The 72,089-nt window shown below is 38.4% G+C and overlaps 3 protein-coding genes and 2 long non-coding RNA genes across 5 annotated transcripts in view; 3 read left to right on the forward strand and 2 right to left on the reverse strand.

The window, feature by feature from the left end:
* Window positions 1–12,681: 12,681 nt before the first annotated feature.
* Window positions 12,682–16,593, forward strand: LOC137074184 (uncharacterized). Its single transcript, XR_010904940.1, has 3 exons — window positions 12,682–12,716; window positions 12,804–12,953; window positions 13,172–16,593. It is a non-coding gene; the product is annotated as an uncharacterized lncRNA (long non-coding RNA).
* Window positions 16,594–24,690: 8,097 nt separating this feature from the next.
* LOC137073823 (CD48 antigen-like) lies at window positions 24,691–39,060 on the forward strand. Its single transcript, XM_067442524.1, has 5 exons — window positions 24,691–24,903; window positions 26,181–26,480; window positions 28,038–28,295; window positions 38,817–38,933; window positions 39,050–39,060. Exons 1-5 carry the CDS (start codon window positions 24,831–24,833, stop codon window positions 39,058–39,060), a joined length of 759 nt encoding a protein of 252 aa, XP_067298625.1. The 5' UTR covers window positions 24,691–24,830.
* A 788-nt stretch (window positions 39,061–39,848) lies between these two features.
* On the forward strand, window positions 39,849–46,126 carry LOC137073601 (uncharacterized). Its single transcript, XR_010904791.1, has 4 exons — window positions 39,849–39,918; window positions 40,731–40,763; window positions 41,961–42,024; window positions 42,240–46,126. It is a non-coding gene; the product is annotated as an uncharacterized lncRNA (long non-coding RNA).
* A 3,537-nt stretch (window positions 46,127–49,663) lies between these two features.
* On the reverse strand, window positions 49,664–56,169 carry LOC137073602 (sodium/potassium-transporting ATPase subunit alpha-1-like). The gene is made up of 22 exons (XM_067442270.1): window positions 56,051–56,169; window positions 55,808–55,921; window positions 55,141–55,200; window positions 54,631–54,834; window positions 54,304–54,417; window positions 54,095–54,229; window positions 53,887–54,004; window positions 53,523–53,791; window positions 53,139–53,447; window positions 52,881–53,015; window positions 52,609–52,801; window positions 52,325–52,500; window positions 52,105–52,241; window positions 51,857–52,007; window positions 51,596–51,764; window positions 51,362–51,516; window positions 51,157–51,280; window positions 50,927–51,072; window positions 50,693–50,823; window positions 50,422–50,523; window positions 50,224–50,315; window positions 49,664–50,093 (listed from the first exon to the last, which is right to left on the reverse strand). The coding sequence occupies exons 1-22, from the start codon at window positions 56,060–56,062 to the stop codon at window positions 50,065–50,067; spliced, it is 3,075 nt and encodes a 1,024-aa protein (XP_067298371.1). The 5' UTR covers window positions 56,063–56,169; the 3' UTR covers window positions 49,664–50,064.
* A 15,573-nt stretch (window positions 56,170–71,742) lies between these two features.
* The window catches only part of atp1a1a.2 (ATPase Na+/K+ transporting subunit alpha 1a, tandem duplicate 2), a 7,248-nt gene continuing 6,901 nt past the window's right edge, over window positions 71,743–72,089 (reverse strand). The window contains exons 21-22 of the mRNA XM_067442271.1: window positions 72,035–72,089; window positions 71,743–71,913 (exon numbers count right to left, since the gene is read on the reverse strand). The exon at window positions 72,035–72,089 is cut by the window's right edge and continues 37 nt beyond it. Coding sequence (XP_067298372.1) covers window positions 71,885–71,913; window positions 72,035–72,089 — 84 coding nt within the window. The 3' untranslated portion in view covers window positions 71,743–71,884. The remainder of the gene's footprint in view (window positions 71,914–72,034) is intronic.

The raw sequence follows: 72,089 nt of genomic DNA on the forward strand, positions 1-72,089 counted from the left end.
GTTTCATTTATGCTTCCTTTTTGCAGCCTCCGCTAGTTCACTCAGACATGAGGCTAACTATTTTATGAGTAAATTCTAGAAGAAAAGCACATTAAGGTATAATTTGTATAAAGATGTTTCTTCTAAGATACTTGAAGACCGTCCTCCTCGTTGTGTTCGTCGCCTCAGGAGCCGCTTCAGGTAAAGTTACCCGATCCGTTACTTGGCTAACATCGTTCTTGGCTACTCTAAGCCATTAAGCTTTAAAATATAAAATAATGCAGTGTATTTTAGATAATTATATTCACGAAAATATCTGTCTCGGTCTGGTTTTGTTTATATTATTTTAAATGAATAGCTACAGAGTAAAACGTGTAGGGTTCAGATGATTATAACATAATATATCATATTATATGATATAATGTATCATTAAAATAATCATATTTATATATTGTGTTCTTTACATGCATTTCATACATAATTTGATAACATACTATGTCCAAATACAGGCTTCCTCTTCTTCTTTTTTTTACATTATAGGGACTTTTAGGTACTTTTGTGTTGCTTTTGACGTGTTCGCCGAAAACTAGTCAGTGAGGAACGAGACTATATGAAGAAATTGGCGGGAAATGCTTTTACTTTGCAATCCAACTTTGAAATTAGTTAGATTCAAGTTAGATGAAGTAATTTCATTTAAATATTTCTCCAAACAGATGTATAATTTGGAATAACAGGTATATAATGTTTAGACATAAAACTGATGTTGTTGTTTTTATGTGCTGGGGCCTATTGCACAAAACCAGGATAAGAGATTAAGCCGGGATATCTTGTTGATCCTGGCTCAATTTATCCACTGATATACAGTTATCTTTCATTATCAGTGTACTACATTTTGCATACAGATGACAAGCTCACCAAGATATCCTGGCCTAATCCCTTATCCTAGTTTAGTGCAATAGGCCCCTGTTAACGTCACATGTCTGTCTTGTCTTGTTGAGCACATGTGATGTTTTGTTATCTTCTAGCCATGTGCTTTGGGTGGTCATGTTTTGGTTACATGTCTCCTGTCTATTGTCCTGACTCCGTCCCTCTTGTCATCTCATCATTGATGATTTGCCCCATCTGTCTTCCTTCATTACCTGTACCTTCAATAAATCATCCTCTCCTGCAATTGAGTCCTCAATCCAGTTTGTCCTTGGTTTAACATGACAGATAATATTGGTTAAACAGTTGTTTAATGAAAATGACCTAGAATGGGGTGAGAAAAGTAGCCTACATTTGCATCTGGTGTACACTCTTTTTGATTTTGTACTGTATATTTTTATTTTAATAGACAAAGATTACCACCAAATGTGGCCTTTATTGTTCATCTTTGTTGGATTTGGGGCAAATACAGAAACAGAAACAGGCTGAAGAAAAGCCTGCATATTGTCTAATTCTACTTTTTGTCATTTATATTTGTTCAACAGTTGTATACCATATTTGGAAATAAACTATTGTCATGTTCATTGTTTGTAATGTGACTGGCATTTAAGTAAAAAATAAAAATAATGTGCTTGTTGAATGTTGACTAACACACTCTCATATTTTATTCATCAGGTGAAGATGTGATGAAAGCAGTGGGTGATAAAGTTTCTTTTCGTCCAGAAACACCTCTTCCTCCTTCTGTCAGCAGCTTTATCTGGAAACAAAGAAAAGGCGGTGATGTTATCAAGGCGATTGAATGGGATGTAGATGACGGTTCTAGCACCCCAAATCCGAGATTTCAGGGCATCACAGCTCTTGATAAGGAGACTGGACAAATCACTATTATTAAATTAAAAGTCGAACACAGTGGAGTTTATACCATTGACATCAACAGTAAAGAGCAGGAGCAAAGATTCACTTTGACTGTTAAGGGTGAGTAAATATTGCTAATTGAAATACTTTAAAAGTCTAATTTTATCAACATGTTATTATAAATATTATATTTTTTTATTGAATAGGTAGTTAAACTTGGTTCCATAGTTTTATCAGTATTTATTTGTATAAAAGCTAAATTTAATTTAAATGTAACAATAATTATTACGCTGACAAAGAGTCTGTGCAGCAGTGCCGTGGTATTCTGGGATGTTTCTTGGCAGAAATACCATGATAAATTGCTAGTAACATACTTGCAATGTTCCACTACTGCTAATGAGGTTATTGATGTGAGTTTAGCTACTTCATTGAAACGGGAAAAGTAGTCTATCACCAATAGATACTGGTTATCGTTCCACTGAAACAAGTCAGCACTCACCTTTGCCCATGGTCTATCAGGGAATTCTGTAGGCAGCAGTGGCTCTTTGGGGTTGATTCTTTCTTTTGCACGTGTCACAGCTCTCGACCACTTTCTGAAGCTGTGTACACAATCCCAGCCACCAGACAGATTTTTTTGCTCTTTCCCGACACTTTGCTATACCTTGGTGTCCTGAATGTAGTTTTTGAAGGATGTCTGTCTGTAGCAGCTTGGGAATGACTAACCTACATCCTTTCAGTAATAAGCCGTCCTCCACTGATACCTCTTCCTTGACATGCGCGTATGGCAGGTAAGCCCTCAGTACAGTACCTTTTCACTTGGCTCAGTATTCCATCAGGTTCTTGGTGTTCCCTTATTTCTTGTAGCCACTTTTCTGTAGCTGGGAGAGTTGACAGGATCATGTTTACATACAGGTTGACTTCCTCTTCCTGCTCCGGCTGCCCTGTCTCTCAATGGCACCCTTGATAGCACATCTGCCGTGGCCAATTTCTTGCCGGCCACATGGGAGATGAAGAAGCTGTAAGCCCTCAGTCTCATTCTGACTCTCTGAATGCGTGGCGGGAGCTCATCCAAGCTCTTGGACCCTAGTAACGTAACCAGAGGCTTGTGGTCCGTTTCCACGTGGAACGTGATGCCCACCAGGAAGTCTGAGAAATGCTTCCATGCCCATGTGTCTGCCAAAGCCTCTTTTTTAATCTGTGCGTATCTTTTCTCAGTGTCTGTGAGTGCTCTGGAACTATACGCGACTGGCTTGAGGTGACCATCCTCCTGTCTCTGGAGTAGGATGGCTCCCAGTCCAAATGATGACGTGTCAGCTGAGACGACCGTCTCTGCTTTCGCATTGTAGAGTGCCAGCCCTGGTGGTGTGCTCAGCTCCTTGTTGATGCTGTTGAATGCTCTTTGTTGATCATGCCCCCACTGAAACATATTTTGTTTTTTTAATAGGTCCCGGAGTGGCTGGGTCTTTTCTGCCAGGTGAGGTAAGTACTTTCCCAGGTGATTCACCATTACGAGGAATCATCTCACACTGGTCGCATCCTCGGGTTCCTCCATGTCTGTCACTGTCCTCACTTTATTAGGATCTGCTCTCACACCGGCTGCATCTATGATCTGTCCGAGAAATTTTATATGGCTTTTTGAGAATCTCACCTCTCAGCGTGACGCCTGCCTCCTGCAGCCTCCCCAGCACCGCAAGCAGTCGTTTGTCATGCTGAGCCTGTGTATCCCCGTACACAAGCACATCGTCCATTTGGCACAGGGTGCCATTAAGTCCCTCCAGTATCTGAGACATTCTCTTCGGGTGTTCGGGTACTGAGGATATGCTGAAGCAGAGGCGGTTAAAGCAAAACCTCCCAAAGGGAGTGAGGAATGTTGTGAGGAGAGCAGACTCCTTGGCAAGTGGAATTTGCCAAAACCCTGAGTTTGTGTTGATTTTTGAGAATACTTTGGCGCCTTTTAGCTGTCCAAGAGTGTGTTCGACCGACGAGAGCAGGTGTCTCTCCTTCTTGACTGACTCGTTCAATTTGGTCAGATCCACGCAAATGCGCACCTCCTCTTTGCCTGGCTTTGGTACAGTGACCATTCCGACGCACCTATCTGTGGGTTGTTGAACCCTTGAGATCACCCCCATCTCTTCCATCACAAGTAATTTTTTTACTTCAGACATGAGAGGCAGTGGAATCCTTTGTGGGGTTGATATGTAGAATGGTTTGGCATCTGCTTTAAGCTCTATCTTGTATTCACCCTCCATTTTGTCTAGCCGTTTAAACAGTGTGGGGAATTGTTCCTTGACTCTCTCAACTGAATTCAGTGCCACTCTACTCTAGCCACTAATGCCTGGATAGCTGGACGACCCAGTAGGACCCGGGACTACAGACCCGGGACTACATACACTTCCTGTGTGGTGCTTTTACTGTCAGTTCCTGTGGTAGCTGTGAACTTCCCCTTCACCGTGATGGGTGTTAAACCTGGACCCTGCAGCACTTTCTTTGCTCTCTCTAGCTCTGGAAACTGCCCTTTCTGAAATACATCTTCAGATAGCACTGTTACGTCTGCTCCGGTATCTATTTTGAATACAGCTGTGTGCTCATTCACTTTAAGGTTGATTAGCCAGGGTTCACCATCTGAACTGACTGTGCCTAGGAAAGCTATTCCCTCCTCATCTGACTCTGCTGTGTTAACTTCGCTGAGAGCCCCTGACCTGCACACTCTTGCTTAGTGACCCTTTCTCTGACACTGGTTACATGCTACTTCTCTAGCTGGACAGTGGTTTTTGCTGTGTGCTGGCATTCTACCACACCACATGCATCGTGTCTGGTTGCCTGGCTGTGTCTGATAACTGCTTTTATCGTTTGTTCTAACCTGCATTTTCTGTTGTCCTCCTTTTCCTTTGTCAAACTTGTTTTTTGTTTGAATGCTGTCCACATCTGTGGCCTCTGCCTTAAAGTTACTCTTCAACAGGTCCTGCTGTTTTTTCACACTTTTGCTCTGACGTGCGCGCGTCACCACTCTCTCCAGCATTAACTCGGAGTCCATCTGCAGTTGCTCTGACAGCTTTTTATCGTGCAAACCTACAAAAAGTCTGTCACGGACCATTTCATCATGCAGCTTTCCATAGGCGCAGTGCTCTGACAAGCAATGGAGTGCAGTGATAAAACTCTCCACAGTCTCTCCTTGTTCCTGCTGTCTCTGATTGAATTTGGCTCGCTCAAAAATAACTTCTCCTCACCACGAAATGTCCCTCTAGCTTCTCTTTGACAGTGTTGTACACGCTTGCCTCCTCCATACGAAGTGAGGTCACGATATCTTCTGCCTTGTCCCCCATAGTATAGATTAAAGTGTTCACCTGGTTTTCATCCGGCTGTAGCTCTAGACCCGATGCGATCCGAAATCTCTCAAACCTTCGGATCCACTTGGGCAACTCTTCTGGCTTTGTGAAGTCAAACTTCGATGGTGGGCGGGATCTGGAATCGCTCCATTTTATTTCCTTCTCGTCTGCTGCGAACATTTACTAAGATTCACGTTCGCTTTGCCAGCTAGCTAAACTTCCGACTTACTGACTAAAACTTTCACAAGTTCTCTCCAATTAAATTGGCAAAACCACCTCTCATGTTTACCCGATTGAAGTCTTCTGACACCATGTAGAGTTAAGTGGTTGTAACTTAACAAATAAGTACGGGAGAGATTTCGGATGTGTGCTTTCAAAACATGACTTTATTACAGTGCCTCTTTTACCAATCCCCCAGTCTCACCACAAGGGTGCGACATCGCATCATGTGTCCTATAGAATCCCTTAACACTACAACTACCATAACTATACTTGCTTGGAGATTATCGAAATATCTAGAATTTTAGATATGTGTTATCTGATTTCTATATGAAAGAAGGGGGAACTTAGCCTGACAAGCCAGACCCACATCATGATGTTTGGTCTGTAAACTCACAATTGACAGCTCAATCCGAGGGGCGGATAAACAGTTGTCTTTCAAACTCCCTCTGCATGGCGTGCACGCAATAGAATATCGCTACAACCATCTAGAGCAATGAAGGTGAAGCAGAGCTAGTTGACAGATTAAACTTTTGCTGTTACCGGTCGGCAAAACTCTGAACATATCTTCCCTACTTAAGAATGACTTCAGTGCCGTTCTTTGTTCTTTTCTCAGAGAAAAGCTTAACTCCAAGTCCTCCAGAGTCGCGGTCAAAGCTGATTCGAAAGACCGCCACCGTTCGCCAGTTTCTGTGTTTACTAGAAGCACGCAACTGCAACTCGGCCGTCATTGTGTTAAGCCCCGCCCACCGACTCTATACACGATGTGATTGGCCCGACCAGAGTTTGGCGATTACAGCTTAGAAGTGTATTAAGAGTTGCTAGACGACACTCGCGGGCAGATTAGATTTGCTGCCGCTAGGGTGTGTCTAGATTTCTAGGCTAGGGGGAACAAAGAGTCTCCCCGGGAAATTCTATGCCAGGGTACTGGAGTGAAGAATTTGGACGATAGTGTAACCTCAGATTCAGGAGGAACAGTGTGGTTTCGTCCCAGTCGTAGAACACAGATCCAGCTCTTTACTCTCTCCAGGGTGATGGAGGATTAATGGGAGTTTACCCAACTAATCCACATGTGCTTTTTGGAGAGTGTGCCATGGGAATACGTGCTTAAGCCGGGTGCACACTGTGCGATATTGCCCACGATTTGGCCGTCTGAGACAATTTTTGCAAATCCTAAAAGATTCCTCTGATCCTAGGATAAAATGAAAAAGTTGTATGTAAAAATAAGATACTAATACTATGGTAAACATCCAAATGAACAATTTAGTACAATAGTACATTGTTTAAGTGATAGTTTGTATTGGGAGAATTTTTTTTTCCCCAAGGCTAGTGTAGTAGTTTTTGATTGTACTTTGTTTTCTCTGTGGACTGAATATTTTCATTGTTTCTTTCACAGAGCGGGTCCCCAAACCTGAGATCAAGATAGAGGAGAGTAGTGACCCTAATGTTGTGTATTTGAGATGCGAGTACAGAGAACCAATCACCTGGAAGAATTCTGCGGGATATATACTGAAGGGCAATCCAATCTCTCCGAAAGGAGAGTCCCTCACAGTTACAAAAAATGGAGATCCAGAAAACTTCTACACCTGCACACTCGATAACGGCGCGAGTCAAGAGACCAGTGATCCGGTCAAAGAGGAAGATCTGTTTAAAGGTGAGACGCTGTGATTTACTTCAACATTACTTACTCTAGAGGAAAGTCACTGAGAGGCAGATTCATTTATATGTTTAGGTGGTGCGGAAATGTTCATATATTGTCTTCACATTCACCCACATTGGACACCCACATCACACTTAAACGTATCTGAATGTTGTTGCATTAGAATTAGATTAATTTAAAAAAATACACTTGCTTTTATATTTTAAGGACGACATTTCACAAAAAGAAGTTGTTCGATTTACTTGCAGTTCATTTTCTGGTAAACCTAAGAATGAGATTATATGTTATTTATATCTTTTTATTCAACCGTTTTTTTCTGGTTCTCGATTCTGATTGACTGAGAGCCTTTTCCAGCCGTGAGATATTCCCCCAGTATCAGCACTGGGGCCGTTTCACTGTTTGTATCCCTCCACTTGCGGTGACTCCAATATGTGACTCATAAATAAACATGGCACCATTTGTTGTTTATCTGCCTAGCCTTAGAGCATGATATAGGTATAGGTGATTAGCTATAGAAGATATAGGTGATTTGCTTCTTCATTAGAAAACAATTTAAGATTTTTAACTCCAACCATTGCACTTAGTCGTATAATCCATGTAAATGATAGCAAAACTATGAGAGTAAAAAAAAAAAAAGAGAGAGAGCAAGAGAGAGATCACTTCTGGCGCTTGTGTAAACTATGCCAGATTGTGTATATTGACTTACCAGACTCACTTACCAGAAGTGACCAATCTGTCTGGCAATCCCATGGACGGTTTTGGCGGTTGCCCATAGAATGGGACTTGCCTGACTGGATTGTGCCAAATGTAAAGTTTGGTGGAGGGGGGATTATGGTTTGGGGTTGTTTTTAAGGGGTTAGGCTTGGCCCCTTAGTTCCAGTGAAAGGAACTCTTAATGCTTCAGTATACCAAAACATTTTGGACAATTTCATGCTCCCAACTTTACGGGAAGAGTTTGGCCCCTTCCCTTTTCCAACATGACGCGTCGGTCCATAAAAACAGGGATTACCGAGTTTGCTGTGGAGGAACTTGACTGGCCTGCACAGAGTCCTGAGCTCAACCCGATAGAACAGCTTTGGGATGAATTAGAGCGGAGACTGAGAGCCAGGCCTTCTCGTCCAACATCAGTGCCTGACCTCACAAATGAGCTTCTAGAAGAATGGGCAAAAATCCCCATAAACACACTCCTAAACCTTGAGGAAAGCCTTCCCAGAAGAGCTGAAGCTGTTAGAGCTGCAAAGGGTGGACCGACTCCATATTAAACCCTACGGATTAACAATGGGATGGCATTAAAGTTCATGTGCATGTAGAGGCAGGCATCATTCCATATTGAATCAAAATCAGATTTTAAATTAATCTTGGTCTTGTGAATCGAAACATAAAATTGAATCGTGAAATGTGTGCTAATACTCATCCCCAGAATTAGCACAAAACCTCATAGTTCTGTCATATCTTCATCACACCTTTTGATCACACACTGAATAAACACTGTTACAAACATTATGGATTTCATGTAAATTAAATGAGTTTAGGTCATGTTACTGTTTTGTAATGTGCCAGCTGTAGTCTTCATGACAGTACTATAACATCTTTCATTCAGTGACTGAAACTATTGTTCTGTTTCTTCAGATGAACCAGACCTGGACCTCAGACCTGAGGTGCTAGCAGGTATTGTCATTGGAATCATCTTACTCATCATCGTCATCATCAGAGGCATCCTTTATAAACGCAACAGAAATGGTAGGTTTCCGATTGTGTTTTATCTATTATAATATGTGTATTTTGCCTATAAACTTGAGTCATTAGATTCCCCTACTTTTCTCCAACCGCTACACAGAAGTGCCTTTACTTATGTTTTAGGATTATTTAAAAAAATTAAGTTTAAGACATTATTTTAAGTTTATTTTGAAAGGTAAATTAAAGGAAGTGTATGTAAGATTGTGGCCAAAACTGGTACTGCAGGTTTATCCCCTCTCCCCCTCCCCCTGACTCGAGGTTGCCAGATAGTCTGCAGGAACGTTTGCGGTGGTAACTAAAGCAGATCTGGCAACCCGTATGCCGAAACACTACTGACTTCATGATTGGTTGATAGGTGGAGGGCGGAGGTTCAGGCCAAAACACAACATGTCAACATCAACATCAGTTGAGGGCTGCAACAACAACTTTATAATGATGACAATATCCTGGCCGGACTACTGTTGTCAGTGATATAAGGGCCATTTCATGATTAATTGAAATACATTTCTTACATACAGTTCCTTTAAGCATACCTTTTGCACAAATATTGGTATTAATGCAGGAAAAAAACATAGAAGAGCAAGTGTGTGTCTTTAATTTTATCCCTGTTTGGCATTCTTGTGCAATAATTTAAAATGTAATTATTGTAATTTAAAGTTTACAGTCAACAACACTTTTATTTTTAGTGCCAGATTTACTAGTAAACAAAAGGAAATCCTGCACACTATCAATAATTGCAAAAAATACTTTTTTTTTCAATCAACATTTTGATTTTTTTTTTCAAGTATTGATAGTGTGCAGGATTTCCTTTTGTTTGTTGAGTGCCAGATTTACTAACAGCTTTCTCCAGAGTAAAACCTCTTTTGCCAATTAAAAACTACTGTCAAGACATGCGGTGATAAATTAGCTCAATAGCTAAAAAGGTTATTTTTGCATGAAGCTGATCTTATTGCATATGCATTTGTTGGAGTTTCCCTTTTAGATGCAAGATTTATGGGAGAAGAGAATTTAAATTAATCAGGTATATCATTTAATTGTTCATGAAATGTATAAACTCATGGCTCTTCTTTCTTTCTCACAAATACTGAAGGACAATATTCTGTAGCAGCATCAAACAACGGTAAGATGTAATAAACTGTCATCTCTTAAATATTCAACAAAAAACACAACAAAAATCTACATAATATGGTTGGTAAAGCTAATGTGATTACAGTTTGTCTTTTAATACATTCATTTCATAAATATAACTAAGCAGTATCCGGTGCACTATTGAGTAAATTCGGGTGGTTTAAAGTGCCTCTATTATGGTATTTTAAAGTTTCCTAATTTAGTTTTGGAGTCTCCAAAACAGGTTTACATGCATCAGAAGTCAAAAAAAAAAACGTTTAATTTTCTCATAATATACATTACACATCACCCCAATGTTCAATAAATAATGACTCAATGGATGAATCAGTCACTCTTAACCCCTCCTTTACACAAGCTAATCTGCTCTGATTGGTCAGATGGCCCAGTCTGTTGTGATTGGTCTACCATTTATAGCGCACATCTCAAAACATGCTCATTACCATAACTGCTTCAGCTCCATTCAGAGGTTTTCTAAAGCTCAGCGATTGTACACACTATAAAGACAATAACGGTGAACTACAGGTCCTTCTCAAAAAATGTGCATATTGTGATAAAGTTCATTGTTTTCCATAATGTAATGATAAAAATTAAACTTTCATATATTTTAGATTCATTGCACACCAACTGAAATATTTCAGGTCTTTTATTGTTTTAATACTGATGATTTTGGCACACAGCTCATGAAAACCCAAAATTCCTATCTCAAAAAATTAGCATATTTCATCCGACCAATAAAAGAAAAGTGTTTTTAATACAAAAAAAGTCAACCTTCAAATAATTATGTTCAGTTATGCACTCAATACTTGGTGGGGAATCCTTTTGCAGAAATGACTGCTTCAGTGCGGCGTGGCATGGAGGCGATCAGCCTGTGGCACTGCTGAGGTGTTCTGGAGGCCCAGGATGCTTCGATAGCGGCCGTAAGCTCATCCAGAGTGTTGGGTCTCGCGTCTCTCAACTTTCTCTTCACAATATCCCACAGATTCTCTTTGGGGTTCAGGTCAGGAGAGTTGGCAGGCCAATTGAGCACAGTAATACCATGGTCAGTAAACCATTTACCAGTGGTTTTGGCACTGTGAGCAGGTGTCAGGTCGTGCTGAAAAACCAAATCTTCATCTCCATAAAGCTTTTCAGCAGATGGAAGCATGAAGTGCTCCAAAATCTCCTGATAGCGAGCTGCATTGACCCTGCCCTTGATAAAACACAGTGGACCAACACCAGCAGCTGACATGGCACCCCAGACCATCACTGACTGTGGGGACTTGACACTGGACTTCAGGCATTTTGGCATTTCCTTCTCCCCAGTCTTCCTCCAGACTCTGGCACCTTGATTTCCGAATGACATGTAAAATTTGCTTTCGTCTGAAAAAAGTACTTTGGACCACTGAGCAACAGTCCAGTGCTGCTTCTCTGTAGCCCAAACTGTCTTGACCTGGGGAATGCGGCACCTGTAGCCCATTTCCTGCTCACGCCTGTGCACGGTGGCTCTGGATGTTTCTACTCCAGACTCAGTCCACTGCTTCCGCAGGTCCCCCAAGGTCTGGAATCGGTCCTTCTCCACAATCTTCCTCAGGGTCCGCTCACCTCTTCTCGTTGTGCAGTGTTTTTTGCCACACTTTTTCCTTCCCACAGACTTCCCACTGAGGTGCCTTGATACAGCACTCTGGGAACAGCCTATTCGTTCAGAAATGTCTTTCTGTGTCTTACCCTCTCGCTTGAGGGTGTCAATGATGGCCTTCTGGACAGCAGTCAGGTCGGCAGTCTTACCCATGATTGCGGTTTTGAGTAATGAACCAGGCTGGGAGTTTTTAAAAGCCTCAGAAATCTTATACAGGTGTTTGGAGTTCATTAGTTGATTCAGATGATTAGGTTAATAGCTCGTTTAGATAACCTTTTCATGATATGCTAATTTTTTGAGAGGTTTTCATGAGCTGTGTGCCAAAATCATCAGTATTAAAACAATAAAAGACCTGAAATATTTCAGTTGGAGTGCAATGAATCTAAAATATATGAAAGTTAAAATTTGTATCATTACATTATGGAAAATAATGAACTTTATCACAATATGCTAATTTTTTGAGAAGGACCTGTATGTATTTATTCATGAGTAGACATTTAGACCAATCATTTTGATATTTAATGTATGATAAACTCATGGATCTTCTTTCTTTCTCACAGTTGATACTGAAGGACAATATTCTCGAACACCAGAAAAAAAGACCAACGGTAAGATGTAATAAACATTTCTTAAATATTCAATAAAATGTCTACAGTATATAGTCAGTAAAGCTCATGTGATTGCAGTTTGTTTTAAAGCTGCTTTTGATACAATCGTTGTATAAATGTAACTAAGCAGTATCCGGTGCGCTATTGAGTGACTCCAGGTGGTTTAAAGTAGAGAATGATTGTGGCACCAGTTCATTCCCTGTCAACATACATACGAGTTGTATTTCATTGTATGGCTAATTGTTTATTATTTGGTTAATTATCAAGGCACAGAGATGACAATATATAAAGACAAGAAAGGTAAGCTGATTTAAAAAGTTGTTATATTTACAGCGTATTGTTATCTTTGTCAAGTACAATTCTACGCCATGTTCTCTCAAAGTGATTAATATCGTCTCATGATGATGATAAAGACACTGGAAACTGGCTTTATTTTGACACAAACACAGCAAAGTTTATCATTTTTACTCTGCCTTTTCTGAATTGGATGTGCTTTTTTTAAACCAGTTTTTAGCTGTCATTGACTCCTGTTTGCATTTGTGATTGTCATAGAGAGTGAGCCTCTAAATACAGAGGAGGTGAAGAAGGAGGAGGAGAAGAAGGAGGAGGTGGAGATGGTGAAGGAGGAGCAGGAGGAGAAGGAGCAAGAGGTGAAGAAGGAGGAGGTGGAGAAGGAGGAGGTGGAGATGGTGAAGGAGGAGCAGGAGGAGAAGGAGCAAGAGGTGAAGAAGGAGGAGGTGGAGAAGGAGGAGGTGGAGATGGTGAAGGAGGAGCAGGAGGAGAAGGAGCAAGAGGTGAAGAAGGAGGAGAAGAAAGAGCAGGAGGTGGAGAAGGAAGAGATGAAGGAGCAGGAGGTGAAGAAGGAGGAGGAGAAAAAGGAGGAAGGAGAAGAAAAACAGCTGGTAAGATAATAGCACATCATTGAGTTTCTGCACTGAATCCGCCTGATTCCTTTTGTTCGTAATCAATCAGTTGAGCGTTCATTGCATGTTCATCCTGTGTCGTGTTTGATTCCAGTAATTCAATCAAGATCAGAGATTTTCAAGATTTTTAATTCAGCACATTGTTCCCGTTTCTGATGCTCTAAACACCAATTCTTCTTGCTTATTTTACTTTCTAGAAATGAACATCTGCTTCTGTGGAGGAGGAGAAACATGACACAACGACAGAATGAGGATTTTTCGACTTATCGAAGAGACAAGATTGTTTTTTTTGTCTGGCTGGTTTAAGCTGGACAAGAAAGCTCCAGCTCACGACCAGCTTATACCCGATGCCAAGCTTCAAAATGTAACCAGCTTATGCTGTTTTTCCCCCCCAAATGGGATACCTTATTAAAATGTCTACAAATGTATAAAGCTCATCAGATAAACCCCATAGACCCTTGCTCAATAATCTCACGCAGCCAGACCTTCAGACTCACGGCAGAAGGCCTCGACTCCATCGCAGCTTTTGTTGGTCAAGGACTGCCTAAGAGGACGTTTGACTGACGTGACGCAACCAATCATCTGCGTCATGTTTAGGGTCGTAAAAATGCCGATGTTCTTGCAATAACAGACCGACGTGCATCTATAAATGATTCATTCAAGAACATTGTGCAAGTTTACTGCAACAATGGAGCTGCGAACTTCACATACTTTTAAAAATCCAGCATTTAGTCAATCATGGTAAGCGCTCATTGTCACAGGTGAAAACACGACAGCGTTTTTCTCCCATGTTTGGCGTCACAGCATTTGTTTCCATGCGGACCATTAAAGAACGCAACACACACGTCTCACGCACATCCTGTACAATTCAACCAATCAGATGAGACTTCGAAACATCGAACGGTTCTGACGTTACAAAGCCTCACATGATGCAGTGTTTTGAAAGCGCCCATCGCTATTTCAGCAGCCATATCACCATGTAACCCAAAGACTGGTTTCCCACTGAAGCTAAGCAGGGCTAAGCCTGGTCAGTACCTGGATGGGAGACCGACTGAGAATACTACTGTGGATCGTAACACCCCAACATAGCGATGAGGACACTATACTGTCAATAAGCACCGTCCTTCGAATGAGACGTTAAACCAAGATCCTGACTCTTGGTGGTCATAAAAAATCCCAGGATGTCAACAGAACTCAACTCTTTGCACCCTGGAAGAAGTAGAAGAAGAAGATGAATGTAAACGATCTTTGTTGGTGTTGTAAAGGAATTTAAAGGGGGGGTGAAACACTCAGTTTCAGTCAGTGTCATGTCAATCTTGAGTACCTATAGAGTAGCATTGCATCCTGCATATCTCCGAAAAGTCTTTATTTTTTTTATAATTATATAAGAAAGATGCGCTGTTCCGAGTCTTTCCGAAAAAAGCCGAGCGGGTGGGGGCGTGTCGTGTGAGCGGAGCTAAATAATGACGTGTGCGCGCTGCTGCTATTGTGTTGAGTCGAGTGCGTCGTAAAGCTGTGTCATCCCTAACAGCGGGAAAAACTTTATTCAAAATAAAAATATGGCTTTTAATCAGATACAGCCATACATCTATGATCCGGAATCAGACCCAGAGGCTGCAGTTGAACAGGAGCAGCAGCAAAAACGACTAGAGCAGGACGTCTCTATGTGGTACAAGTTATACACTAACTATATAATATGCTTAGCGGCTTGTGTTATTTACATATTTATACTTGAATTATATCGTCGTATTTTTGTCTTTGAAGGTGTACATGTGGGAAGTGCAGTTGTGCACGTGTGTTTGTGTGTTTACGCGTGGTTTGTGTAGACGTTAGTAAGCGGACTGGTTTTGCACAGCAGGATTAGTTAGTGTTTACATAGAAAGACACGGAATAGTAGCGCATTTGAATGAAGAAGCGTGCTTATTTAGTTCAACATATTTCCCCCCTCTTTGTGTATTGTTGTTTGGAGTGCTTTTACAATACACAAACATAAAGTTACACATATAGTGGCCAGCTAAACAAATGTACACGCACTACACATCGCATGCTCCATTGATCAATTAACTATACGTGATCATGTTTGGGCTACTTGATGAGCATTGGCAAAAACACAGACATTTGAAGCAGTCTTACTCACCGCCTGCGGTTCTAACGTTGGGACCTTTATCGTTGGGACTGCTCCATCCTTTATCATTAGGCGATCGGGAAAATCCGGCGTCGAGCTGGGCCTTGTTTATGAAACAGTCGGCACCGAAATGCAGCGAACAGATATAAACATTCGCGCAACTCAGTTGCTGATCCGGAAAAGCAAATTCCATCCACTGTTGCCTTAACGCGGGGTTTTGGGGGAATCTGTGCAGGACTGTCTTGGTCTGGCAACCAAAAACGCACTTTTTTGGTGACATTGTTATGTGCACATCACCTGTCCAGCATCCTACGAGCCAGCGCTTTAATGGGGGTAGCCTGTTACTTTCGCTCTCTCCCTCGCTCTCTCTCACACGCTTCCGGTAGAATTGTCCGTAAGGCCCGTACAAGGAAATTCCGCCCCCATTAACGTCAAAGGGGACGCATGATCGCAAAAAACTTGCCGAAACTTATGACTAACCGGAAGTAGTATTTTTGACAAAGAAATACTCCCATCAAACGTCCACCTTAACTTTTGAAACTTTGTCTATGTTTAGTATGGGATTCCAAGTCTTTAACAGTGTAAAAAGATCAGTATGCATGAAACAGCATTTCACCCCCCCTTTAAGGATACAGGGAGTACTTACAAACACGATCATCGTTTTTGAGAGAAATAGTAAAGATGAATGCATATATGAACAAGTTTGCAGTTTAGGATTACAACGAATTCAACCCAGGCACTCTTTGGTGACATTAATGATTACTTTACTGTTGATCACCTGTCCATCATCATATAAAGCCCACCCTGACAATTTCATTGGTCCGAACTGCTCCTGATCGGGCATAGTTGCTCCACAACGGATCAAGTCCAGAATGATTTTTTTGGACTCAAATGTTGTGGGCGGGGCTAAATTCAGCTGGCATCAAGACTAGAGATTTCCTCTTCTATATGTAAAGTGATTTGAGTACACAGATAAGTCAACTTTATTTATATAGCACTTTTACAGCGATGATTGTTTCAAAACAGAAAAATATGAGTCTCATAGCCCTGAGATGAAGGGAACACTTTTTGAAAATGGAGGAAAAGTCGAGTGGGGTCAGCTAGACCCCAAGGGCCGATCAAGGGCTAAGCAGTTGTCTACTGCTTTTCATGAGAGAATACAATTGGTCATAAAGTAAAAAAACACAAGCATTTGGATCACATTTTGGATTTAAATTCAAGCCACAGTTAAGTCTGTAAAGAGAGTATACTGAGTTATATTAGACAGCAGACTGAAGTGGTCAAAACAGATAGAAACATGGTAAGAGTTATGGGAAGAGGTTTGTCAGTTATGAAGAGATGTGCACTTTTTTTATACCAAAAATACTGTATTTCTCAAACTGTGCAAACAATTATTATTTTGATTATTGCCCAGTGGTGTGGTTGGTGGAATGATTTACCATCAAATATTACAAATTTAATGAGTTTTTTTATATATATTTAAAGGCACAATACAGGTCCTTCTCAAAAAAATTGCATATTGTGATAAAGTTCATTATTTTCCATAATGTAATGATAAAAATTAAACTTTCATATATTTTAGATTCATTGCACACCAACTGAAATATTTCAGGTCGTTTATTGTTTTAATACTGATGATTTTGGCACACAGCTCATGAAAACCTCTCAAAAAATTAGCATATCATGAAAAGGTTCTCTAAACGAGCTATTAACCTAATCATCTGAATCAACTAATGAACTCTAAACACCTGCAAAAGATTCCTGAGGCTTTTAAAAACTCCCAGGGTTTTCATGAGGGTTTGGTTTTTCATGAGCTGTGTGCCAAAATCATCAGTATTAAAACAATAAATGACCTGAAATATTTCAGTTGGTGTGCAATGAATCTAAAATATATGAAAGTTTAATTTTTATCATTACATTATGGAAAATAATGAACTTTATCACAATATGCACATTTTTTGAGAAGGACCTGTACATTGCCATATACAGGTTTTGCTTTGAGTGCATTGTCTAAAAATGTTATGTTCTACAGTTCATCCTGGTTTTGGGTTCAGTTCTGTTATTTTTTTCTGTACTGTTCTTGTTTTCTATTTCCATGGACTTTGTTCTCATCCTATACAATTTGAGAAACACACTTTATTTGCAATAACAAAATGTATTGATCCAAATTTAGTACATCTTTGCAATTAGAAGAAAGCGGGAAATGGGAGAATTCTTAAATCTTAAAAAGTGGGAAAATTCCAGTGAAACCCCGCCTTTTATTATTTTCTAGTTTTAAGTTTCCTTGTCCATGAAATATATATTTTGTTTGTATATATAAATATATATATTTATATTTTGTTTAGTTTGGCTGCCTGTTTACTATATTTATTTCAATATTGACAGAGTAATTGCTCAAAATCTTTGCCCTGTCCTGTTCTCTGTGCCATGGACCTTGAGATATGTTGTATTTTGCAATAAAGGTAATGGTTTTACCTTTTACTGTCTTTAGTGGTGGCTTCATATACTTCAATACTTCATTCATCCATGTGCTCTCTATATCATCTTTGGGGGAACTTTGACTTCTCAGAGGTGGGTATGCCAACTGCATAAAAGAAAGTCTGTAGGTTTAAGGATTTTTTGATAAACTTGTGCTTTTTCAAACTACAGACTGACATGTCAAGTATTAGGAGATGGTGGTCTGTCCTTTTGCTGGAGATGTACCTACCAAGGTATACATTTTCCCCTGGTATTAGTTTGTGAAATTTGATGCAAGGATGTCAAAATGTCAACAATTGGTGTTATTTTTAATTTCTTACCTGTATCCAGTTAGTCCTGATATTAATGTATTTTCATGGCAATTAATTTTGGGTCACTTAAGCAAAGGAAAATAATGCAAATCAGTGCTGACAAGAGAATGGTATTGTTTCCTTTGTCTGAGGAGCTCTATTACTGATAATACATGTTGCTTTTTGACTTGCTGATCTTCTATTGTCTCTTCCCAGTAGTGGCAACCAGTAACACACCCAAAATATACAACAGGCATGTATTTGCCATTTTACTCAACCTTCAAAGTGCAAGAGGATTATTATCACAACAATCTTTTTCATCAACAGCTTCCCCTGCTATTTCTTTGAGCAATCTTGCGGGAGGTTGTTCAGGATGGTGATGATGCAATCCACACCCTATAGCCCTCACATGCAGGTGCTTCAACAACATTGTGTGCATGGAAAGTTTCAGGCGAGAGGCTCACTTTCAGTGGTTGGACGGTATTTCATTAGTGTTTTTTATGCTTCCCATCTTTCATGATGTCATTGTTGGGTACATGATGGCTGTCTGTTTCGTTCACATTTATTATATAATGTTTGTCAATACATTGTTACATTTTTGCCTGTGAATGTGGTTATCTTTTTTTATACATTTATCAGGTGTGTTGAACTGGAGGGCATTTTGTGAGAACTTACCTACATCCAGATGCCTCCAGTGTGATGCTCTGTACAAGGATCATGGAGCAGACTACAAAGGGAGAGGACAAAGATGTGTGCAACAGGGGTTTTACTCCTCAGATAACTTTGAGGGATGTTGTGGTAGTGACTGTTTTTATGAGGCTGGTGGAACCATCTAAAATTTTATATTAGTTAATGGAGAATATTGCACTTTAAATAAGTATTTTTTTGTTATAGTGTTTCGGCCATGTGGTTAATAAAGTGATGTTAATGTTTTCTGAGTCATTATCTTTTTATTTTAACATATTATATTTATGCATTTTAGACAGTCACTCAAATATTCAGAATCAGAAGCCCCTTTCACACTGCACGTTGGACCCGCAATATTCCCGGAGCATTGCCGGATCGCCTTCTGTGTGAAAGCAACCACGTCCCGGAATTGATTACCGAATTGAACCCGGGTCGGGGACCTAGTAACATTGCGGGATTCGACCCGGGACGAGCGCTGTGTGAACAAAAGCCAAAACTAATGCCGCAACGTGTACGTAGTTATCGTGCGACTCCTAGAGCTTGTTTTTTCAATAACACAACCCTGCAGTGCCAGAAGAGCTCGTCGGTGTTTTAAACGCAGAGAGTGTTCGTATACAAAAGAAACTAAAATTAATCAAGCAGAAATGGAGACAAGTAGAGACCACGGAGCTCCTTACTATCCGCGCTGAAGCTAAGTTCGCTCGCCGTTATACGTCACATCAGGATGTCACGTGTCAACTCGACCCGGGACCGTTAAGTGTTGTGTGTGAAAGCGCACATATTACGGTATTTCGCTGGCAGTGTGAATGGACCAAATCTAGCGGCCCGGGAACAAATGCCGGGTCGCATTATCCGTGTATTTGCCGGAATCGCAGTGTGAAAGGGGCTAGAAAGAGCTTTATTGCCAAGTGTCTTTACACAGACAAGGAATGTGTCTTGGTGATGGGCTTCCAGGAAAGGAGTAAAGTACAAACAAAGTGAAGATATACATAGAATTACACAATAAAAAACATGGTATTATACAGAAATATAAAAACTAAATGGAGCAACGGTTCTTGTGAATGTGCCTATATATAAGGCATATTTCCCTTATATAAATAAAATACATACACTGTTAAATCTTACCAGGTTTTTTATAAGTAAAATACTGGCAACACTGTTGCCAGCTAGTTACTGTAAAGAATCTGTTACAGTGACTAACCGGCAACAGTGTTGAAAACACACAAATATTTTCAAGACATGTCAAATCCTGCCTCCAACCAAATAAAAATTAACTTGGATGCAACACCCAAATCTACATCTCAGCCACTAATGACCCTCAGGTTATTTATGTTAACACAAATTAAATGACCTTCTTATATCCGTACAAGTAAAACATTCACAAAAATGCTTTCAGTTAGGTGTATGTTTTCGCTCAAATTCAGTAGGCCACTACAAAAATGTATGTCCATGTGGATTTATGTTTTGGATCTTTCTTAGATGAGTTTTTACGGCTATGGTTCCAGCTTTGGAAGCACACTTTGTCCCCTCAGGATTAATCTTCACTAAAAACCCGTTGAGTGAATCAGACAACAGGTATTTCAGAAATGGAGTAACAAATCAAACAGTTCAGAAAGAACATACTACGAAACAATATAAATATAAATAAAATGCACAACTTTGGCAAACTCATTTTACATTATTGCACATGTACCTTTAAATGAGTTCTGGCACTGGCTGACTCCTGGTGTTCAATGTTAAATACATAGAAGACCCTGAAAAACACAGAGTGCCACACTGCTCATCAATGCAATGAGTGTCACTTTCATCCACTTAGATGAATTTAGAAGGCTATCTCGTGAAATTTGTTCTCACCATAAAAACTACCAAAACACATTAATTATTTACCATATATTTCATACTTACCATGCATGATGAGCCTTGGTGTGACTGGTAGATGTAGATTATTTTCCACTGACATGCTGTACATGTAACTGACACACACACACACACACACACACACACACACACACACACACACACACACACACATATATATATATATATATATATATATATATATATATATATATATATATACATATATATATATATATATATATATATATATATATATATATATATATATATATATATATATATATATATATATAGCTCTAGAAAAAGATTCAGAGCTGTATATGTGTATAAATATATATAATTTCTCATGTTGCCATTCGGTACACAGTTTTAATAGCCTATATATTGATTTAACATAAATACCTTGTGTGTGTGTATATTCATTGCACCTATCTGTTCTGTTCAATGTTACTTTCATATTGAAGTCCATGGTTATAATTATTCATAAGTATGTAGTGCCATAACTACATCTCTGACATTTATAACAAACGAAACAGTTTGAAAATCGGTTGAAAATTGAGCAAGTTATGGTTATTTAAAAGTACATGCACCATTAAAACACACTGTTACGAGTGAGCGAGCTGCCTGTGACAAGATGGCCGCCAGTTGCGGACGGCGACCTCCATTGGCCAACAGCGTGCACGAGCCTGGTTGCACTACAATATTAGCCTGTCTAAATGATGCATAATGTTTGACAAGTTCAGCCATTTATACTTTGGCTACATTTTTATAGCCTGTAATGATATATTTTTTCTGCGAAGGATTAAAAATATTAAAATTAATCTTTTAATTTAAAAATCAATAAAAAAAAATGTATGAATCTTGCAAAAATGTTTTTTGTTATCCTTGGAGCTAGACTGAAAAAACTGGGCATAATTTTGCAGTGATTAATAAATGCATATTTAGCTACTCCAAACAAATATTATTACATTCCATTCTGCATATCATGTAGATTTCATAATGTAACCGAGATGGCAATGGCTTTTGACATGTGTTACCTTTTTTTTTTTTTTTTTTTTAGGGATTGCCACGCCATCACTGTGGAAATGACTGCAGGATTTTCATATTAACGGTAAAATCTCAGTGTTTTTGTTGTTGTTTTCTTATGTTTTTTGTTTTTTTGCCAAGTATATGCTAATATAGTATCTGTCAATGTCACACATCTTTCAGATGGATGCCTTTCATTAGAAAGTGGTGGTGTCTTCTTCTGATGGAGCGCTTCAAAATAGAAGGGTATTATAACAATATATACTTGTATATTCATCTCTGTAAAACTTGCTGGTTTTTATAAATTGTGCAGTTTTTTTTAATTAAATTTATGTTATCAGTGCTACAGTTTATTTTGTGCCGTGGCTCATTTATCAAAATTACTATGTTCACCAGATTAGTATAATGACTTTCAGTCGTCATCCATTTAGCTAAGTAAGGTATATAGGAAATGTTTACAATAGTTGCCTTATGCTGTATAGTACCATGGTCTCAATCGGTGGGTATTGCTCTTATATACTTACAAATTTGTAGTTTGGAATTAGACATGAGTAACATTAATATTCTGTTTGGCTTTCTCTCTCTACAACTCCAACAGTGCACAAGTGTTAAAGGGGGGGGTGAAATGCTGTTTCATGCATACTGATCTTTTTACACTGTTAAAGACTTGGAATCCCATACTAAACATAGACAAAGTTTCAAAAGTTAAGGTGGACGTTTGATGGGAGTATTTCTTTGTCAAAAATACTACTTCCGGTTAGTCATAAGTTTCGGCAAGTTTTTTGAGATCATGCGTCCCCTTTGACGTTAATGGGGGCGGAATTTCCTTGTATGGGCCTTACGGACAATTCTACCGGAAGCGCGTGAGAGAGAGAGAGAGAGAGAGAGCGAAAGCAACAGGCTACGCCCATCAAAGCGCTGGCTCGTAGGATGCTGGACAGGTGATGTGCACATAACAATGTCACCAAAAAAGTGAGTTTTTGGTTGCCAGACCAAGACAGTCCTGCACAGATTCCCCCAAAACCCCGCGTTAAGGCAACAGTGGATGGAATTTGCTTTTCCGGATCAGCAACTGAGTTGCGCGAATGTTTATATCTGTTCGCTGCATTTCGGTGCCGACTGTTTCATAAACAAGGCCCAGCTCGACGCCGGCTTTTCCCGATCGCCTAATGCTGAAGGATGGAGCAGTCCCAACGTTAGAACCGCGGGCGGTGAGTGAGACTGCTTCAAATGTCTGTGTTTTTGCCTATGCTCATCAAGTAGCCCAAACATGATCACGTATAGTTAATTGATCAATGGAGCATGCGATGTGTAGTGCGTGTACATTTGTTTAGCTGGCCACTATATGTGTAACTTTATGTTTGTGTATTGTAAAAGCACTCCAAACAACAATACACAAAGAGGGGGGAAATATGTTGAACTAAATAAGCGCGCTTCTTCATTCAAATGCGCTACTATTCCGTGTCTTTCTATGTAAACACTAACTTAGCCTGCCGTGCAAAACCGGTCCGCTTACTGTCTACACAAACCACGCGTAAACACACAAACACACGTGCACAACTGCACTTCCCACATGTACACCTTCAAAGACAAAAATACGACGATATAATTCAAGTATAAATATGTAAATAACACAAGCCGCTAAGCATATTATATAGTTAGTGTATAACTTGTACCACATAGAGACGTCCTGCTCTAGTCGTTTTTGCTGCTGCTCCTGTTCAACTGCAGCCTCTGGGTCTGATTCCGGATCATAGATGTATGGCTGTATCTGATTAAAAGCCATATTTTTATTTTGAATAAAGTTTTTTTCCCGCTGTTAGGGATGACACAGCTTTACGACGCACTCGACTCAACACAATAGCAGCAGCGCGCACACGTCATTATTTAGCTCCGCTCACACGACACGCCCCCACCCGCTCGGCTTTTTTCGGAAAGACTCGGAACAGCGCATCTTTCTTATATAATTATTAAAAAAATAAAGACTTTTCGGAGATATGCAGGATGCAATGCTACTCTATAGGTACTCAAGATTGACATGACACTGACTGAAACTGAGTGTTTCACCCCCCCTTTAAATCATATATATATATATATATACAGCCATTCTGTCTGTGCAGCAACTGATGAAAAAAGGGGTCTTTTTGGTGCTGTTGTTATTGCAAAAATGACATAAATATATATTCTTCAATAATTTTTGAGTCTTGTCTTGCCTCTATACAACCTTTAAAATATCTGACTGTAATTTAGTGACTGCATATAGCCTTGTGATTCCATCTTTATTTTACCTGATAATGAACTAATTAGTTAAACCTAAGGAGGTTAATCAATATACAGTATAAATTCAAGAAACTACGATTTTTAAAGATTGATATACATTTTTGAATTATATTTTGTGTAAATTAATGTCTTTAAATTTAAAATTGTGACTCAAAGCAGGTATTACACACTTTGTAATTAACCTCTGATGCATTTTGAATTAAAAAAAATCAATAAAATATACTCCTGGGATTTAATATCTTGATACTATGTAGGCTAAACCACCTGGGTGGTAGAACAGGTCCTGAAACTGCACCACACCGCTATATAGCTCATTGGACCAGTTTTAAATTTTTATTTTTATACAGTCTATGAATATTACACACCGGTGTAATGACAAATCCTGTCCTCCTATGAAATCGTGTCCGCTGGTAGCGGTTTTAAATGCCTGATCAAACGTTGTTATACATGGTTCTGGACAAGCAATTGTTTAAAAATAAACTATGAATTCATTGCCATACTAAGTACACACATACACACGCAAAACATTTATTTGAAATATGTAATTGATTGCTATAATGAGAGCAAAAACATGTTCTGAATTATTTTGACTGACAAAATCATGACATAGTAGCCTAATGTACCTATAATGTAAATAATAAAGAATAAAAAAAAAACAGCAATATACAGAACATGTGCACAAAATAAATAGATTACTACTAATATATGAAACATATGCTTTGTAAGACATTAAAGACAGCAAAAATCAAAACGCGATTATGTAAGAATTGTAATCAGGCTCTGAACAGATTAACGTTACCTATTAAAATTTCTTTCAGCCAATAGAATCGCTCTGGGGGTCCTTGCGGACACGATTTATTTTACTGTCTATGGATTTCACATTTCACAGGGGGACAGGACATGGGGACAGGATTTGTCATGACACCGGATGGCCACAAGATGGCAACATAAACCGCTGAACGTCTCTGAAGCTCTACTTTCGGTTTCGTTTAAACTTCGACTTCCTCTTTGCTAGCCTCAGCCCTTTCATTGCGTCTCGGGTGTAATCCCGAAAACGTTCAGAGTTGACTATAACACAAGCACGTGAGAGGGTACCTACTTTGTGAAAAGATGTTAACGTTGCTTCTAAGATTCCCGACGGCCGTCCTCCTCGTCGTGTTCATCGCCTCAGGAGCCGTTTCAGGTAACATTAAGTTACGCGATCCGTTAGCATTCAATAACAAAGATAGCTAACATTGTTCTTGGCTAAGTTCAGTTTTAAAAGATAATATGATTCAGTAGGCATGTATCAAGTGATAACGCTCTATTTTGTTATATAATTATATTCAGGACAGTCTCTGTTGTGGCCTAGTTTTGTTAACGTTATTTTAAATTATTAGCTAACTTACAGGTCTAGCCGAGGCCTACGACCATTCAAAACGCGCCCAGATGATAACACTGTTACTTTAATATATCAATAATCATATTTATATATTGTGTTCTTTACATGAATTTCATGCATATCTCAATAGAATAACTTTACTATGTTCAAAACAGTAACTTACATTACGCTAATTTTAGTTACTTTTGTGTTGCCTTTGCCGTCTTCGCCGTAAACTAGCCAGCGAAGAACGAGACTAAGAAATGGGTGGGGTTGCTTTACTTAGCAATCCAACTTAGAAATGAGTTAGATTACATTTAGATGAAGTTATTTCATTAAATTATTTTTCTTCAAACAAATGTAGAATGTGGAATAACGTTTAGACATTTTTTTTTTTTGGTATAATATTTGTTAAACAGTTCAGTTTAAATTTCTTTAAATGTATGATATTTCAATAATCCCCTAAAGAAGAATATTGTATAGTGTCCGATGCTTTACCATCCATTTAAAAATGTCTGTTTAAATTAAATGTGAATAAGGAGACCGTGTCTTATTGTCACTGATTGGAGGAATGGTCACTTTAGTTTAGGGTCCTATTCTCACTGTTAACTAAACATTTTGTCTCGATAATAGTTGGTCGTTGTTAAGTTTAGGTATGAAGGGATGTAGAACATGGTCAGAATAAGGCGTTGATATTTGCTTTATAAGTGGTTTTAAACAGCCAATATCCTAGTGATATGCGTGCTAATAAGCAACTAGTTAATATTAAGAATCGAATCCTAAATTAAAGTGTTACAGAGGGAATAATTACTTTATTAGTAAGTTACTTAAAGAATATAGACCACCAAATGTGGCCTTTATTGTTAAAATAATCTGTTTGATTATGGGGAAATGCATAAACAGAAACAGGCTAAAGGAAAACCTGAATATTGTCTAACTGTACTTTTTGTAGTTTATATTTGTTCAACAATTTTATACCATATTTGGAAATAAAACTGTCATGTTCATTGTTTGTAATGTGACTGGCATTTAAGTAATAAAGAAAAAAGACGTGCTTGTTGAATATTGACTAACACACACTCTCATATTTTATCCATCAGGTGAAGTTGTGATGAAAGCAGTGGGTGATAAAGTTTCTTTTCATCCAGACAAACCTCTTCCTTCTCCTGTCAGCAGCATTATCTGGAAACACAGAAAAGGCGGTGATGTTATTAAGGCGATTGAATGGGATGTAGATGACGGTTTTGGCATCCCGAATCCGAGATTTCAGAAGATCACAGCTCTTGATAATAGGACTGGAGTAATCACTATTACTGGTTTAAAAGTTGAACACACTGGAGTTTATACCATTGACATCAACAGTAAAGAGCAGGAGCAGAGATTCACCTTGACTGTTAAGGGTGAGTGAATATTGATTATTGAAACATTTTAAAGGCGTTCTTTCATTACTATATTATTATAAAGCTTTTTTTTATTAAAAATTGAATAGGTTGTGAAACTTGATTCCATAGCTTTATCAGTATTTCTTTTTATTTGTATAAAGGCTAAATTGAATTTAAATGTAACAATAATTATTACACTGACAAAATTAACCTCTGTGTGGCAGTGCCGTGGTATTCTGGGATGTTTTTTGGCAGAAATACCATGATATATGGCTAGTGACAGTGAACTGAATGATTACCATAACTATACTTAAAGGGATAGTTCACTTTAAAATGAAAATTCTGTCATCCTTTACTCACCCTCAAGTTTTTTCAAATCTGTATGAATTGCTTTCTTCAGCTGAACACAAGGGAAGATATTTTGATGAATATTAGTAACCAAACAGTTAACTGGAGCCATTGACTTCCATAGTAGGAAAAAAAATACTATGGAAGTCAGTGGCTCCAGTTAACTGTTTGCAGCAGTGCGTGAGCAGCAGTGAAGCGGGGGTTTCGGCGGCGAGCCTATTTTAAAGGACAAAATAAATATGATTTTACACAAAAAGTACTTAAAATGCACACAAGAAGCACGTGTAGTGTGTTTTAACAATAACTGGAGTAGCCTAGGCTATGCCAGAAAAGAAAACGATGAATAAAAAAGATCTGTAGAAGATTTACCCATTTAAACTGGTTTTAATTATTCAGTTTGGGTGGTAGTATGGTTATGATTATAAAAAATAAAGTAAACGAGCCAGAAAATATGATGAACTTTCTTTTAGTTTAGTATGTAACACTCAGACAGACAGTTATATAGGCTATAGGCTCTAGCAGCTGCAGTCATGGTGTAAAGTGAAAGCACACTTTTGATGGACAAAATATAATATCACACAAAAAGCTCTCAAAATGCACACAAGAAGCGCGTGTAGTGTGTTTTAACAATAAAAACTGGAGTATGTCATTAAAGAAAACAGAATAAAAAATATCTGTAGAAGATTTACCTTTAAATTTGTTTTAATTAGCCTATTTAGTTTGGGTGAAAGTATGGTTATGATTATAAAAAGTAAAGTAAACTAGCCAGAAAATATGATAAACTTTCGTTTAGTTTAGTGTTTAATATTCAGACAGCTAAAGGCTTTAGCATTGTGGGAGCCGCTGCTGTGACCTGACCAATAAAGACTAGCACTTAACTATCCAATTAAATTGTGTTTGTTCTTTCTCCCCCCGCAATTAAATTGTTTACTGTGCTCGATTAACTGAGACTTCTTCCAGCTCTTACAGGTTGTTGGCCTTGTTTGTTTCGTTGCTTCTATTGCTCTCCCCTTTTTGGAAGTCGCTTTGGATAAAAGCGTCTGCTAAATGATTAAATGTAATTGTAAATATAAATGTGACGCTGTACAAACGCTTCCAGTGTGAATATATCTCGCGCAACTGCAGTGACAGTGTAGTTATGCTGAAGTGCTGCTCACGCTTGCGGTGAGTTTTTGATTGTACATTGTTTTCTCTGTGGACTGAATGTTTTCACTGTTTCTTTCACAGAGCGTGTCCCCAAACCTGAGATCAAGGTAGAGAAGACTAGTGACCCTAATGTTGTGTATTTGAGATGCGAGTACAGTGAAACGATCATCTGGAAGAATTCTGCTGGAGATATACTGAAGGGCAATCCAATCTCTCCGAAAGGAGAGTCCCTCACAGTTGAAAAAAATGGAGATCCAAACAACTACTACAACTGCACACTCGATAACGGCGCGAGTCAAGAGACCAGTGATCCGGTCAAAGAGGAAGATCTGTTTAAAGGTGAGATGGTGATTTACTTCAACATTACTTACTATAGAGGAAAGTCACTGAGAGGCAGATTCATTTTTTTTGGTTTAGGTGGTGCTGAAATGTTCATATATTGTCTTCACATTCACATATATTTGGACACCCACATCACACTTAAACATATCTAAATGTTGTTGCATTAGAATTAGATAAAACGTATAAGCAACCAAATGATTTGGAAGTACATTTCACAAAAAGAAGTTGTGGTAGATGCTCTTGCAAATCATTTTCAGGTAAACCTGAGGTAATATCTCTATCTTACCTTGAATTTTAAAGCCCTCAGCTGATGTCATACAAGTAAGGAGGATATCAGTGGCAAATATTATGTTTTCATGTTTGGTGTTTACCACATGCCTCAACATTTTATCACACATCACAATTATTCATTTGTGTATTTGTGTTTTCAACCACAAAATGTTTATTTTAGGCTACAGACATTTAAATGCACATGAGCACTAGCAAAAAACACACTGATGTCTATGGAAGCGTCAATAACAATAACTGAAGTTATAATTTGACTGTGTCTTATTCATATCAGATACGCATTATATAGTTAACTATATAGTTTACTCTATTCTTCTTATCAGATTCATGACAGTTTGTGAATATTTTGAATAAAGCATGAACAAATGATACAGCTGAGCTGTCATACAGCACTATTGCGGCTGCTGTGTGTCAGCAGAACGTGTTGCCATAGAAAAAAATAAGACGGTGCTTTCTCAAATATTTAGCCAGAGAATATGGTCATTTTTCTGCAAAATCAAGCTGAACCTTGAAGGTGGTTTGTAGCAGACCAAGATCTTCTGAATGAGTACTGAATCTCCTGATCAAAACACTCGATTAAAACGCAGCAAAACAAGCAATCCTATGTAAGCAAATGCATATGTAAAATAACACGACCATCAACATTAAACATCATATGAATCAAAACTATCTAATGTTAGTGAAGGAGATGTGGACCCAGGACGAACTACAGGACTGAAGCATTAGAGGTGTTGATGGACTCGATCTCCTCCATCTGTATTTGATCATCTCTGAATACAGTCTTTAACAAACACAGTATTCTCTTAGCTTTTTGTGCTAAATGTTGCTTTTTTTTTAATGAAACTGGCGCATATTCAAGTGTTGCTAAAAAAAAGAATGCCTGAAGCTAGAATAAAAGTATTTATTTTTTAAGTAGAAGAAGAGGGTCAGCTCTTACTTTTAATACATTGTATGCTCAGATATTCATAAACAAAAGTATTCTATGGGCTAATAGATTTTTATGAAATTATCAAAAACCCTTTTTTTAAAACGCTGGTGGGGAAAGAGTTTAAAGGTTTGTTCACCCAAAAAAAATGTAAATTGTGTCGTTATTACTCACCCTCAAGTCGTTGCAAACCCGTAAGACATTTGTTCCTCTTTGGAACACTAATTAAGATATTTTTCTTCTTCTCTAAGGTCTTGTGGCTGGGGATCGACCTGAGGGTGAGCAATTAATGACAGGATTTTTAGTTTTGGGTCAGAATGGTGTTCTATATTGCAGACAGAAATGGATCTTGAAATGATAAAAACATAAATTAAGATAATGTTGCACAAATAAAATGAAAGATGATAACTAGGCGTGTTACGATACTCTTGTCACGATTCGATTATATATCACGATACGATATGTATCATATATTTTAAGCCAACATATTTTTTTTAATCCGTGTTTATCGTTTACGATAGATTGTAAAACCCGTTATGACAACGCATAAAAAAGTAACGCAACCTTTGTTGTTGTTGGTTATTTGCGGACGCTCCAGCGATTGTAAATGAATCGTTCTTTGAGTGTTGTCGTGTGGACAGTAAAACTGGCGTTTTTGCCTTGCGACGTCAGAGTGTGCGCTGTTATCCGCTGTGTTTGACATCAGATTGTGCGCCACTGATTGCTTTGTTGACGACCGTATGGTTGACGATTCTGTGCAATGGCGGACATAGCTCACATATTGCTGATAGTAACTGCTAACAGGGCTGCTTGTATCATGTACACAGATACATGTTATTGTTAGCCTACCGGAACAGGTAATAACTTTTTGTTAGGCTTCTGATTGGCCTGCTGGTGTGGCATGCTCTTGTTAGCGGGTTTTTGCGTTTTCATGTAGACAGAGATTTCTTTAAAACCGAGCATCTGTGGACGGGATTTTTTTTTAAACGCAGGAGGAAAAACTCTGGTTATAAAAATACCCGTGTCCGTGTGGACTAGGCCTAAGAGACACGATGTGAAGTTGAGTGTTTAGTCACTGATTTACTCACACAGAACCCCTGACTGTACACGAATCATTAAATCACTGGTCTCAGATAGACGTGCCGATTTTCGGTAATGCGATTTATCACGATAATGAATATGCACTATATTGTTATCGTGGGCACTTCAAAATATCGTAAATAATAATTTATTAACAATTATTACATTTTTTATAATGCACTCAAGAATACTTTGCCCATCAACCGTATAAATGCTCAACACCGCTGTATTCTGCGTCAAAGGGACACACTCAGCTGTAAATGAGAAGCACATGAACAGGTGAAGGAGACGCGCTGCTGAAGTGCCGCTCAGTGACAGCAGAGGGCGCTGATGAACTGCAGGATGCGGCGATTACCCCGGAAACCCAAGGGGGTAATGTAGCGCTCGGAAAGCGTTCCACCCATAGGGGCTGCCATTGCTAACCAAGCCATCACCTGCTGTTAGCATCCCATTGACTCCCATTCATTTTTGAGTCACTTTGACAGTGAATAACTTTACATCTGAGGCGTTTAAAGACTCCATTTGTCCATTGTTTATTTCTAAAGAAACACGACAATGCATAAAAGGCTCCGTTACCTTGTATCTTACACTATCGCCCCGCAGAAGCTGTTTTTGTAAAAATAGGCTAACGATTGCGTCATAACCAACGCGACCCTGTCGCACAGTTGAGAAATTACCGTATAGACCTGAGGAGACGCTCGCAGGCAATCTTTTACTGTCTATGAGGCAGTCGGGGGGACGTGGAGACATAAAGTCTGATAAAGTCAAGGGGGAAGAATGGGGAGAAGCCGACAGTGAGCCAAAAGCAACGGGAGGAAAAAATTAAACAACATTATTCAGGTTTTACTTTCCACAACTACTAGAAGACCTACAGCTGTCAGACAGGAGGCTCACGTCACATCTACGTCCTCAAGCTCAGTCTGAGTCTGCGCAGTTCGCTCAGCCATCAGGAACTGAGTGCCTCTGATTGACCTCACTTTCTGCCGTTGAAGTCTATGGGGTCACTCTGTCCATTTCTTTTACTGTCTACGCGGAAACCCCGCAAACAAAAGCAACCGCTAGTGAAGTTTTTAAAACAGCCATTCGTTTTTGTAATCTCAATGTTGTTCATCACAGCACCAAATACTTAATACTTAAAGACTTAATAGGCTATTTATTTTCAAACTTAAACATTTTAATGTTTTAATCTGGACTACAACATGATTATTTGTTATTGTTCAGTAAAACTTTGAGACATACGACTTCATTAGTTAACATGTTAATTCATTATTACCAAACTGACAACGAAAAATACTTATAAAGAATTAATTATTCTAAGTAATGTTAATTTCTTACTTTCTGTTTAATAACATTAAAATCAAAATCAAAATAACTTTTTTAAGGACATAAGATAAAACTAACAATGATCAGTATTTCTTAACCAACATTACCAAAAACATTATACTTTCTGTACCAAATGTATCTATTGCTCAATCTTAGTGAATGCATTAAATAATGCGACATTATTGTAATTTGTTACCTGTTGTTCTTTATAGCCTAATTCTTTTTGAAAATTTTACTTTTACAGCTCTGGAAAAAAATTAAGAGACCACTTAACATGATTTCTCATTGATTTCTCAATGTTAAGTGTTCTCTTCATTTTTTCCAGAGCTGTATATATTTCTGGTGCATTGTATTATTGTATTTAAACATTAAGTTATTTTGTTATTACAAAAATAGTTCTTTAAAGCTGTTATGCTATGACAACACTTTTTTTGCAACTCGTTTCAATATCGTGATAATTTTGTATACCTTGATAAAAGCTTCGGCAATTGATCGCAACATGAAAAATTGATATCGGCACATGCCCAGTCTCAGATCAGGCATTAGAATTAACACGATTACTTATATGTTGTGGCATTAAGTTCTTTGCACACTGAGTCCGATATTTTCACATGCGTTTTTTCGTATTCGTGATCCGAAAAATGTGTCACGCACAGAGACCTTGCACACTGAGTTCGATGCGTATAAATGAATGCGTTATGGGGAAAAAACGCAGAACAAGACAAAGTGACATCTAGTGAGGATGATTTGTTTGTCCTGTGGAGAAATTGGGTTCATTCACTCCTGCGATCACATAGAGAAGAGAGTTTCTATCTAGCGGGATTATCAAAGTTTCAGGGGCTCAGTTTGATGCTTTGCTAGTGATACTGGAGCCACATATTAAAAAGAAGACCACTAATTTCTGTGAATCAATTGATCCTGAACAGAGACTGGCAGTATGTCTATGGATCCGAACACACACACACACACACACACACATACGGATGGGTATCGTTAAGATTTTAATGGTATTACTACTCTTACCGATACTGCTTATCGGTCCGGTACTTTAACGGTATTCTTATAGGTACTTTTTGAGATTTTTTATATATATATATATATATATATAACACACACACACAATTAACAAAAATACACATTATATAGGCCTATACAGTGCTTTCATTTCAGGAAGAATTATAGTAAAATAACACTGCATCGTTTATCATATGCTACTGCTGCAAAGGGAATTACATAAATTGCGTTAGACATAATTATTATTATTTTAATCTTTGGAAGCCAAAATCTAAAATAAAATCAGACTATCACAGATCTAAAGTGTAACCAGGCTATGTTTGACTGTTCTGTCCTCTGTCGTTTTGCGCGTGGTCTCTCTCTCTCGCTCTCTCTCTCTCTCTCTCGCTCGCTCGCTCTCTCTCTGTGTATTTTCAAAAGTACCGACAGAAGAACCGATAACGTCCGAGCTTATCGATACAACGGTCTTTCAATTCACCCCGTTTAATACCGGTTTTCGGTACCCATCCCTACACACACAGCTTTATGGAGACTTGATGTGCTATAATTATAGCTGTGATAATATTTGTAGTATTTTTACTAGAATATGTATGGTGGCTCTGAGTTGTCAAAACGTCTTTTAAAATGCGAAAACGCATAAAGTCGAACCTGTTCCAAAAAATTTTGACAGATGAAAGTTTCGGAGGCAGTGTGCAAGCGTGATAGACATAACATGAGGTCGTGTGTAAATTTGTATGTGAATTACGGACTCAGTGTGCAAAGGCCTTTCTAAAAGTCTGTTTGCAAATTTACCAAATAATCCACAGTGAATTTTCTACACTGGCATGCACGATTCAGTGGATGGGCTAAACATGCAGTGACGTAGAGGCAGGCGCTGATCTTCTGCGGAGGCGGTGTTTAGCTACACCATTACATAATGAAGTGTATCATGGTGATGTTTGGCGAGCTTCACATATATATCGCAGAGCTAGCATCAAGCATATTTCATCCATAACGGCTAGTGTGTGATGCAAGAAGTCCCTTTAAGTATGCGCAATGTTTCAGATGGTATGGCAAATATAAACACAAATAATCGTATATGGGTCACAATTAAAAGAATGTGTAAATGGACGGTCTATAGGCAACAAAACAGAATTGTGCATCAAGACCTGCAGTGTAAATGAAGCCAGAATCACAGCACTCATATGCCACAGTTTATTGAGCATATAACAGTTTTAAATAAATAAACAAGAACGATTCTATTCTTCTTATAAGGAAAACCATAGACCAGTCAGCACAAGCAGCGAGTTCCCTTTCAGGTTGTTGCATTGAGCACGTCACACCTTTTGATCACACACTGAATTAAAGGTGCACTATGTAGTATTTTTGCAGTAAAATATCCAAAAACACTAGGCCAGTGTTATATATTTTGTTCAGTTGGGCACTTACAATATCCCAAATGTTTTCAACTATTTGTAAATTGTGAGAAAATTGCTATTTTAACCAATGACCGGGACGTGTCAGCATAGCGTTTGAGGGAGTCGCCTGTCAATCTCGTCATATCTGCGCTTCCCTTGGTTTTATTCTGTAGAAGCGCTTTACTCTTAGCAGTGTGAACATGTCACAGCAGTGCCGAGCGAACGCACAGAGGAATGTCATAACATCATTTTAAACACACTTAAATGTATCCAATATGATAAACAGAGCTGCTTTACCTTGTACTCATGACCGGAAATGCGGAAAAACTGCAGCCCCCCGGCGACTGTGTCCCGTCATAATAAAAGTCCCGGTGCTCGCGAGCCGTGTGTGTAACAATCGCTCCAGCGGCCGTGCTCAGCTCCACAACACTCGCTCCTGCTCTGCTTTACACTACAGTAACGTTAATAACCAATCGCTCCAGCGGCCGTGCTCAGCTCCACAACACTCGCTCCTGCTCTGCTTCACTACAGTAACGTTAATAACCAATCGCTCCAGCGGCCGTGCTCAGCTCCTCAACACTCGCTCCTGCTCTGCTTTACACTACAGTAACGTTAATAACCAATCGCTCCAGCGGTCGTGCTCAGCTCCTCAACACTCACTCCTGCTCTGCTTCACTACAGTAACGTTAATAACCAATCGCTCCAGCGCCGTGCTCAGCTCCTCAACACTCGCTCCTGCTCTGCTTCACTACAGTAACGTTAATAACCAATCGCTCCAGCGCCGTGCTCAGCTCCTCAACACTCACTCCTGCTCTGCTTCACTACAGTAACGTTAATAACCAATCGCTCCAGCGGCCGTGCTCAGCTCCTCAACACTCGCTCCTGCTCTGCTTCACTACAGTAACGTTAATAACCAATCGCTCCAGCGCCGTGCTCAGCTCCTCAACACTCGCTCCTGCTCTGCTTCACTACAGTAACGTTAATAACCAATCGCTCCAGCGGCCGTGCTCAGCTCCTCAACACTCGCTCCTGCTCTGCTTTACACTACAGTAACGTTAATAACCAATCGCTCCAGCGGTCGTGCTCAGCTCCTCAACACTCACTCCTGCTCTGCTTCACTACAGTAACGTTAATAACCAATCGCTCCAGCGCCGTGCTCAGCTCCTCAACACTCGCTCCTGCTCTGCTTCACTACAGTAACGTTAATAACCAATCGCTCCAGCGCCGTGCTCAGCTCCTCAACACTCACTCCTGCTCTGCTTCACTACAGTAACGTTAATAACCAATCGCTCCAGCGGCCGTGCTCAGCTCCTCAACACTCGCTCCTGCTCTGCTTTACACTACAGTAACGTTAATAACCAATCGCTCCAGCGGCCGTGCTCAGCTCCTCAACACTCGCTCCTGCTCTGCTTCACTACAGTAACGTTAATAACCAATCGCTCCAGCGGCCGTGCTCAGCTCCACAACACTCGCTCCTGCTCTGCTTCACTACAGTAACGTTAATAACCAATCGCTCCAGCGCCGTGCTCAGCTCCTCAACACTCACTCCTGCTCTGCTTCACTACAGTAACGTTAATAACCAATCGCTCCAGCGGCCGTGCTCAGCTCCTCAACACTCGCTCCTGCTCTGCTTCACTACAGTAACGTTAATAACCAATCGCTCCAGCGCCGTGCTCAGCTCCTCAACACTCACTCCTGCTCTGCTTCACTACAGTAACGTTAATAACCAATCGCTCCAGCGCCGTGCTCAGCTCCTCAACACTCACTCCTGCTCTGCTTCACTACAGTAACGTTAATAACCAATCGCTCCAGCGGCCGTGCTCAGCTCCTCAACACTCGCTCCTGCTCTGCTTCACTACAGTAACGTTAATAACCAATCGCTCCAGCGGCCGTGCTCAGCTCCACAACACTCGCTCCTGCTCTGCTTCACTACAGTAACGTTAATAACCAATCGCTCCAGCGCCGTGCTCAGCTCCTCAACACTCACTCCTGCTCTGCTTCACTACAGTAACGTTAATAACCAATCGCTCCAGCGGCCCTGCTCAGCTCCTCAACACTCGCTCCTGCTCTGCTTCACTACAGTAACGTTAATAACCAATCGCTCCAGCGGCCGTGCTCAGCTCCTCAACACTCGCTCCTGCTCTGCTTCACTACAGTAACGTTAATAACCAATCGCTCCAGCGCCGTGCTCAGCTCCTCAACACTCACTCCTGCTCTGCTTCACTACAGTAACGTTAATAACCAATCGCTCCAGCGCCGTGCTCAGCTCCTCAACACTCACTCCTGCTCTGCTTCACTACAGTAACGTTAATAACCAATCGCTCCAGCGCCGTGCTCAGCTCCTCAACACTCACTCCTGCTCTGCTTCACTACAGTAACGTTAATAACCAATCGCTCCAGCGGCCGTGCTCAGCTCCTCAACACTCGCTCCTGCTCTGCTTCACTACAGTAACGTTAATAACCAATCGCTCCAGCGGCCGTGCTCAGCTCCTCAACACTCGGTCCTGCTCTGCTTTACACTACAGTAACGTTAATAACCAATCGCTCCAGCGGCCGTGCTCAGCTCCACAACACTCGCTCCTGCTCTGCTTCACTACAGTAACGTTAATAACCGCATCCATCAACATGATTTCTGCCCAAGCCCTATTTTCCACCGGCTGTGAGGTGAAGACCAGAGGTGGAAAGTAACGAATTACATTTACTCGCGTTACTGTAATTGAGTAGTTTTTCTGTGTACTTCTACTTTTTTAAGTAGTTTTAAAAATCTGTAATTTTACTTTTACTTAAGTACATTTTGATTAAAGTATTGTACTTCGCTACATTTTAAACCACATCCGTTACTGAGTAAAAATAAATCATTAATGCAAAGAGAGGAGGAAAAAGACCGCGATCCGGAAATGACTAATATTGAATAGAGGGCGCGGGGCGCGGGAGAGAACATGCGCGCAAATATCAGATGGAGACGAACAAGACATACGATACGTCAGTGACGCAGACCCAGGTGAAAGCAAAACGCCGTCGTTAACTCCTGGCTAGTATGGAAATACTTTGGATATAGAAAAAAATAATGTGGTGTTGTCCTGGAGGATATCAAATTTGCACAAAATGTGGATGCAAATGAAGAAACACATAGAACATGTTCGGGTACACATCCCTCTGTGCAGATAAAGGTATGTTTATAACTTAGGCCGATTGATTTCTGTGACGCAGAGGGAATACCGGAATCCAGTCATGAACATTAACTTTACATTATAACGTAGATTTGGTGTAATACACGCAAACTGGTGGATGAACGAAAAACTTGAATGTAGAGCTGTAGGCCTTAGAAATAAATCAAATCGCGACATGGTCTGTGAACATTAAAGCACAACATTTGTAACGCTTGTGTCCGGGTGAAAAATGCGGATAGCTCACTTAATATATCTGGAGTGGATGCAAACACGGAGGCGATTGACGTCAAACAGATCGCGCTTTATTTCCCGCTGAACTCTCATCACAAACTCCATTTCCGTCCACAGCATTACTCAATAAAACAAAATAACTGACTGTTAGCAACAGAAGAACAGAGAATAATCCCCACACATGGGAGCTCAAAACTCAGTGCGCACACACAAGATGCAGAACTCGTTTTCAGGGAGCGCGCAGCTCTTAAAGGGGCCACACTATATTTCTACTCGTTACACATTGAATGCTATATGAATATATGATCTGCTTGCTCTCTCTCTGTGAATGAGCTGCTCCGTCTACTACATATGGACTCTATTATTCTTAAACATTTTTACGTATTAATGATAAAAATAAGTTGTTAATCTAATTCATAATAATTTATTGAATTTAGTTTATTAGACATGTTTTATTGAAATTTTGATAAACAAAATAAACAAATGGTTTTAAGTTTGTTATAATAAAGCATTTGTTCAACCAAATAAAAAAAGACCAATCTTCTTCATTCATTTAACATCATTTTAACTAGTGATAATAACCATCATTTAATAATAGGTACAGTAAATGTTTAATTGATGTTTTCTGAGATAGTTGTCATATCGTCAAAATCTCATTCTATCACAACCCTACAGGGGACAGTCCCCCACCCCCACTGTTAAAAAGTAACTAAGTAACTTTTACCCTGAGTACATTTTAAATGAGCTACTTTTTACTTTTACTTGAGTAAATTTTTAGACCAGTAATTTTACTTGTACTTAAGTAAAATTTCATTGAAGTAACAGTACTTTTACTTGAGTAGAATATTTTGTTACTCTTTCCACCTCTGGTGAAGACCACATGTCCCAAGATGCTGCGCTCAAACTTGACGTCATCAAACTACACCTTTGTTTAGAATAGGAGCCCTCCAGTGGACGGAAAGTTGCATAGTGCACCTTTAAATAAGTTCAGGTCATGTAAATGTGTTTTGTAATTTGCCAGCTGTAGTCTTCATGAAAGTACTGTAACATCTTTCATTCAGTGACTGAAGCTAATGTTCTGTTTCTTCAGACGGATCAGGCAGTGGAATTGAAGCTGGGGGAATATTTGGTATTGTCATCGTACTCATCTGTGGCATCATCGCCATCATCGCCATCGTCCTTTATAAACTTCACGTCCAATTTAGAAGTAGGTTTCCTGTTGCATTTTATCTTTTATAATATGTGTATTTTGCCTATAAGCTTGAGTCTGTAGATTCCCTTACTTTTCTCCAACTGCTAGATGTGTATTTTTTTATGCTTTAGGATTATTTTAAAGAGTTCAATTTTAGAGATTATTTTAAGTTTATTTTGAAAGACAAATTAAGTATAGTTTTTGGCACTAATAGTGGCATTAATGCAGGAAAATGCATAGAAGTTAAATTGTATCCCTGTTTTACTAACTGCTTTCTTAGAAGTCTGATAATTGATTTTTAATCACGTTTTTTTTTTTTTTTTTTTTTACACCAGCTCGTGTTGATGGCATCTTTTCACGTTTCAGAGGTGAGTTTATGTCTGTTTGAGTGATGTAAAAAACTTCATACCAGCAACGAACATACGATAAAAATACTTGATATAATTTGATGGACATTTAATTTCATCAGCACCTTTGTCCCCTCTAGTGATGGCCCGGTTCATTGTTTCATTTGATGGATTGTTATTTTGAGAAATAAATTAGTAATAGGCTTTTTATATTTAACATGTTATTCATATCATTCTGCCCTGTGACTCTATTTTTTAATTTATTTTTTATTTTTACAAAGCCTACAAGGAAATCATTGTAAATCATTGTATTCAAGGAATGTAATGCACGCAAACTATCAGAAAACTGTAAGTTAGCAATACATATGGATAGTATAGATCATATGAGAGACATAAACAACACAGATGAAATGGTGCCGTGAGGACTTGATATAAAGCCCTTACTTGAAAAGTATTTAGCTTTTCATTGGTTTTTTATGAGTAGGCATTTATATAATTTATTAAGGCCAATCATTTTTTATATTTAATGAAATGTTTTTTAGTATTTGTGGTAATTTACTCTGTACCATTGTGCATGAATTCAGGGATCTTTTTCTTTCTCACAGGTGATACTGGAGCAAAGCAAAATAGTTTGAATTCAGCAGAGAGCGGAGGTAAGATGTTATAAACAGGCATCTCTTAGGCTTGCTATAATAGTCGGTGTTGCCAGTGTTCAGACTCAACACCGGTAACATCACTTGCACACCGTAGCACAGCCCCACCATCATTTAGATTTTTTTTTATAGTAATAAAATATAGTTCAGTTAGAGAACAGACAATACAAATAATAAATGAAACTGTCTGCTTAATATACTTAATAATAATAATGCCAGAGCGGCCGTGTGCATGTTACTTTCAGTTAGATAAAATCAGTGATTTAAAAGCCCAGTCGTGATACCGGTATTACCAATGTTGTCACACATTGATTAAGTGTTTTTTTTTATTCAAAGCCTATAAGGAACTAATACATGCTATTTAGGTTTATTCAAGTTGAGCTTTTTAAATGTATTTGTTGAGCTTATACGCTTATTATAAACGAACAAAACAAGACCATTGGATCATTAATTGCTAATCTGATTTCACTCTGAGCCTTTGGAGTAAAGCAGTCTGATGGTATTCAAGTAATAAAATACACTCAAACTATCAGAAAACTGTTAGTCAGCAAAACATATGGATAGTATGGATCATAGTATCAAAGACATAAACAGCACAGATGAAACATGGTGCCGTAAGGCTCAGAGGACTTGAAGTAATGCCCTTACTTGAAAAGTATTCAGCTTTTCATTGTTTTTTTTTTTATGAGTAGGCATTTATATTATTTATTTAGGCCAATATTTTTTTATATATAATTTTTTTTTTTTTTGTTGTAATTTACTAACATTGTGCCATTGTGCATGAACTCATGGATCTTATTTCTTTCTCACAGGTGAGCAGCCATCTCCGGCTTCACCGAACAACGGTAAGATGATATAAACAGGTATCTCTTAAAGGGTTAGTTCATCCAAAAATGAAATTGATTGAATGAAAATGGTCATTAACTCCTCACCCTAATGTCGTTCCACACGTGTGACAATTTTGTGTCCGTGCATTACTGTAGGCAGTAATCTTTAAAGTGAAAGCACCCTAATATATCCTATTGGCTACCCATCAAATAGCAACAACTGGGAAAAAAACGAAAAGTAGCCTGACTTAAACGTACAAAAATAAAGGAAAAAAAAGTTTGTATCTATATCTTTGTTGTATTTATTTGTCCTCCTATAATTTGTTTATTAGTTCTTATTTTATTACTGACTGTTTCCCTGATTAATTAATTCAATGAGAACTCTTTATATTAGGCATTTGCTTATTGCTGTGATTTACTTTTCCCAGATATTTCCCACCCTAAGTGATCATGTTATTAAAGATACATAGTACACCACTGGGCTAGGCTTTTTTTTGTAAGATACCAAAATAAACAAGATTTGTACATTTTGTTTGTTCTATTGTCGTGTATGACTATTGTGCATCTAACATAATACATATTATGGTAAATGTGGTATCCAAATTTATTTTATTTTTTTAAACAATCACAATTGTATTTTTTGCACATTTCTGAAAATCACCACCACAAAGTCAGTAATTTTGAGTGCAAAAATCACAAAAAAATATTGCGAAATCCTGGAGGGACTGGTTTGCCTACAGTGTTTTCTTCCTTTTTATTCATATATTTTTAAACAATGACTTTATTCGTTAAAAATATTGAAGAAAAATTATGAAGTTGCCATTTAAGGTATAAGCAAGTTTATTTTTAAGATTTTTATTTATTTTTTATTTTCATATTTTATTTTCATATTTCTAATTTATTAAATATTAATTAAAATAAATATAAATTATTTATATTATATATCGGCTTAATTTATATTGGCCATCGGTCACACTGCTCTCAAAGATGTTGGCAATCAAAAAACTAATATCGGTCGACCACAAGATTGTTCTCTTTGTCAAGTTCAATTCTGCTGCATGTTCTCGCAAAGTGAATAAAATCATATTATGATAGACACAAGCTCAGCAGTGTTTATAATTTTTAACACTGCATTCTCTGAATCTGATTGTTTTTTTTTTTACTAGTGTTTAGCTGTCCTTGACTCTTGTTTGCATACATTTCTGATTTTCATAGAGAATGTTCCTCTGAAAACAGAAGAGACTAATCAGGAAGGAAAAGATGTGGAAAAACAATGAGGGTAAGATAATAGCACATCATTGTGTCTCTGGACACAATTCGCCTGATTCCTCTTATTCATTATCAGAGTTGAGCGGTCATTGCATGTTCATCCTGTGTCGAGTTTAATTTCAGTAATTTGATCAAGATCAACATCTAGCTCTTCTCAGTTCAGTTCTTCAGCACATTGTTCCTGTTTCTGCAGTTCTAAACAAAATTGCTTATTTTACTTTCTAGAAATGAACATCTGCTTCTGTGAAGGAGAAACCAGAACGATACGACAGAATGAGGATTTTTCATCCAATCGACTAAAAAAAAAATCTTTCTCAAGGATTATAAATTTTTCCCAAAAAATGAGCAGAAAACATTCAATGATAGAAAAATTAATAGTTTGGAACTTTTCATGTATTTATACATTAATTGAATTGCTACAGTGTGTTAACACTGCAGGATTTAGTTTTCTTCCAAAACGGATCTTTTGACTGGATTATTTGCTAATGTTTTGGATCCCCTGTGTTGTTTGTGTCACTTTCAGCATTTGTGTGTTCTCTACATGTGTTGCTTTAGTTCAGGTGTAGTCCTGGTATAGGGTTTTGACAAATCCTTGACACAAAAGGGGCTTCCAGAAGCAATCCTTCCTGCATACTGTCCACCGGAGGAGAACGAACAGTGTGGATTTAACTGATGAGAAGTGGTGCAATCATCGATTGTAGATCTGAGAGCAGTCAAAGGGATGCGGTAGGGAGGAGCTTTTTCATCACACAATGCTACATATTGGATAACTAATCAAATCTCAATTGGTTGTGTGTAAAAAAAAAATCAGATATTTTCTGCCAGTGGACAACCAAAGATCAACATAGGTGATGTGATATTTAATTCTCAACTGTACTGAATCAAACTGGCATGTAACTTTTTGTAACTATATGTAAATATGCCTTTATTTATGTAGTTTTTATATAGTTTTGCTGGATGTTGGACAAAGAAATGCAGCGTGTATTTAAACTTACACCTTGTCTACATTGGGCATTTCCATTGAAGCAAAGCATTGCCATAGCTTGAGGCTGTCAACATAGATTTGCGTAAAAGTGTATCCAGATCAGAGTCTTAAGGCTCTAATATACTCACAGCAAAGTTTATATTCGTTCTTCACTTTGGGGTAAAAAGAAATACACAAGAAAAAAAATACACAAGTGGCAATATACTGCTAGTCAACATCCTGACATCACCCACTCTGCTAAAAGAGCGACGTTTGGATGAATATGTAAATATGTGCTGTGCGCTTTCCTCTCAATAACAAAATAAACAAAAATGAGAACAGCAGTTCTGATCATAGTGATGTGGATTAGTTAAGCACCAGCTTTGCAAATTAGCACTCTAGTCGAGTCACGTTTTTTTAAAAAGCACTTTATTCAATAGATTGCTTCAAATGAAGCACCTTTTGTAGTAGTATACATAAACACTGTCTGTTTAAGGGTGTGTTCATACATGTAATTCAGTTCACTTGGTTCATGAGGTCATGGTCCGCTTACCTTTCACATTTTTGATACCGAACCTAAAAACATAGGGCTGCATTCACAACCTGATTGTTCGGCTTTTATGATGTATATTTCGAGCATCCAACTTATCGAACATCCAAATCGATGCTGTGTGCTGGGCTAAATGTGCTTGTTGTACGTGCGTAGCTACATATGATGGTGTTTTGACCAGCTGAGATCTCGTGAAGAGCTTATAAAGTGTGTAAAGGAAATAAAACGGCGTCAGGAATCCCTCCGTCACAAACGAAGATCTGCTTCGAGGAGATGCGTTCTGACGCCTGTACATAACTGTGATGGGCAACATCGCCACTATGATGAGATAAATGGTCTGCTTAAGGATTCTGTCCTTTTTAGGGTCGCATCTTCTGACATGGGGCCCTATTTTAACAATCTGGGCACATGGTGCAGATGCAAGTAGGGTTTGTTGTAATCCACCTTTGCTAATTTAGTGGTGGAAAAAAAACCGGTGCATTTGGTCCAAAAGGATTGCCCCCAGTCTCCTAATGAGTCATGGGTGTGTTTTGGGCAAAACTTGCAATAAAATCTCCTCCCATTCCCTTTAAAAGCCAGTTGCGCTCACACCATGGCGGATTCACTAATTAACATGCGAGTGTAAAAACAGAACCCTTCTCCAGAGAGCAAGCCTTTTAATATTATTAATATTGGCATGTGTGTGTTGCTGCACGTCCCTGTGTGTGTAATAAACTCTCCAGCAATGCACCTGAACTCACCTGGTTTTTAGACCAGCACTCCCACAGCACAATTCAAACCGCACCAGAGATCGCTTGGAAGCGGACGGAGACCCATCTTTTCATGCTTGTTTGGTGCGCGCCAGAGTTCAGATGGCAGCGTTCACACTTAATCAAATGAACCGTGCTAACAGAGCAATCACACCAGGGTTCGTTTTAATCCAACCAAACATGCCAAGTGTGAACACACCCTAAAGTTGAATTACAAGATCAATTTGTACATAAAATGTCTTTACTTAGGACGTCTGACCTCTACTGACTGAAAAGATCTTGTGTGTTGAACTCTTGAAACTAGGCAATATGCTAAATCGCTCTTCGATTTCACTTGAAGCCTTTAGGGCAACGCAACTGATGCGAACATGGGTCTTACGGCGATCGCAAATGTGAACCTACTCTCTAGCAGGAAGGTGATTGCGAATGGACCAAATGGCGAGGGTAGTCCTGCTTACTTTAACTCAAGCTGGGCTCCACCCAATGCTTGTGATGACCCTGGTCCAAATCCAGTTTCCACCCAGTGTGGACAGTATCAGTCATTGATTAATGTTGTTTTGATGCGACGTGTCCACTGTAGACAGGGTGTATGTGTAAAATAAAGGGTTGATTCTGTTTTCACTGAGTGTAAATAGGTGTATATACTGTTTGTACCTAGTACAATTTTCAATAAATAGCGTTTGGTGACAGTAATGGTAATCTCAGAAAGTGTTAGTAGTAGTAATGCGCTGTTTGTACTGAAGGCAAATTGAGTAGGGGTGGACAGAGTTAGTAGAAATAGCTTTCATATTTGCACTCAGTGTAAATAGACAGCGCCATAATTAAATATAGATGTAATCATTTTGAATGGGAAACAGCTGATACTGAGAAATAGAAGCTGTCTCTTGCTGCAAAGTTATGGCAGACAACACAAAACCTTGCTGATTGCTTTATTGTTATGAATGCATCCTGCACTGTTGAGCCCTGAATGCAATTCAGATCAATTCTGAACCTGTTTGGTTGCGAGGGTTTGAGGGCTTTTTATGACATTACATTTTTCAGACAAAACCCATATGTATTAGAGTTCAAATGAAAACAGGACAATGTCATTTTAGGTCAGTTGTGGTGACTCTTGCTATTATAAGATGAATCTCAAATGAAACCATGTTTCTAAGTTTTATTTTGAAGTGTTTTAGTCCTTCTGTAATTTAAAGAACAGTCAAAAGCATGACTCTTGAATGATGGTATTTTTCCATTGAAAGGCATCAGGCTTTAAGCCATGAGTGGAAACTCCTACACCGCTGGGACTTTTCTCGGGTGTGGTTATGATTCATTCATAGTTCACTCTTGAGTTTGTTTGTTTGTTTAATATATTAAATTGTATATGATCACTGCTATATGCAAACCTTTTTATCACTGTATCTATTATTTTATTTACAGTAATGTAAATTGTAAAATATTATTTTTTGTTCATAATATCAGCATTTTCTGCTTTCATGTTATCATACATAGTGTAGTCACATTTTTAACCCTTTTCATGCCAGAATCTTAGTGTCTTGATTGCATTGACATCGATGAGCTCAGTCTGAAGAAAGGAAACGTCTTTCTCACCACAGGAAAGTGTGCGTAGACTTCCTCTTTGTGTTTATAAGACAAATACATGTGTTGTTTTTTGATACATTGCTGTTTGAATGTATAAAAAGGCCTTCCATTAACAACTGAATGGTGTGAATGTCGCTGTGTGTTTGTTTCTTTGTAAAAGCAACTCTATAGAAACACTAACCCATCAATCTGTTGCTTTAGGGATTAAAAAAGAATTAAGGAAGTTGTCTTGTCAACATGCAACAATAAACTAACTCCTGGAAACTGACTCTCAATATTACTATTATTATTATAAAGTTGTCGAAGCCTCTTCCATTATTTTAAAATCAAATTTTGCTTGCCTGCTCATCTCAAAATGGAAAGTGGATTTTAGTGGAAGACGTCTGATAATGTGTCAGCTGCGGTAACTTAATGTGTATTTCGTTTAAAGAAATTTGCAATTTAAGGAATGGTGACAAAAGCTCTTAATTGTTGCATGTTTAATTTCATTGTTTGTCTGTTTAACAACATTAATACTTATTTTTGCTATAGTTCATCCAGTTGTTTATTCACCCGCATGTCGCTCTAATCCTCTATAATTCTTTTTCTGTGAAACATGAATAAATATATATAATGTTTATACAGTGAAAGTCATTTTGGTCCATTATTTGGACCCTTAAAGTCATACAGGTTTGAAACAACATGAGGGTGAGCGAATGATAACAATTATTTTGTTTTGTTTTTTTCTGAGCGAAATTTCCTTTTAAAACAACAATCAAACTTGCTTTTTACATGAATCCCACTAATCAAAGCTTTATGATGTTAGCATTTTTTATGACAGTGCTTAATAAAATGTACTTACACTTTCTTTGTTAAACACATTTTAAAAATGCTGCGTTATGCCAGGTGTTCATTGACTCTTATTTAACATTTCCCCAACAGAACAATAGTTTATTACACATACTGCAATAGATTTCTCTAATTACGGGGCATTTTTGATGGTTCCATTAGGCTGAACTGAAAAGTACATAAATCTCTGCATAACGTTTGTATGTTGTCTTTAAAACGTTAATTGTAGCAGCGTATTTTAATCTATCACACTTCTTTTTTTTTATGTTACTTTTTGATGTTTGACAACGCAATATAATATTTCCTTGTTATTCTTATATACTCTGAACTGTACCACAATGTATTCTATTTGTTTTGTTTGTAATTATAAAAAATAAATACATTTAAAAAACTCATTTTCCAGGTTTCTCATGTAGCTACAATGGCACAATGTATTTTCTTGAGACTACATTAAACATACATATTTTTGTGTTCCCATTTGCTCAATACCAATTGAAAAACTCCACAATAATGTTTTTGCAACTTTCAAAAAGACCAACAAAAAAAAAAAAAGATTAATAAAAAGAAATAGAAGCCCCGTCACTTCCACATCCGCTGTATTACAAACACCCACACAGCAGCATTAAAACATATATTTCTATTTTGATGCAAAGGTACTATAATACATAGTATAGTGTTATAAATGTATTTTTTACTTTCATGAAAGAAAAAAAAAACACGTTGCATGACTTGCTAAGATGCCCGTTAAAACGCGTCATCACAGTGTGTTGTGTCGCACAGGAAGCCCTTAAACATTTGCCCGCCAAAGCCTCGCTCTGCATCGATAGGTAAGTCTCTTCAACCTCACGTAATGTTGACTTATGTGATCGGTTTCAGTCTCATTAAGTCTTGTTCTATAAGCTTTTGCTGAAGAAATATGGAAGTGAAGAGTGTGTTTTCCTGGAAATCCCCGTTTGTCGTGTAGCCTACTTTATGTAATACGTCCTCAATTTAGAATAATTTAGAAACTTGTTAGCAACTTGGATTCAAAGAAAAACACCTGCTTTAAAATTTATATCTGAGGTCTGACTGTGTGTACTTAATAATGTAGAATTGTTAAAGTTTCAATTAATATTACCCACAGACATTATTCCTTATTTACTAATAAATCCAAACCTATTATTAAGCTATTCATAAAATCCACATGAACTCAACCTAACGTGTCAAGTGTAATTCTTACACATAAAAATTATATATATATATATATATATATATATATAAACAGCGTGATGTGATACATTTCAAAAGATGTGAATGAAGAGATGTTGACCAATATTGTAAACACTACATTGTAAATAAATGTGGAATTGTGGTCACCTCTCCTTATTGTCATCTGATAGTATAAAATTGTAAAGATTGCTTGCATCTCTCTTGGCGTTCATCCAAGATTTTAGCCCCATTTCCTCCGAAATTACCCAGAACCATTTGTCCCAGGAACTTTTTTTCCCAGGAACTCTTTTTCCCTCAGACCTGCGTTTCCCTCGCGGTCTATAGTGGCCAAGTCCCGCCCCCGAAAGATCCTGAACTTTTAAAAATTACTACCTCGCAACCAGGAGCTTCATTTAGACGGCGGTTCCTGTGGTTGAAACATACCGAGTACCATCCCAAAGTCCCTATAGTTCCTGGGAAAAGTTCCTGTGGTGGAAACATGGCATTTGTTGAAACTTATCCGTAGGCCCCAATCAGACAGAATGGGTTTAATGTTTTTTTTTTCTTCAGAATGCGTCCCAATCAGCTCCCTAGTTTAGTAGGACACTGTTGATGATGGTGGCCATTTTTAAGGGCTGTCTCAATCGCAGAATCCTTCCAGTGCACTGAAACATTCAGTCCCTAAAAAGTCCCAAAATGCACCACAAAACCCATGATGATCACTATGTTCCCTTATCAGAAGTTCTGAAGCGCGAAACTTAAAGCATGTGAGCTAAATCACTACACATAATGACACGCGAAATATGTTTTTAAAAATAGGAAAGCATTATTTTATTATTTTTCAGGTTAACATACATCGCTAGCCAGGTAATGAACACAATCTAGCTAACATTTATGCTTTATTCATGTCTGAAATGTTGCACGTATATGTAACAAGCAAATAATTTATCATAATGTACTTAAAATAACATTACAAGTAATGTCAGAAAGATAAGTACCAGTAATGATATTGTACAATAAGGACATTGTCATGTCGGTGGAAATAGAGTCATCAGTGTCCCAATATGTAGTGAGAAAGTGGAAACCTCTCCCAGTTTCTCTTGAAGCCATTACGGAAGTGACTTAAACTGTAATTCATCGACTGGCCACTAGGGACAGGCTCCAGAAGGGAGCAGAAACTCATTGAGCCCCATGTTAAAATGCCCAAATGTACAGCACAATAAAACATGTTTGACAAATTGTGGTTTTGGTCTATACTGCTAATTTTGCCCTTCATGACGACTGTGATGAGGTGATTTTTTTTATTACTCATTCATTTACATTATATAAAGCTTTAAAGTTCTGCATAAATTAGGGTGTGGCCACTTTGAGTGACAGGTGGATTGCCATTTGTCTGCTGTCTGTTAGTCATTAGGTCACCTCAGCTCCGCCCACGTCCCGCCTCTTTGCCTATTTTCAGTTATCTGGGCATAACGTGCCATGACGTGCTGCCAAGATGGCAATGGCCGATTTTGAGACTTCAAAACTGCTCTTCAGAACCTTCTAGGTGACATCATGGACACTACGTCCAATTTGTTATTATTTTTTACAGTTTATAGTGGTGAGTTAGGGTCCTTAACTGTCCTTACCAGTGCCCGAAATTGTGTACATGACTATAAGCTGATTCACAAGCTCAGGAGCGAGGGAATGGATTTAGATGCACCCAAGATAACCGTCACCACAAAGGAAGGCCCGCCTCTCCATTCATTAGATTGGGCAATGTAAAAAAATAAAATAAAAAACGCAAATTACTTCAGGCGCTTTTCTGCTCAGAGTTGATTTTTCTTCAACTTCAGGCGCTCAGAGAAATACAAAAAGGTGAGGTGCCCAGGGCCCATAAAAAGCCTGCAAAATGCTCGCTGCCAATAGTAAACAATTTAAACAAAAGTGCCTCTCACCGCAGAAAATGTGTTCTGTCTTGTTGTATTATCTGTGCCAAATAATGCCAGGAGTGCTGTTAAATGCAACTGTGTGTACTTTTCTAACTTTGATTCTTGTTTTAAATATCTAGCTCATAAATAATGAGACACAAAAACTAAACCAGCTCATAAAAGCTGACACATTTATTAACTTAAATTGACATTCATTTTGATATTTTCAGAATGATTTAACATCTCTTTGCACATGTTCCCAACAGACAGAGGTCTTCTTTTAATAGTATGTTTCTTGTTCCACCCAGCCTGAAACAAAACGGCACAAATATTAGTTCATTCAACCACTGTATTTGCAAATAGAAGTCATATTTGTCATGTAAAATTAAACGTTCTGCTTGGGAAACATATGTTGGATGTGAAACGAAAGTGGGTTTACCTCCTGGCCTCTGCCTAATGATGTATTTTCTAACTTCATCATAGATGAAAATGAGCAGTGAATATGGGAAGGCACAGAACCACCACATTGGTCTAAATGACAAAACAAAAACAGGGTTAATTAATAAAAAAAAACAATGCACAACAGGTCATGTAAACATTAAAAATGTTTAAATAAAATCTTCCAAATTTCACCTACTTCATTGGATACATCCTGACAGCAACGTCCATGCCTGGGCAGTAAGACAGGAACGCGGCCAGAGCAGTTTCCTCAAACAGACCAAAGATGAGGACTTTGTTCCTATGAAATAAAAATTAAATATAATCATGATAAAATATAATTTAGCCAAACTGGGCTTTTAGAGGTACAATGAGCAACCATGAATTGGAACTGAACAAACAGTTCAATCTGATAAACTTTAGGCCAATATTTTATGGCTTGTTTGACGCCAGGCCCATTGCATACATACTTCATTCCCTGCTGCATGATGGAAAGCCTTCTGGTCTTGCAGATTAGCAAGTCAGTCCACTGCACAATCACAATACTGGTAAAGAAGGCTGTGTGGCATGTGTACTCCACAATCTTTCTGCGCTCATAGGTCTACATCAGACAGGTAAACACAAGAGTGTTATTTAAAAGATTGATATTTCTATGGAAATGTTAGTTTCACGTGTTTCAGATATGGTAGAGCTGTGACGCCCACCCATTGTTGGCCATAGCTGTCTTCCAGGTCATTGAGAAATCTGTCTTCCCAGCCCATTCGAATTCCTACCAGATCCCAAGGCAAAAATCCATTCTCGGCAAGAATCACAAAGTAGGTAAAGAACCCGCCAGCTGCTTGCATCATACCTAAAAAATTAAACATGAAAACATCTAAGAAACACCTAGCAATGAACACCAAGGGCGCTCAGTACAAAAAAGACATGCTCTTACCAATTTGACCATAGCTCATACTGATTAGCCTCTCATTCACCAGCCTATCTGTTTCAGCATTTCTGGGTTGTCTCTTCATGATGTCGCTTTCAGCAGTTTCATAGGCCAATGATATAGCAGGAACCTGTGGGGATACATAGGTCAAAATGAATGCATGTATATTTTACAGATTTACAGATTACTAAAAATGACATCTTATCCCTACCATGTCCGTGCCCAGGTCAATGCAGAGAATGGTGACGGTGCCCAGAGGAAGAGGAATGCCCACAAGGACAAAGAAGAGGAAGGGTGACATCTCAGGGATCTTACTGGTCAGGGTGTACGCAATGGACTTCTTCAAGTTGTCAAAGATCAGGCGGCCTGAAGTGGAAGACATGTTTGGAAAATGAGTAACCTTTATAATTCTTTAGTCAATTATGTTCTCATTAACATGCCATACCTTCTTCTACTCCAGTGACGATTGAGGCAAAGTTGTCGTCCAGAAGGATCATGTCAGCAGCCTGTTTGGATACGTCAGATCCAGCAATACCCATAGCCACACCAATGTCAGCCTTCTTCAGAGCAGGAGAATCATTGACACCATCACCGGTTACGGCAACAATGGCACCCTGATTAGAGGAAAAATCCATTAAAATGGTCCCTGCTGGGTAAAATCATCTATTATCAAAAGGATTGGATAGATAGTACTCTCTAGCAGTACCTGTCGCTGACAACCTTCCACAATGATCAGCTTTTGTTGTGGAGAAGTTCTGGCAAACACAATTTCTGAATGATAATGGAGGATCTCATCCAGGTCCCCGTCACTCATATTCTTCAGTTCTCCACCATGGACCACACAGGCCTTAGCATCTCTAGAGACACACTTTGCATTAGCAGACATCTAGAGCAAATGTAAAACTTTGTTTGCCTAATTTTGGAATAAATTAGTTGTTGAAGTAACAAGTTTACCTTGGATTCACCTCCTCAATAGGGATTTTCAGCCGAGCTGCAATATCTTCCATAGTCTCATTGCCTTCAGAGATGATACCAACACCCTTTGCAATGGCTTTAGCTGTAATTGGATGGTCACCAGTAACCATGATAACCTGTAATATAAGATTCAGAGTTGTCATCCAATGTAATATATTCACATTATATTCAAGCAGTGAATCTCAAATGAGGACATCACCTTGATTCCAGCACTCCGACATTTGACCACAGCATCTGGTACGGCCGCACGAGGAGGATCAATCATGGACATGAGGCCAACAAAACACAGGTTCTCAGTGGGGAAGTTTACTTCTTCAGAATCAAATGCAAAACCTTCAGGAAACTGGTCATCGGGGAGGCAAAAGTGGCAGAAGCCTATGAAAGAGAGCACAAAATTATTCAAATGCACTGTAATTTACCATTCTGTTTTCAGTCGAAACTTTGGTGAGTTTTTTACTGGTGAACTTTATAAGGTGGCTTTACCCAGCACTCTTTCTCCAAGACCTCCGAGTTCAACATAAGCATTTTGGAAAGCATCTTTCAGTTCATCATCCAAAGGCTGCTCTTTTCCTTCAATCAAAATGGAGGAGCATCGATCCAAGATTCTCTCAGGTGCTCCTTTCATCACCAGCAGGTGCTTAGACTCTGCGGAATTGGGATTCTTGTGGATTGAGAGCTAAAAAAGGCACATGAGGTACTGTTAGGATGACCAGACCAAATCTGCAAATCTCCAAAGAATACATCAACAAAAATACCTGATACTTGTTGGTGGAGTTAAAAGGGATTTCAGCAATCTTTGTGTACTTCTCTCTCATTTCAGTGACTGAACCACAGCACAACTCAATAGATTTCAACAGAGCAGACTCTGAGGCATCACCAGCTGTTTCTCTCTACAAAACATATTTTATTGATAAGAAAAAGTTGCCACTCTAAAGAATGCATATTCATTGTTAAAACTCTAAAAGTTGCAAGCCTATAAATGTAGTCTAAATGTAGATATTAATATAACACACCTTAAGGACTGGGAGTTGGCTCTGATCAGCAAGGAAAACCGCACGGTTGCAAAGGCCAGCAATACGTGCAAGAGCAGACCAAGTTGCAGAGCTCTTGTCAAAGGAGGTTCCACTCTGGTTCTCTGTGGTGTCTGCGATATGAATATGGTTGTCAAACCACATGTGAGCGACGGTCATTCGGTTCTGGGTCAAAGTACCAGTCTTGTCAGAGCAGATGGTGGTGGTCGAGCCAAGAGTCTCCACGGCTTCCAGATTCTTCACTAGGCAGTTCTTCTTTGCCATTCGTTTGGCAGTCAGAGTTAGACACACCTACATGAGTAAACAAACGTAAGTAACAGTTGGAAGGTGTGTGAAATGATATGTGAACATATCACTCCAACTTACAGTTACAGTGGCAGGAAGACCTTCAGGCACATTAGCGACAATGATTCCAATCAGGAAAATGACCCCTTCCAACCAATTGTAGCCAAGGATCAGGGAGAGGATTAAGAAGGTTACGCCCAGGAACACAGCTACACCAGTAATGATGTGGATGAAATGCTCAATCTCTTTAGCAATTGGTGTCTGTCCACCTTCCAGGCTGGAGGCGAGACTGGCGATACGACCCATGACGGTACGGTCACCGGTGTTGATGACGATACCTCGGGCAGTGCCTATTGAAGATAGTCATGTTTAAGCATTGTTACATTTAAAGAATTGAGTCATTCATTTTGTCCACGCCTGTTGTAAAGGTATTTTAACGTCGTACCTTCAACACAGTTGGTAGAAAAAAATGCAATGTTTTTGGTCTCCAAGGGGTTTTCACTTGAAAATTCAGGAGTACGACTCTGGGGCTCAGATTCACCAGTGAGGGAAGAGTTGTCCACCTGGAAAGCAAAGCAAGAAGGTATATTTCATGAACTCATTTACTCCAGTAAGCATATTATTATTTTGCCATGAAATTCTTTAGTTCTTACCTTGCATCCTTGTGCAGAGACGACACGAATATCCGCTGGGATTCGGTCTCCACTTTTGACCTCCACAAGATCCCCAACGACTACCTCCTCAGCATTGATGATCTTTTTCTCTCCATCACGAACAACCAGGGCTTGCTACATGAGAACAAGTTAACATAACTATCCTTTGTACATTGTGAATGCTAGTTTTGAGATAAACGTTTTTATACCTGAGGAACAAGGTTCTTAAAAGAATCCATGATCCTGTTGCTCTTAGCCTCTTGATAGTACGAGAAGCATCCATTGATTGTGACAACAAAAGCAAGCACAAGTCCCAGATACAGCTGCAAAAAATATGCAAGTTGTCATTAATCATTTTCTTTTATCCAAAGCTTACAGCACAATTATTAGGATTAATAAATTATTAAGAAACCTCATATTATATATCTTGCTCAATAGCATGCTGGCTATCAGCTCAGATTGAAATTATGCTACTAAGTTTATCGACATATGAACTCATTATGCCAATGTAGAAATGATGACAAAAAAAATCATACATTGTCATTTGCAGGTTCTTCAGAAGAGGCAGCCTGGATTGAATATGCAAAGAAGCAAAGAAAGGCACCAATCCACAGCAGAGTTTGGAAACCACCAAAGAGTTGTCTGCAGAACTTGACCCACTCTGGAGTCGTAACAGGTGGAGTCAAGGCATTTGGTCCATCACGGGCTAAGATTTCCTTTGCTCTGAAAAGGGACAAACCCTGCCACAAGGTATGAAAATGAAGTAATTAAAGGCATGTAGAAAACTAGCTGCTCATAAATAATAATATGACATGCAGGTGGCTACAGATCCATTACTTGTTATATTTAAAACTAGGAACAAATGTTGAAAGTAACTGCTACCATGAAATGATGACATTGCTAAAAAAAGTACTAGGCAAGTTACCAGTTCCTCTTTTTTACCTAAAGGTTACAATCGGCACAAAATGTAATAATTCCTTTCACATAAATAATAAATAATGCATTATTAATATTTCCCCCAAAAGTGTCACTAAACTTCTGCTCACCTTGGTCAGATCACTGCCGTATTTTCGATTAAGCTCTTCGAGTGTCAGCTTGTGGTCGTCCTGCAGAAGAGTAAAGATGTTTCAAATGACCTCACTTTCAGACTACACTAGATTTTTAACTATTAAAAATTTGGGACTTCAGAAGATTTTTTGTTTAATTAAATATCTATTATGTGCTGTCAGAGTTTGCCCGGCCAATTGCGTGGTTGATTACAGTCGCAGAGGATTGTGCAATTTTCTAAAGAATAGTAAATTAATCCCTTAAATAAAGACTAAACGCAGAGATACTCTTAGGTGTGGTATTCCCTTGCTGTGTAGACGCCTTCGTCTGAGAAACTTAATGTTGTGACTTTATTTGTCTTTGCAAAATATCCCATGTTGGTTTATAGCCCCTATTATTGGGAGAACTTGTGTGAAATTGTGCATGTTATACATTGCTTACAGTGTAATCTAAACAAGTTTTTCTCAGTTTTTCTCCATATGACCAAATCAACCACTTCTGCAAAGCGTTACTTCAATCAGTAACTGTGTGTGTGTGTGTGTGTGTGTGTGTGTGTGTGTGTGTGTGTGTGTGTGTGTGTGTGTGTGTGTGTGTGTGTGTGTGTGTGTGTGTGTGTGTGTGTGTGTGTGTGTGTGTGTGTGTGTGTGTGTGTGTGTAATTTCATACCAGTTCCACTTCTTTCTTAAGTTCGTCCATGTCCTTTTTGGTCTTTTTCCCTTTTTTGGGCTTTTTGACTCCATCTTCTGTAGTTGCTGCCAACTTGTACTTATCATTCCCTGTCTGTCAGGCATAAAACAATATATATAACTCACCAACATCTTACCAGATCCGCCCAAAAAACATGCAGAATTAGATAATAAAATGAAACAAATTCAGCGATGAGTCTTGCAGTAGCTTTAGTTCACTCACTCCAAGCCCCATTTTTTCTTCCTGGCGTCCACCTAAAATCCAATGATGTCTGGTTAGCCCCCCTGTCTTGGAGCCAATTGGAGACAAAGTCCCTGTGTGTCCAAACCAGGTTCACAAATTTATACCCTGCCATCTCACCTGTTTAATGGGGAGGTGTTCTGGGAAAATTAGGGTGGAGTTTGTCAGGTGTCATTTAGTTTTAACATTACTTAACCTTCATTTATACAGGTAGGTCATTTCTATGACACCCAGGTGAAGGTCTGGTCTATTAACTATTGCCTTATCAATAGATCTATGGCTTGTTAATAATAAGTGGTCATAAATAACTTACGTTTCTCTTTAATTCAAGCCCTTATTTGTTTAGTTATCAGAATTCGTCTTTTATGACATGTTTCTATGGTTATAATTGCACGCTACCTTAATTATATCCCTTTTGACCATTTTTCACAGTAAGCAAATAATGACTGTGCAGATTGTGTACTGTGTTCACCAATATCTAATGAGTCAAACTGCTTCTGTAAATGGACAGAATCCATAAGTACACGTTAGACTCTGACTACAGGACCTTGTCAATGTTAATGCTGAAAAAGGTTTGCTATATGTTGTCAGTCAATAGACTGTCGCAGCCTCCATGTCCTTCACAGTGCCTTAAAGTTTAGTCCACATCACACATCTGAGGGTGCTGCAAACATCATTTTGCATTTTAATGCATTTGAAACAATTTCTTGAGCTTCCATTCATTTCTAAAGACCGAATGGCCTTTTTATGTGTTTGTCTAACAGATAAATAAGGAAAGGATCTTGTGTGAATAAAACCCAAAACTAAAATTATACATTTCATAATAGTTTCTATAATGGCTAAAATGATGACCAAAGTTGTCAAAATATGATCATAATGCATTATTGTTGCCTCTGATTTACTTCACCAATGATATGCACTTTAGTAGTAATAAATTAAGGTATTTATTCAAGGATTTATTGAACTAAATGATATAATTTAATGTTAGAACACGTTTCATGTTCGACTGCACTGTATAAAAATATGATCAATAGGTTATGACAACATATATTTTTACATTGCTCATCAACATAGGCATAACTTTTTGTAATAAGTTAGTTTAATGTAATTTAAGTTTAAATGACTTAAACATCCAAGTTGATTGTACTTAAAAACTCTGTTTTCATTTATTGTTAGGATACATCATCTGTTAAAAGCCTGATTTTAGAATTGGATAATCTTATATAATTTATTATCTTATATCTGACTTTTTGCATATTACAAATGTTACTGTACTTTTGTGAATGGCTGAAATGGTTTGGGTTACTGTTTTCACAAACCTCTATTAATACTGTCTGAAAAAAACTGCAAAGGAAAAAAGCTAATTCAGCTCCATTTAAATTGTCATGAAAAGGACCGGACTCTGTATCATTTTAAAATATATATTAGTAAATTGTGTTATGAAATGGAAGTAATCACTGTCATGTACAATGCAACTTTCTTCTTTGAGGAACAGACATGTTTGCTTTGGAATGAAAACACTCTTTGTTGAGGCTAATAACAAAGTCTGTTCACACCTGTAGGCTACATATTGTATTACTATCAGAGGATTTTCTTCTTTTTTTTCTCTCATGGGTTTGGTTAGGTAGAGCTGGTTTAGCATTTCATATGTAGAGCAGATATAGGTCAAAAATATATAGAAATGACCTCAATGCAAAAGATTTAAAAGAGCCTCGCGGCCCCCATGTCCTTCAAACTGCCTTAAACATCCACACTTATTTCACCAGCATCACACATCTAAGGGTACCGGAACCACCATTTTGCATTTCTACCAGAGTATTATGACCTGGATAGGATACGGTGTAGCATAAATAAACCTTTCCAACTGGTATCTCAAAGTTAATTCGCCCATTATTTTATTATTATTTTATTATAAGCCCATTATTTTATTATAAGTGGGAGCAAAACGGTGTTAAGAGCAAGCCAAAATAATAGCTTAAGTTTAAAAGTTCATGCCTCCACAAAAAACCACAAATAAAAGGCACCGACCACTTGCAGAAACACCATTTGTGCTACTAACATATACAAGATGTGTGGCAACACCAACAAACACAAACTACAACAATGATCTTATAATGATAACACAAAGGGCAAAAGTGACAATGACACGAGTAACAACCCCAGATCACTCAGGTTTAATGCTGGCATAAATGCCTTTACACAGCAATTATAACTGCCATACTAGGGGCTGAGGCGGGGCAGAACAGGCATCATTTACTCTGGCTTCTATGCTGCATTGTGTCTTTACACATCATTTTTAGCATAGGCACATATCAGCCTTAATTTGTCGGTGTAAAGATGCCTTAAATGATGCCTGCTCTGACCCACCTCAGCCCCTAGTATGACAATATGCAGTTCAAATTGTTGTGTGAAGGCATTTATGCCACAATCTTAGAAGAAAAGGTTCTAAATAAAACCTTAAAAGGTTCTATCAGTGCTACGTATTTGGAACCCCTAAAAGGTTTTATATAGAACCCTTTTTAAGTGCCAAAAGGGTTTTTGTCATTCAATCAATCAACTTTATTTATATAGCACTTTTACAATCACGATTGTGTCAAAGCAGCTTCACAGTGTCAAACAGGATAATATTGCATCAAAATTTAATTTGGCTGTACAGTCGTTCTGGAGAAAACAGTGATGTTATCAGCTTATTTTAATTTATCATATAGCGACAATGTTGGCAGATCCGTATTATAGTTTATAGAATTAATTAAAACCTAAATCATAAATTTTATCTGTATAACTAGTTGAATAACTTTGATCATAATTTTAGTGTCCCCAACTGAGCAAGCCAAAGGCGACAGTGGCAAGGAACCAAAACTCCACCAGGGCGTGATGGAGGAAAATAAACCTTGGGAGAAACCAGACTCAGTCGGGGTGCCAGTTCTCCTCTGGCCTATTAACACACAGTGTAAGATTATTATTCTGGCAACCTTACAGGTCAGAAATCATATTAGATCGGATTATTCAAAATTTCAGGGTATCCCGGAAAGAGACGGGTTTATTTAGGATGGTGCGTCGATTACACGAGTATGAATACAAGAAAGATCGGAATTATTGCAGCGGAGACGGGTTTTTGAGCATGACGTGCCGGTGAGGCAAATTCAGAGGAGACACCAATTGACACGGTCTCAGCAGACACTCCAGGATGCGTTTGGTCATGTCCAGGCGCAGGTCCACCATCCGATCCGGATCCGGGGTAAACCTCGGGAAAAACAGAGAGACTAACATTAGCGTAGATGCCACTCTTTTTATGATGTAACAAGTACATCAGGTGTTATGGTGTACTTGTTACATCATAAAAAGAGTGGCATCTACGCTAATGTTAGTTAGTAATGTTAGCTGAGACCGTATCAATTGGTGTCTCCTCTGAATAACAGAACCTTTTTAGCAAAAAAGGTTCTTTGGAGTAGAGTCAACTCCAAAGAACCTTTTATGTTAAAAAGGTTATATAATGACAAGAAAGAACCCTTTTGGCACGTAAAAAAGGGTTCTATATAGAGCATTTTAGGGGTTCCAAATACATAGCGCTGATAGAACCTTTTAAGGTTCTATATAGAACCTTTTCCTCTAAGAGTCTGAGCAGCATTAAACTGTCTGTGTACAGAAACCTAATTTCCACTTCGGAAGCGCTTCTGTGCTGCGAAAATAAGGCATGCTCGATATATTTGATAGGAATAAAGCATGTCATGTCAAATATAATGCTTCAGGGATTATTGTTGGAGGTTTGTACCGACACATTGCTATAGTAATGCCACCTTTCTGTCAGGCTCCACATCTTCAATGAACAATCCATCTGCTTGAACAATGCACATCTCTTTCTTTTAAAATGACATAGAGCTTTTTTTAAAACGGGTTATTCATCTCTTCACTTTCTCTTCATCCAGAGAATGAGACCATGTCTTTTTAGATGGCATGACACCACAGAGCCAAAGCCTGAGTCAAAGCATGCTTTCTTTCGAGATGGATGCATATACACTCTTAAGAACAAAGGTTCTTTAGTGGCGATCGTTCCATGAAAAACATTTCCTGTGAAAAAAAAAAGTATTTTAAAGGGATAGTTCACACAAAATTGAAAATTAGCCCATGATTTACTCGCCCTCAAGCCATTCTAGGTGTGTATGATATTCTTCTTTCAGAATAATACAATAAAGATCTTCTGAAGTGAATCGATGGGTTTTTGTAAGAAAAATATCCACATGTAACACTTTATGAAGTAAAATATCTAGCTTCTGTCAGAATCAGATTTATAGCGTAACACTGTGTCCTAACTAGACGCGATGGGATAAGATTTAAGCCTCAAGCTATGTATCTGCCCAAACAGTACCAGAGACACACACTGAGCTACTAAAACATCTTTATCACAGAATATACTTTCCAGATCTGAGGTGAATTATCCATTGGTGTCAGGGTTTGTAGAAGGGAAAAGGAGCAAGGACTCAATTGCAGGAAGAATGGGCTCTTTATTATAAAAATCAAACAAAACAAGATAAACAAAAACAACCCAGAGGGGGAAAAACAAGACTTGACTTGACTTGACTTGACTTGACTTGACTTGACTTGACTTGACTTGACTTGACTTGACTTGACTTGACTTGACTTGACTTGACTTGACTTGACTTGACTTGACTTGACTTGACTTGACGCAGGGAAACAAGAGGTAAGTTTGACGACGATCCAGCACAGGACTGCAAACACAAGGAGATTAAATGGGGAGCAAACAAACGAGGGTAATGAGAGAAGACAGGTGGGGCAAATTAACCAATAATCTGGAAACAAGGTGGGTGGGGTTAGACAATCGATGAGAGTACATGGGACAAAGAAACCAATAAACATGTGCTCACACCAAACGTAACATGAACATGCAGCTAATGAAAACTCATGAACTGCATGTTCACACGAAACATGACAACAAGAAAGCATGCAGCAAGTAAAACACCAACTGCATGCTACACAACACAAAACACACAGACAGGACTGCGCACACACATGACAAGACAGTGCACAAGAACAAGCAAATGCTCATTTTGTGCGCTCATAACAGAAGACAAAACACAAGGAGCATGAATGTCCGAATCCCAACACAAAACAGAAACCCAACTAGACAGAAGTGCTGGGACCCGAACACCACGCCCCACACAGAAAACTACAAGGACAGAAGAGCACGCAGCTCGAGCATGCTCAAAGCCGTGTGCTCACACAAGACAAAATACAGGAGTGTCAGGACTCTGTCACAAAACCAAGAGAAAGCTAGACTGAAGTGACAGAACCCTGACCATTGGTGCTTTTAGTACGACTACGTGACAAAGCTGGGAGCACTAATGGGTCCTGCACACTGTGCGATTTTTCAAAATCCTTTGCGAATGTCCCTTGTCAGACTGTACGAACATGATCGCCATGTCACACTGTAAGATCTCAGTTGGCATTAATGTCAGACTGCACGATAGTGAAGGCGCGCTAAAAACGGACGCGCGCAAGAAAACTCACCCGGAGTTTTATATCATCAATGAATGACGCGTTCAGTGACAGTGAGCTGCATTACACGCGGGACTGAAATGCTGGCTACAAAGAAATCTCTAGTACTCGTTTTGGTCATAGTTTGTCTTGAAGAACGGAGATATTTGACTGTCGTCGTAGGAGAAGTCACACTGCAGGATTGTGTGCCAAATCTTCTGACACTGCCAGAATTTCGTCTGAGGTAAAATTTGATCGCAGCGCTCATTAATCGGCTGCCGGTGAACATGTCAAACTAACGATCAAAGACGCCAGATTTTAGATTTTAGGATCAGAGGAATCTTTTAGGATTTGCTAAATTTGTCCCAGACGGCCAAATCGTGGCCAAAATCGCACAGTGTGCACCCGGCTTAAGAGATATTCTAAGTTACATTACTTTTAACATTAAATAAAGCACATAAACACTATACCTGAGACTATCATTGCAAAGTTTTGTGTTGCTGCTCAAGTTGCAGCGTCACAGAAATAGAATCGCATCGCCTTCGCAGCTGGTTAGGAGAAAAACTCAAATGAACATGGAAAAGACACCTTTTATCATATGTCCAGCATTGCATTGTGTGTAGTGTTTTGATCTGCGAGAGGCGTTACACTTTCTTTGTAAGTTGAATATAGAAGGCGGTCCGCCAGAAGCTAGATATTTCACTTCATAAAATGTATGTAAAAATGTATTAAATGTATTTATGTAAATGTATTTATAAAATACTATACAAAATATGGATATTTGTCTTACAAAAAACCTATTGATTTGCTTCAGAAGGCCCTTTTTAACCCCCGGGAGCACTTTTATAATGGATGGATTCACTTTGTGGCCATTATAAAGCTTGGAAAAAATAGTTCATATATGGCATGACTGTGAAATCCCCCTTTTATTTTTTAAGAGTTTAGTCACTAATATAATCACTTCCCTATAAGATCAGTGAACCCCTCATTTAACCTTAACATTGAGCAAAGCTTTAAACTTCCTCAAGGCAAAGGCAACTTTTTGGAAGGGGCAGATTTAATAATATTGGAGGAAACTGTTTTCAAATGCTGGGAGTGGATATATGATAGGAATGTTAGCGGGTCGTGTTGGCTGAAAGCGGTTGTGTCATTTGAAGAATTCCTGCATTTATTAATGGCTCATACACTCACAGTGCCATTTTGTGCTCCTTTGCGTCCGTGATGCCTCTCCCCATTCATCACAGATGCCTTTAATCTGCTGCAAACACAGTGATTTTAGTCAGAGAGACACGTTTGTCCTCCTCTTCAAAATTGAAAGCCTATATCAGGTGACTGGGAAAAGTTGAACACAGGACATAATGTCCAACCAACCAAGCAGGTTCCTCATAAACGGGGTCGATTTACTCAAGGATTTGTTGACTAAACGGCAAAAGGGATGTTTCATACTGGCAAAGAACCGCCCGCTAGACACGAAGAGCCACCTCACTGTGATCACAGTTGGTTTAACAGGCACGTTATCTGATATATCATCTCAAATATATTACCAGAAATAACTTTTTACATTTACTATTTACTTAATCATTTTTAACTGCATCTGATAAGAGGTTTATTCAACCGAGTAGTAGAAAAACTTGAGTGACTCCCTCTGAAAGGACCTTGAACATTTAAGCATATATTTGGTACACCCGTGAAAAGAGCAGATTAAACTCATCCTGGAGGCTCTACTCGATAAGAAACCTCTTGATTCTGTGCTTTGATAGACATACTGAGAGTACATCAGTGCTATTATCGAAATATTTAAAGCAGCAAAGAGAGAAGCTCATGAGTTGTGGGAGTCATGTGTTCAGGAAACTAATTTCCTCACACCACAAATAGAGCGGATTAAAGAGAAGGCCATAAGCAAACTTTACTGAGAGTTGAGTTTATCAAACAAGCTGTAATAATAAACATATTTTGTTCGGTTTAAAGTTTTGAATAAAGAACAAGCAATAAAAGAAGAAAGTCTCTAGAAAATGCTGTTGTTTCGACCATTGGTTTACATTTTTTAATTTATTTTTAAAACCCAACAGATGGTTTGACCCAAACATGTGTTGTGTTGAGACTACCCAGCATTTCTTAGAGTGTTAGGGAGGGCGGGGCACAATCTGACGCCTTTTGACCTTCTCAGTTTGTGTAAATCCACTTGGGGTTCACAGTATTTATTTTTTTCCCACATTCATTTCCCACTTCCAGTACAATAATGTGGTTAATTCATCAGTACAGTGTATACTTTTTTTTTATTTACCCCGAAAGAATGGAAGTGAAATGTGACAACATGCCCCATAGGTGGGGTACATTACAGGACCAGATGACAGCTTAAAATGATTCCTGATCTAGTCAAAAAATATAGAAGGCAACCTAAAATATGAAGTCAATAAAATACACTGTAAAATAAATTGGTTGTTTTTTGTTGGTTTAACTCAAAAAAGTAAGTAACCTGGTTGCCTTAAAATTGTGAGTTTATTGAAATAAAAAATTTGAGTTGATACAATGAAGGAAATTTGTTTAATAAATAGAAACTCAAAATATTATTGTATCTGAACCACATAATAAATTGATAAATTGTTAAAATAGCACTATTTGGCATGTTTCACTGCGTCATCAGAAATAAAACACACACAATTACCCAATATGCTTACAAAATCTTTTAATAATATTTTAATAAAGGTTGTTGAATCTCAAAAAATGTTCATTGTATTAACTCAAAATTTTAATTTCAGTGAACTCAAAATTTTAAGGCAACCAGGTAACTTTTTTTCTAAATAATCTTTTACAATGTACAATTATTATTATTATTATTATTATTATTATTATTTTTAAAGAATGGCATTTAATAAACATTTAAAATAAACTCATTTTTGAGTTTGACAACAAACACCACAAAACACAGCTATACAGCACAGCTCAAAACATAATCATAATAAAGCATTTCTGGACATCGACTCAGTCTTTATTCACCTTTTTCTTGGGATTTCTCAATAAAATTCATAAAAGTATAGATATAATAGTGTAGTTGTATTAGGGGCTCATTGTGTTGCCTGCACGACTGGGATTAACTTCTGCTGTTAGATCAGCATTAAAGAATGATCTCAACTCTTAAATAACTGATAAAATATTACAATAATATTACACTCTAAAAAATTCTGAGTAAAAAACAACCCAATGTTGGGTCAAATATGGACTAACCCAGCAGTTAGGTTGTTTTAACCCCGCGATTGGGTTGTCTTAAGCAAATATTTAACCCAACCGCAGGATTAAAACAACCCAATCGCTGGGTTTAAACAACCCAATTGCTGGGTTAGTCCATATTTGACCCAACATTTTTTAGAGTGTAGATTTGTCTAGTTTTAAATAAACAAAAACAAAAAACAGAGATGAAAAACAAACCTAAGACATTTACTTTTGATATACTCTAAAAAAAATGCTGGGTTAAAAACAACCCAAGTTTGGTTGAAAATGGACAAACCCAGAAATTTGGTTGTTTGAACCGAGTGAATGGACCCATTCAAACAACCCAATTTCTGGGTTTGTCCATTTTCAACCCAACTTGTGTTGTTTTTAACCCAGCATTTTTTAGAATGTATAGTTAAATAAACGTCCAGTGATATCCCAAAGAGTCATTTTTTATGTTATTTTTTTCTATACACTCTAAAAAATGCTGGGTTGTTTTAACCCAATGTTGGGTCAAATATGGACTAACCCAGCAATTGGGTTGTTTTAACCCAGCGATTGGGTTGTTTTAATCCTGCGGTTGGGTTAAATATTTGCTTAAGGAAACCCAATCGCGGGGTTAAAACAACCCAACTGCTGGGCTAGTCCATATTTGACCCAACATTGGGTTGTTTTTTACTCAGAATTTTTTAGAGTGTATATAGTGTTGATATGGCAACTGGTAAATACACTTACATTTGTGTCATCCCATCATGTGTGGAAAGTTTTAAACCTTACACGTTACAACTAACCCACACTCCCCTGTGCTGTGGTTGGGAAGTCCCCATTTTTAAGAACCACAAAATGAGTTGAAAAGGATGTGATCTTTTTATTTCCATCTAGCTTTCTGCTTTGATCAATTCATAGATTACTCGAACTCAAGCACTGATGATCTTTCACAATAAGGGATGTGAATTAAGCAAGTCGAGAGGGCAAGTGTTGGTTTTGAGAGAGCTGAGTGTGCTGAATACTCGTGTGAAACATTTTGGTGACACCCATAAAAGTAGGGTTTTTTTACACTATTTTTTTTTCTCTTTTGTGTGTTTGAACTAACATAAAAATGCTTTGTTTGTTTTTAGGGTGACTTTAACATTCTGTCAAGGGTCTACAGATGAAAAATAGCTTTTTTGGCTACATGCAGATTAAGTTTATTAACAAACACAGATAAATACAGAGCTTGAGCCAAAAACAAGAGCATCTACAGTGAAACATCGACTGACATTCATTTGAATTAAAATAAAACTGAAGAATAGTTTGTAGTTTCAAAAGCAGAAGCCAGCTTCAAGTCTCACAAGGAGTTTGTAGGCCGTGCTCCCTCTCTCATCGTCTCGTTGCCCCGTCCTATCGTACATGCAGTCATCCCAACAGTTATACCGTTGTCAAGGTCTATTCATGTCATTCGGATTAGCTCAGAGAAAATGTAATGTAAGCAACTTTCCACACATAGACAGATATAGGAGCACATATCACAAAACTAGTTAGACAAGTCTTCACCCCGTAACCAGAATTACATCACAGAGACCTCAGGCCACAGAAAAGTGTCTTCAAGTCTGGCATTGTCTGCAGAAATGTCCATCTCCAACATTAGGCCCGCAGAGATCACACACACACAGACACACACACACAACATGTTTGTTTTTGTGACATATGGAGACATTCCATAGGCGTAATGGTTTTTATACTGTTTAAACCGTATTTTCCATCCCCTTACACTGCCCCTGCCCCTAAACCTACCCATCACACACACACACACACACACACACACACACACACACACACACACACACACACACACACACACACACACACACACACACACATGTTTGTTTTTGTGAATTGTGGGGACATTCCATAGGCGTAATGGTTTTTATACTGTACAAATCGTACTTTCTATCCCCTTACACTGCCCCTATCCCTAAACCTACCCATCACAGGAAACATTCTGCATTTTAACTTTTTCAAAAAAACTCCTCCTGTGTGATTTATAAGCATTTTGAAAAGTGGGGACATGGGGTAATGTCCTGATATGTCACCATTTTCTGTAATACCTATGTCATACACATGTTATTATACACATTTTTGTCCTGATATGTCACAAAAACAAGCACACACACACACACACACACACACACACACACACACACACACACACACACACACACACTGCCCCTACCCCTAAACCTACCCATTTTTACTTTCTAAAAATACTCTTCCTGTGTGATTTATAAGCCTTTTGAAAAGTGGGGCCATGGGTAATGTCCTCATATTTCACCCTCTCCTGTAATACCTGTGTCATACCCATGTCATTATACACATTTGTGTCATCATGTCACAAAAACATGCCTACACACACACACTCTCACACACACAAATTCCAGAGAAAACCGGTTTCCTCCAAGGTTGAACATCTTAACTAATTATAAACAAAACATTTCCCCAAAGCATGCTGATAACACGTGCTTTCTCTCGGTGAGAGGTACAGACAATAGCACAGGCAATATTCATCTGGACTCTAGTGTTTCAGTAAATATAAATAAAAAAAGAAATAAATTATAATAAATTAAATGAAAGACAAATCCATGTTTCACATCTGTAAGCTGGGCTAAGTGAGCAAACCCTGTTTCTGCACTCCTGGCATATTAGGGGTGTGTGATACCTCCAAGATCCAAACACACGACACTTGGTTGATCAAGTGTGTAGTGACACATCACACTCCTCTAGGCCAGACCCTCAGTCACTCCTCAGAGACCACACACACACTTTAGAAAAAACAAGAAACTAAAAGCATAACTGAAGAGAATCATTATAATAATACAGGAAGATAAATATCGATTAAGGCATTGATTATGAATTTAAATATATACACAGGTATATTGAATACAAATACCTTTCAATAAAAAAATAAAAAAATAAACATTAAGAAAAAAAATTGCCCAGATAGCAAATTTATGACAAGTTTATGCAAATGAGCAGGGTCATTATGATATTCTGGATGACATAACAAACAAATATATAATTTAAGAAAATGTGATATTCAAAGCATTTGGTAGATGTTTTTTTATAAATCAATATTTAGTTTGGCAGAATGCTTTATTTGACAGTGTTGACGTTCACTGAGTAATATGGAAGGAAATGCACATTTTCTTAAGGTTTGAACCCTAACCTCTTGCACGGACAATTTAAGCAAATTAGCTTTTTTTTTAACTGCAGTCAAACCTCATAATTTAAATATATTTCATAAGTTCATTATGCATGTTAAGCCAGGATGTTTTTTAATATAACACTGATTGTATTTGTCTTATACACACCTAGGATGACTTGAGGGAGAGTTTTCTGGGTGAACTATCCCTTTAACACTTCAGTTGGTTTTGTAAGGGTTACCAGAGTTGACAAGCACCAAATTTTGGGATTGTGTAATTAATATTGATTGTGTATTTATTTATGTTTGTCTTGTTTAACAGCAATATTTTCTATTATTATCCTTCCAGAGTACAGGATGATGTTTGCAGGGTGTGTTGGTCTCCATAATCCTCTTGCCATGTGTGGAGATCTCTCTTCTTCACACTCTAAAAAATGCTGGGTTAAAAACAACCCAAGTTGGGTTGGAAATGGACAAACCCAGAAATCGGGTTGTTTGAACCCTAGTAAATAGACCCATTCAAACAACCCAATTTCTGGGTTTGTCCATTTTTAACCCAACTTGGGTTGTTTTTAACCCAGCATTTTTTAGAGTGCAGCCATCGGATATTCTGTATTCGTCTACTGGCCTGTTAATCAACAGAAAGAAAAGATCTCCCTTTTAATCTTGGATTGTCTCAGTTGGATGGATTGTTTCTCCTTTACCCGGCAGCCCCGTTCATGATTCGTCCACCAGCGTCCTCAAGCGCTCAGTTGAGGAGAGACACAGCCTACACCAAAAATAAGAGCGGGCAGTGAGTATTCACTTGACTTTCTTCAGTCTCCAATTTCACCTTTTTTCTTATATTAAGAGAAAATTGTGCAAATTATACTTTCCATGTGTGTCTCCAGTTCTCAGGAGCTGGACATTTTGACTTGATCACCTGCTGCTCATTTTTATACATTTATAAATATATTTATAATATTTAATACATCCGTTAAATCTAAATCTGAATGCAACTTCCAAACCTGCCATGCTCCACTAGTGGCACCAAGAATTTAGAGAATCCGTTTTTTTCTCTGTGACCTGAACATTGGCTCAACCAGTTTTGACACAGGATTACCTGTTTTGTTGAACAATGCTATTATTCTGTTTTGTGCCACTAGTGGTGCAGAAATCACGCCCATGAGCCGTGTTAAATAAAAAGTAGTACAGTAGTGAATAGCCTACGTTTTTATACACTTTAACAGCAGACACTTTTATCCAAATCAACCCACAAAACACGTTACAGACACAATACTTACAGAATCGGTTTTCTGAACGTCCATCACCGTTTGAGCGGTCAACATGACACAGTTATTACAGTGCCTCCTTTTGAACCCCAAGGACAAAAGTGAAACTTTACCTATACATACATTTTTTATAAAACATAAAACTATAACCTTACCTGACCCCATAAAAAATTAGAGGCAATGGCAAAAAAATCTACCCATCAAATGGTAAGAAAAGAAGCAAAACCTCTAAAGAAACACACCATACTCCAAACACTCGCTGTTTTCCTTATTTCAATTCAAGGTGCGTTTGATAGGAGAACCCTCTATGTCCTCCTGTCCTGTCCAAACTAGACCCGGTCAGCTTATTAACCTACTCTAAGGGCAGGAGTTTGGGGACATTTGGGAGGAGTTTGACAGGTGTCATCTGTCTTTAACCTTCATTTAACCTTCATCACATCTCATGTATTTGTTTCATTCAAGTATTTTTGCTAATATTCAAAGTAATATCCCTTTCATGCTAATACATTAAATTGCATGCTGTAATACGTTTTGAGCATTTCTTTTGTCTATTTATGAAAGACTTTTATGTTAAAACATTTGTTGCAATGACTTTTGACCGTTTGTCTATTTCAAAAGTAAGAATGACGAAATTGTAATAATTATTGTAAATAGTACAATTACACACTCATTTTAAAGGGACGTGTCTTTGTTTTGTAAACGCTTTTCTGTTTTGTCAGTCAACAGAGCCTCACAGCCCCCATGGCAACCTTACTTCCTCTAAAAGTTTAGTAGTATGACACCGCTGAGGAGGACGACATGGCACACATTTATGGAAATAACGTTGTTATAATCGAATGTCTGACTAATGTTCAGTATGTTCTGCTGGTTTCTCTGATATGTATAAACATCTCGCACAACCTACATGCCTCATGATACTAAGAAGAACATGAACTCTCAGTATTAGAGGTCATGGCTTCAATTCCCAGATAATGCCGTGTAAGCTGCTTTAGATAAAGGCAGTTAGTCACATTAAACTTTGCTATTGTTGATGAGTCTTGTTTTCTCTCAGCTGTGCATGAGAGTCAACATGTGAACCTTTTCTGCATTAACAAGACAGTTATAGACGTGTTTTATTTGTGTCATATGAATTAGGTTTGAATTAGGTCTGATTTAAATAGACTTTGTCTAGCAACAGACCCCTGCTGGTAGATTATTTAACTACACCATTTTGGGCACACCTCAATATCTAAGGATTATTAAGAATAATATACTGAATTACTTCCTATATCATCTCATCATTTTTAACGATCAACTGATAAATTAATGTAAATTATAAATTGTGAGGTGATTTAGGAAGTAAATCCGACATCAGGTCAGGCATAACATTATGACCTAATATTGTGTTGGTCCCACTTTTGCTGCTAAAACAGCCCTGATCCGTGCTGTGGTATCTGGCACCAATATGTTAGCAGCAGATCATTTAAGTCCTGTTAGTTGCGAGGTGGGGCCTCCATGGATCAGACTTGTTTGTTCAGCTCATCCCACAGATGCTCGATTGGATTGAGATCTGGGGAATCTGGAGGCCGAGTCGACGCCTCAAACTGGTTGTTGTGCTCCTCAAACCATTCCTGAAGCATTTTTGCTTTGTGTCAGGAGCATTATCCTGCTGGAAGAGCCACAGCCACCAGAATACCGTTTCCATGAAAGGCTGAACATGGTCTCAGCAATGCTTAGGTAGGTGGAGCGTGTCAAAGAATTTGCGTGTCAAACATTGCCCAAAGCATCACACTGCCTCCACCGGCTTGCCTTCTTCCCATAGTGCATCCTGGGGCCATGTGTTCCTCAGGTAAGCCACACACACACACTGGTCCAGTTCTGATGCTCACGTGCCACTGTTGGTGCTTTTGGCGGGGTCAGGGGTCAGCATGGGCACCCTGACTGGTCAACTGAGCTGCTCTGTGTATTCTGACAGCTTTCTATCAGAACCAGCATTAACTTCTGGAGCAGTTTGAGCTCCAGTAGCTCGTCTGTTTGATCGGACCACACGGGCCAGCCTTCGCTCCCCACGTGCATCAATGAGCCTTGGCCGCCCATGACCCTGTGGCCGGTTCTCCACTGGTCCTTCCTTGGAGCACTTTTGATAGATACTGACCACTGCAGACCGGGAACAGCCCACAAGAGCTGCAGTTTTGGAGATGCTCTGACCCAGTCGTCTAGCCGTCACAATCTGGCCCTTGTCAAACTCGCTCAACTCCTTACGCTTGCCCATTTTTCCTGCTTCTAACACATTTACTTTGAGGACAAAACTGTTCACTTGCTGCCTAATATATCCTAACAGGTGCTGTGATGAAGAGATCATCAGTGTTATTTACTTCACCTGTCATAATGTAATGCCTGATCGGTGTGTGTGTATATATATATATATATATATATATATATATATATATATATATATATATATATATATATATATATATATATTCGTTTAAAATATGATTTCACACTTTTTGTGCATGTTTTTTTATTATCTTTTTTCCAGTTTAATGAAAAACACACACATTCAGCTCCATATTATTTGACATTTATTTAGTCAGTTAAGAAATTGAGCAGATTCTTTATCATGAGAATTAAAAAAAAAACAAAGTCTCCACACATGAGTTTGCAATAGACCGTCGTCTTGTTTCAGTAGTATGTTTCCTGTTCCACCCAGCCTGAAACACAATAGCACAAATATTAGAGCCAGTTCATTCTTAATCTCTCTAAGCACTGAAATACTACAAACTTTGTTGAGGTTATAGTCTGCCAACATCTGGAGGAAAAATCTGTTATTACCTCCTGGATTACGTCGTAGGATGTATTTTCTAACTTCATCATAGATGAAGATGAT

Source organism: Pseudorasbora parva, chromosome 4 (assembly GCF_024679245.1).
Source record: "Pseudorasbora parva isolate DD20220531a chromosome 4, ASM2467924v1, whole genome shotgun sequence".
Lineage (NCBI taxonomy): Eukaryota > Metazoa > Chordata > Actinopteri > Cypriniformes > Gobionidae > Pseudorasbora > Pseudorasbora parva.

Coding starts and splice junctions, on each gene's coding strand:
- LOC137073823 (XM_067442524.1), top strand. CDS start 24,831: ATGTTAACGTTGCTTCTAAGATTCCCGACGGCCGTCCTCCTCGTCGTG. Junction 26,481..28,037: donor ATTCACCTTGACTGTTAAGG/GTGAGTGAATAT, acceptor TTTCTTTCACAG/AGCGTGTCCCCAAACCTGAG. Junction 28,296..38,816: donor AGAGGAAGATCTGTTTAAAG/GTGAGATGGTGA, acceptor CTGTTTCTTCAG/ACGGATCAGGCAGTGGAATT.
- LOC137073602 (XM_067442270.1), bottom strand. Junction 54,230..54,303: donor TTAAGAACCTTGTTCCTCAG/GTATAAAAACGT, acceptor GTTCTCATGTAG/CAAGCCCTGGTTGTTCGTGA. Junction 53,792..53,886: donor TTCTACCAACTGTGTTGAAG/GTACGACGTTAA, acceptor TATCTTCAATAG/GCACTGCCCGAGGTATCGTC.